Source organism: Myotis nattereri (genome assembly GCF_964212035.1).
Source record: "Myotis nattereri genome assembly, chromosome: 15".
In the NCBI taxonomy this organism is placed as follows: domain Eukaryota; kingdom Metazoa; phylum Chordata; class Mammalia; order Chiroptera; family Vespertilionidae; genus Myotis; species Myotis nattereri.
The window spans coordinates 14,014,582-14,085,656 of NC_138090.1; the positions used below are offsets into that span (position 1 = coordinate 14,014,582).

General features: G+C 48.7%; 1 protein-coding gene across 1 annotated transcript; it reads left to right on the forward strand.

The window, feature by feature from the left end:
• Positions 1-6,914: 6,914 nt before the first annotated feature.
• CDH3 (cadherin 3) lies at positions 6,915-49,110 on the forward strand. The gene is made up of 16 exons (XM_081108516.1): positions 6,915-7,273; positions 7,497-7,611; positions 30,855-30,937; positions 31,871-31,996; positions 32,199-32,354; positions 32,447-32,591; positions 34,163-34,335; positions 35,493-35,621; positions 36,430-36,615; positions 37,698-37,939; positions 38,764-38,909; positions 39,676-39,900; positions 44,784-44,993; positions 45,635-45,765; positions 46,129-46,275; positions 48,245-49,110. Exons 1-16 carry the CDS (start codon positions 7,214-7,216, stop codon positions 48,452-48,454), a joined length of 2,484 nt encoding a protein of 827 aa, XP_080964642.1. The 5' UTR covers positions 6,915-7,213; the 3' UTR covers positions 48,455-49,110.
• Positions 49,111-71,075: the final 21,965 nt, after the last annotated feature.

Genomic DNA, 71,075 nt, shown 5'->3' on the forward strand with positions numbered 1-71,075 from the left:
AATCATTACTGTATATTGCCTCTCAAAAAAAAAGTACATATGGGCCTAGCTCAGTGGTCGGCAAACTGCGGTTCGCAAGCCACATGCAGCTCTTTGGCCCCTTGAGTGTGGCCACAAAGTTTCAATTGCACTGTACGTGCGCGCCCGCATGTGGTATTTTGTGGACGAGCCACACTCAAGGGGCCACAGTTTGCCGACCACTGCCCTAGCTGGTTTGGCTCAGTGGATAGAGCGTCAGCTTGTGGACTGAAGAGTCTCAGGTTTGATTCCAGTCAAGGGCACATGCCTGGGTTGTGGGCTTTATCCCCAATAGGGGATGTGCAGGAGCCAGCCGATCAATGATTCTCTCTCATCATTGATGTTTCCATCTCTTTTTCCCTCCCTCTTCCTCTCTGAAATCAATAAAAATACATATTTTTTTTAAAAAGTACATATGTACTGATAAATCAGAGTATGATAAATGCTATGAAAAAAATAAAGCAAGGGTGGAGGCGGGCTAGAAGGGGTCAGTGAGGTAAAAAAAAAAAAAGGACATATGTAATCATTTCAATAATAAAAATTTAATTAAAAAACAAAAAATAGCCGAACCGGTTTGGCTCAGTGGATAGAGCATTGGCCTGCGGACTCAGGGGTCCCGGGTTTGATCCCGGTCAAGGGCATGTGCCTTGGTTGCGGGCACATCCCCACTGGGGGGCGTGCAGGAGGCAGCTGATCGATCTCTCTCATCGATGTGTCTGGCTCTCTATCCCTCTCCCTTCTTCTCTGTAAAAAATCAATAAAATATATTTTTTTAAAAATAGGGTAACTTGGAGATGGGGGGTGATAGGAGAGTGCCATCTCTGCAGGAGGTCGGGAAAGGCCTCTCTGAGGAGCCCCAAGACCTGAAGGAGTGAGGGAGAGGCAGGGGGACTCCTGCGGGAAGGGCGATCCAGGCAAGGAAACTGCAAGTGCAAAGGGCTGGAGGCAGACCGTGCCTGGTGTGCGGGAGAACCACAGGTAGGCCGGTGTAGGAGAAGCAGAGGGAGCCAGTGGCAGAAGAGGAGCCAGAGAGTGAAAGAGGAAGCCTGCAATTGCCTTTCTCTGAGATGGAAAGATGGCAGGCGGAGCAGGTTTGTGGGGGAAGGTCAGGAGTTCAGTTTGGGATAATTCTCATTATCACCCATCAAACAGGAATGACTGGCTCCAGAGGGCTTGAGAAATGAAATAACTCACCCCAGGCAATCAGGCAGTTGTCTCCAGAGGAAACGGTTCAGTCTCAGGGGTGCTGACCCTAATTTCCATGCCACAGCCCTTCCCTGGTTGGGTGCTCTGGGGAAATCTGGAGAAGTGGAAGGGAGAAGGAGAGAGAGAAACATCAATGATGAGAGAGAATCATGGATCAATCGGCTGCCTCCTCCTGCGTACCCTCACTGGGGATGGAGCCCACAACCTCAGCATGTTAAACCTGCCCCAAATTCAAGTCTGGACCTTCCCCAATCCCAAACTTGCTCTGCCTGCAATAGGACTCCAAGAAGCAGACCCTGAGACAAGGACTCATGTATCTGAATGACTTATTAAGGAAGAGCTCCCAACAGATAAAGGAATGGGAGAAACGGGATAAAAAGAGTAAGAGGCTGAGCAAAGATGTGATTTCAGAGCAAGTCCCTGGAGGGAAGCTTCAGCCTCATCCAGGGGATGCTGGGGGTAGGTTACCACTGGGAGCTTGTCTGGGGGAAAGAGTGTTGGTCATTGGCTAAGGGCTGGGAACGTGAACTCCTGGGCACTTCCTTGCAAGGGCAAGGGGACTCCAACAGCATGAGGATGGACCTCTGAAGAGAGCCACAGGGGCTGGCTGCTGGGAGAATCAGCACACAGAAGCCAAGGTGAGCAGAAATAAGCACAGGCATCCCAGGGGATCTGAGTGATGCCATGAGAGTGTCCATTACACGTACCTTCCCATCTCAGGAAATGGCATTGCCATCCTGGTGGTTGCTGAGGCCCCAAAGCCTGAAGTCATCCTTGACCCGATCTGCCTCTCACACTCCATATCCAATCCTTTAGACAATCTTATTGTCAAGACCTTCAAAATATACCCAGAATCTGATCACTCCTTTTTTCCCCCTCTTTTTTCTTTTTTCTTTTTTTTTAAATCCCCATGCAAGGATATTTTTCCCATTGAATTTTTTTAGAAAGAGTGGAGGTGGGGAGGAGAGAGAGAGAAACATCAATGTAAGAGAGATACATCAACTATCTTCCTCCTTCATGCACCTCGACCATGGCCAAGCCTACAACTGGGAATTGATGTTCTAACCACTGAGAAAACTGGCCAGGGCTCTTTTTTTTTTTTTTGGTAATTTTTTAAAATTGTGGTAGAATACATAAAACATACAGTTCAGTGGTATTAAGTACATCTATCACTAACCCCTGCTGGTCAGAGACCCCCAAATCATAGTCATTCTGCCCAGTGTTGCTCACACCAATAGGACAAGATAGTATTTGGCAAAGCAAGTCAGAAACTATTCTTTGACCAAGGAGTGGAGAATAATCAAATGCCTAATGATCCCTTCTCCCTGATTCTGGGGAATTAGGAAAATATGAAAGGGTCTGAGGTGGGGGAGGGGGGAGTAGGTGGGTTTAGGGGTAGGGATTCCTGAGAAAGGGTTAGAGAGTTCTTGGATTTCTAAGGGAGCATGCGCAGTTCCTAAACATGTTTGGAACATGCCTATCCGTGCATCACATGTCTGATTTTAATGTTAAATCTCCACCCCTGGGTGTAATTTTAACTATGCTAGTGAAGAAAAGTTAGTGAAAGGTCAGGTGCCATCTTGGATTTTTTCGGTGCCAGCTGGTTTCTGGGTGGTGGTCCTTGGGTTCTTAGCTAGTCTTGGAATTTCTGCCTTGTCTTACCATGGTCTATTGCTGGGGTCCAACCCCAGCGGGTCCAGGGGTCCCCAAAGGTGTGGATGGAGTTGGCGAAGAAGGGATGACATGGAGGCAGCGTTCAGTTGATCAGCAGTCTATCCAGGATCTCTAGCCAGGATCTCCAGCGAAGTTCTGGTCTGGAGCCCCAGCCAGGTTCCGTGTCCATGCTCTCCTGCTAGGTTCTCCAGATTCTCCAGCCAGGTTCTGTAGCCATGTTCCCTCGCTAGGTTCTCCAGCCAGGTTCTGTCCAGGTTCTCCAGCCAGGTTCAGTCACCAGGTTCTAGTCAGGTTCTCTTGCCAATTTCTGTCGTCAGGTTCAGTCCAGGATCTTTTGCCATGTTCTCTCGCTAGGTTCTGTCTCTAGGTTCTGAGGCCAGTTTCTGTCCAGGATCTTTTGCCATGTTCTCTCCAGCGAAGTTCTTCTGTCTCTAGAGAATGTTCTGTGTAGGTTCTGTGCCTAGGTTCTGTCTCTCTCTCTGTCTCTTGCTGTCTTGTTACAACTGTATTTATACCAGTTGATTCAATCCTATCAATCTCTATTACAAAGGTTAGGGCGTTTCTTATCTCCATTCCAGGGAGTAAAGATTATGTAGCTTAAGCATGATTGTTCGTAGTTAAAGTGATTAATTACCCGCCTGGCACTTAGTTAAGAGGTTTTATTCCCTCCCTAACTTCAGGGGAAAATCCCTACCTGGGGAAACAACCTTTCTCAGAGACCTTGGTTAAAACACATAGTGCCAAGAAAGTGAGCAAACATATTAAGAACAGTATGCCATATATGCCAGGTCCCTTGAAACAGCAAGCATGGACCGGCTCCCGGCAGTCTATGACAGTGATGGCGAACCTATGACACACGTGTCAGAGGTGACACGCGAACTCGTTTTTTTGGTTGATTTTTCTTTGTTAAATGGCATTTAAATATATAAAATAAATATCAAAAATAAAAGTTTTTGTTTTACTATGGTTGCGAATATCAAAAAATTTCTATATGCGACACGGCACCAGAGTTAAGTTAGGGTTTTTCAAATGCTGACACGCCGAGCTCAAAAGGTTCGCCATCACTGGTCTATGAGGCTCTACAAGATTTGCTCCCCGCCCTCCCAACTCTAACTCATTTCTTACTGACTGGCTCTACTCCAGCCACACTGGCTTTTTGTTTGTTTGATTATGTTTCTGTCCCAAGTAATTTATCCACTATCTTGGGGCCTTTGCCTGTTTTCTTTACCTGGAATACTCTTTCTTCAGATATCCTTAGTGTAACTTGCCTTTTTGCTTTCTCGAGTGGGGGGGGGGGGGCGGGGGGAGAAACATGGATTTGTTGTTCCACTTATTTATGCATTCATTTGTTGCTTCTTGTAGGTGTCCTCACCAGGGATCAAACCCACAACCTTGGCCTTTGGATGACACTGTCACTAACTGAACTACCCCAGGGCCAACTGTCCATTTCTCAGTGAGGCCTCTGGGCTTCCTGATTGCTCATCTGCCCCTCATCTATTTTCTGCCCTTCTCTGCCCTGCTCTGTGCCTGGGGAGAATGACACCGAAAGACCCCACCACCTGGGCGGGCTTTCTTGTCCTCAGGTTTCTGGATGGGTTTGGACCATTGGAGGCACTGCCAGGAGATGAAGGGCAGAAGGAAACAGATGCATGGGTCTTTCCCCTACTCTTCCCTGCTCTGCTCTGGGCAGTGGCCCTACCTCTCCGGGACCACAGACGCATTTGGAAGGGTGGTTCTCACTCTCCAGCTCTTTCTCAGCTCCAACTTCCAATGATACCATTACCTCTTTTTGTCCTTCAGTCCTCAGAGTTGTAATGCCTTCCTGCTGTCACTCAGCACCCCTGTTGGTTCCCTGACCATTCCTCTACCCTTTCACTAAGACTTGAACCGCCCCACCCCCCAACCAAGCTGGATTCTGTCTTCTGCTACACCCTTACCCGAACACTTTATTTACATTTTCCAACCCTATCTTCTGTCCCATGAATTGGATATTCCCATTCTGTTCTTATTCCTCTACACAGCGCATGTTATCTAACATTATATATATTTACTTGATTATTTTCCTCGATGCCCCACACTCTTGGATGGAAGGTCCAAGGGTGCAGGGTTGTTTGTCTCTTTAGTTCACTGTTGCATCTTTAGTGATTGGCACAAAGCAAGCAATTGTTTAATGAATGAATGAGTGAACGAACGAACGAACGATAGACAAGGGAGCTACGGAGAAGACCGCAGCGTGGTCCAAGCTGCGGGCGGAAGAGCTGACTCTCAGTTTCTCCTCTCCCGCCTCCGCCCGGAATGCTGAGCGCCCGAGGAGGAGGCGGAAATGAGTGCGCCCAACAACCCTCCAGCCGGGTGTTTACTTAATTAGGACCTGTATCCCCGGGCTCGTTTGTGTTTAACTGTCCGCCTAATGGCTTCATCTGGCTCCTGGCTGGGGAAGGGAACCTGCGAGGCGGGGGTAGGCGGGGCCCTAGGGTACATCCTGGGACCAGCCCCGCCCAGGAGTTACCCCCCCCGCCCCCCTCCGCCCGCGCGTGTATCTACCTCTCCTCCCGCCCCGAAAGTGACCCCAGCGGGAGAGCGAGGCGAGGGAGGTGCAGCGTTCAGCCAGCCTCCAGTTTATATTGAGCTTTATCTACCCCTGGCCCCCAATTCCACCCGAGGGACCATAGGCCGGTGATATCGGAGGCCAATTGCTCGCTGAACCGTGAGCCGTGAAACTGAAGGATTACAGCATTTCTCATTCTCTTAGTTGGGGGAATGTAAGGGTGCTACAGAAGAGAGAAAGGGCTCGAGAGGCGGAGGAGGAGGACGAATGAGCCGGATGTTGAAGCAATACCAGGAAACATTTGGGCACTTGCTCTGTGCCAGGTACTGAGTTTAGCGTTTTAAACGCGCTGATTCAATCCTCGTCGGTATGCATTAGCTCACTTAATCTCCTGGTACGGTGGATGGCTGATGTTGTAATAGCCCCATCTTACTTTTGCAGAACTGTGGCTCAGAAGGGGCAGTTCACTTGCTTGAGGCCACAGCGCTTATAGTAAGTGGTGCAACGCGTGCGGGAAGGTGGGCGGTGCGCCCCAGAACCAATGCTCAGGTAGAGAAAGGACTGCCAGGGTCGCAACGCAATCCGTCCTCCATTTAGCCTGCGGCAGGCCTCATGGTGGGAAGGACTAGACCACCACCTCAGCCCTGGGGGGAGGGAGGGCAAAGACTCGAATTAGAGACTTCACTCTCCTCCCCAAACCCCTAAATCTGAGCTGGAGAGGAGGAAGAAAAGGGGGAGACTTCAGGGAACAAGAGGGTGGGGAGAGGGCGTGTAGGGCGCAGCGATTCTCGGCACAGTTTCTGTGCCCAGGGCCCCCTGTGAGCCAAGAGAAAAGCACTTAAGGTCCGCGTACGTCTCCCAGAGCTGTGTTCAAGGACGGCTCGCTGCAAGGCTGCTTTAGGCAGCAAGCAGTTTTTGCTTAGATTATATTACGTATTAAAGACCAATAAAAAGAGCCGCATTTTAAAAAATGCCTTTATTTAAGTTGAGAAGGTGTTATGTTTTATGGGAGTGGAGGGCGTTGCTGGAGACTGTGAGGCTAATAACCACCCCTTTACCTTGTGCCCTTGGACGCCACCGTGACTTCCGAACGCTGGGAACATCTCTCCCAGGCTCCATTGGTTCTGCTGTGCAATGGGTTTTCTGCAGATTCTGTAACGCGGTTCCTCGCCACTCACTGCGTTTTAAACCCTCCGAGTGGGCTGGCGTGGGAGGTGGAGAAAGAGGCAGGGGCAGACCCGGCTGTAGCCGGGCGTGGGGCGGACACACCCGCCTCCATCAAAGCTTTGGGTCACAGCGCCTTGGGGAGGGAGAGGGGGCATGAATGGGGCGCCTCTGTTTTGGGTCAGGTTCGAATGCCTCTCCACTTTTTTCAGCTATAACCGCCAGACCCAGAAACATTTTTCTTTGCTTGCCGGGGAGGCTGAAGAGGGGGGTGGAATTTTTGTTCTGCTTTTTCCCGCTCGAACCCAGAACCTGTGAGACAGCTGAGTCCCTGCCGGGAGCAGCTCCAGAAAAGCCGAGAGAACAGCCGGAGGGAGGATAGGAGGGGTTTCGAGGGGCTTCGAAGGTGCCAGGACCGCGCCAGCCACCGCCCCACCTGCGAGGGAGGCGGGACCTCGCGGCGCTGGGCCAATCAGCACACACCGGCTCTCACCTGGCCTCCTTCCGCTGCTCCCGAGACCACGGAGCTCAGAGCGGCGCGGAGAGCTTAGCGGAGCGGCAGCACGCTGTCGGGGCAGCGTCCTCACCCCTCTCACTCCAGCAATGGGGCTCCCTAGTGGGTCTCTCGCGTCCCTCCTCTTCCACCTCTTCCTCCTACTTCAGGTACCCAATTGCCTCGCCCTTGCCCCGCCAGACGCTCCCCGGAGGGCGGGCGGGTCCGCATGCGGTGGCGTCGGGGAGGGCGTCGGGGTGGCTGGGCTCCTGGAGGCCACGGTGTCCTAGGAAAGCCCCGAAGCCCCGTTAGTAATTGGAGATGGGTGTGCGGGGCCGGGTACGCCTTTGACCCACCCGACCTTCCTCTTTCCCCGCTCTTCCCTTGGCGTAGGTTTGCTGGCTGCCGTGCGCGGCCTCCGAGCCGTGCCGGGCGGACCCCGGGGGTGCTGAAGTGACCTCGGAGGCGGGAGGAGCGGAGCTGGAGCCGGGCCAGGCTCCGGGGAGAGGTAAGAGCCTCCAGGAGCCCGCCCCGTGCATCTACGGGGCGAGTGGAAACCGCACGTGGTCCGCTCCGGTGTGGCCCGCGCGAGGGGTGTCCAGACCGGGGCGGGGGACTTCTGGCGCCGCCTCAGGTAGGGGGAGGCGCAGAAAGCATCTTGGGGGCCGGGGTGTAGGTGGGCGGTTGACGGGGAAGACCGGAGAGCGTAGCGCCCTCTGAGGTCCAGGTCCTCCTTGCCCCGCTGCGGCTGCTAGCCAGGCGGCTGAGCTCCTCACCCGGCGGGTCTGTGGGAGGCTCCCCCGCTGGCCCCAGCGGAGGAATGTGCCGTCCGCATTCTTCCCCCAGCCCCCGCGCAGGTGTGGGGATGAACCGTGCCCGGGGCAGGCCCCTTCGCCCCTCTCGGGCCCCTTTGTGTACGGTGCTTTGTGTCTCCGACAGACAGACCGGGTCTGTTTCTCTTCTTCGCGCTCCCCTCCCCGCCCCCCTTCTTCCCCGGCAGCTGGAATGCACTCTTAACCCTGCCCTTCCCGGAGGGTCTGCGCCCCCGCTGCCTGCCTGGAAACGGGCTGGCACACCTGGGCTTGGGCCATCACGCCACGGGGACACTCCCGCACCTCCAGTGCCTTGGGACTGGAATGGTAGGGCACTTGGGGAGTGAGGGGGGGGGGGGTGTCCCACGCTTGAAAATCCTGAGCTGAGGGGGGCGGTGGATGGGAGATCAAAGCACATTTTTGACCTTTCAATTACTTGTTTACCCCCTTTAGTTCAAAAACTTGAGGGTGGGGGTGGGGGTCACTTTGTGCGGAGGACCAGTGTGTTCTGAGACCCAGGCAGCTGCAGGCTCAAGGGGGTCTCCTTCCCTCCACGCGGAGGAGGGGGTTGTGGCTTCCCGGCTGGACCAAACCCAAGTTCTTAAACAGAGGTGTAACGCAGGATCCTCGAGTGCGGTTCCGGAGGACTGTTAACCCGTAACATTGTTTAGGAACTGCTGTTTGCATCTTTCTTGGGAGGGGATCTATAGTTTCCTTGGTTTTCAAAACAATTAAACGCTGCCACCTAGCATTTTTCTCAGCCCCCATCAGCATACCCCTCACCCCACAGCTTTAACGTGGGGGTGCCTGTGCTTAGGGGACAGAAGGGCTCCCTTTTGTTCCTGCAAAAGAAGATTGGAGGCCTTGAGCCTGTGGAAGCCTTTCCTCCACCCTCTTTTCCAAAATAACTGCGGATTGACAAAAACAATTAACACTCAGGCTAGGCCAGGCTCCTTAAACTCTTGGCTGTAGGGAGCAGAGGAGAGGCATTAAGAGGCCATGCCTCATAAACTTTAAATTCTTGTGCAGAGGTTTATTACTGACTAGCTAACAAGCTGCAGCTCAGGCAACCTGTAAAAATGTTAACTTGGGCCGGGCCCCAAATCCAACTCGGGCTCCCGGAGGAAGCCTTATTGCTAACCTGAGCGCAGGCCAAATCTGTACCCCTCCCCCTCGTTGTCAAGTCCTTTGACTAAGTTCTGGGAGAGCAAGCTGTGGCTTTGAGTGCCGTCTGCTTTACTGAAGCAAGAAATATCAGATTAGCTGTCACTTCACTAAAGCTTGAGGTTGTTGGGGGGAAGCGGTGATCTGGTTTTCGATTTCATGGTCTGCTTGGTGAGTGTTTCCTGGTGACATCAGGCATTTTAAACCTTTTGAGAAAATTCCGCTTTCTCGGATGTGTGGTTTATGATTGTGAAAAGGGTGGGTTCCTGCCAGGAGCGCACCTGGGATATAAAACAAAGGGTGGGTTCATATGCTTGGCTAACTGCGCCTCCCTGCAACACGACTAGTTCTTAGAGCAGTCTTCCCGTGAGATAGGCTGCCACTTTATTTAAAGTAAAAATAAGTGTCTGGGCCCAATTGGTCCCCTTAAATTAGGATGCCCCAGCAAAAAAATATTGGTATTTCTCCCCTTAGTTGTCAGCTGCTGGCACCTTTCTACCTCCCTACCTCTACCCCAGCTCCCCATCCTTAGTACACAGATGGATCCAGCCCAGCTGAAAGGGTTATCCTGAGGGGACATACACACTCTCAAGCCTGGCCTAGCAGACAACAGTTTCCATATTGCCAAGGAACAACTGCCCTGTTGTTCTCCCCTGGGTTATGAATATCACAGGTGTCTATGAAGTTGAGCTCAAAGAAATTATCTGATATAATTAATACCTTGTTTGTATGTGCACTTTCCTCTTCAAAGCATTTCCACAACCCTGAGCTTGCTTAATCCTCTGACGTTCTCTTGAAGCTGGTAAGGTAAATGTTAAACTCCTTCAGCTCCCAAGCTGAGTTGGGACTTCAGAAAGCCTTAGCCCAGCCCTTCTGGAGGTTTTAAAAGGTGGAGAAATGGAGGAACAGCTTAATGAATTTAATTTGCTTGGTTAAATAGCTCGCAAGCTTCCTTGAGCATCACAGACATGACTTTTACCTGTAGGGTTATGCCCAGGACCTGTTAAGTAGGATGCCCAGTGGGTATTTGCATGAATCATGACACTCTTATGAAGGGTCTGCCCATTTTACAGGTGAAACCTGAGCAGTTATGGCTTCGCTAACATCATCACTGCAGTAACCAGCTGGGACTTGAATGGCAGTTTCTGACTCCCAAGTCCCCTGGCATTTTTTTTTTTACTGCCAGAAAGTGGGAGGTGGATGAAATGGAGATAGAGCAGGAATGTTCTCTACCCCAGCCCCACAGTGTGGGGTCTGCTTTCCTTCAAGTGTGGCCTGCAAGCAAAGACAAAGGAGAGGTGGGAGGAAGGACTTGCATATTAGTGCAGTGATTAAAAGTGAGTGACCTAAAGTGGTCTATACATCCTTAATAGTGAACAATTGAGAGGCAGCTTATAGTACAAGAAATTCAGTACTCCGCATGTGGCCCCTCAGCAGGTTCAGCTCCCCCTTAGTCAGCGTTTGGGTAATTTCAAAGTTCATAATAAATCTAACTGAACATGAGTTAACTTCAAGATGGTTTTGCTTATTTCAACTTGTGTAAAAATTGCCTTTTGTTTCGGAGCCCCCATTCTGGGCCGTGCCCTCTATTTGATGATTATTTGGCCTCTAGTTACATTTTATTCTTTCAGTAAACATATATTTAGCATCTGCATGTATCAGACACTGTTCTAGAACTGCAGCGATATAGCAATGAACAAAACGAAGTCCCTGCCTTCTGGGAACTTACAGTCTAAAGTTAGTTATTGTTGTGCTTGTGACTGACTGCCTTGCAGAGCAGGTGACGGTATTTTCCCCTTCGTGTAGGATGGGGATAAGGAACTTGACATGAGGTCGCGGGGGCAGTCAGCAGTACGGCCAGGATTGAAGCCCAGAGGGATTCTGCAGTGCCTGAAAAATCTGCCTCGAGGAAGGAGTGTCTGGGAATTGAGGCTTCAAGCTGGCCCAGCAGCAGAGTCGGGTTGGTTACCAAAGCCTGTTGCACATCGCTGTTGGCTTGTGCCTGGGGAGCAGGTCTCAATTCTCTAGACGCCCTTCCCACCTCCTCACAAGGCCCTGTTCCTAGGTTACCCAGAGCAGGGCGCCCACAGCTCTGCTGTGTGAGAAAGGCATGGCTTAGGATGAGCAATGAGTTTCTAGGGCTAGAAACTAGCTCTGCAAAGCATTTGGAGAGTGATGGAAAAGGAGGGAGAGAAGGGCTTCCCCTGCCCAAATCAGTTGAAACTTGGGTTCTGAGACTGAAATGGCTCTTTTCCAGCGGTTCTCAACCTGTGGGCCGAGACCCCTTTGGGGATCGAACGACCCTTTCACAGGGGTCGCCTAAGACCATCGGAAAACACATATTTAATTACATATTGTTTTTGTGATGAATCACTATGCTTTAATTATGTTCAGTTTGTAACAATGAAAATACATCCTGCATACCAGATATTTACATGACGATTCATAACAGTAGCAAAATGACAGTTATGAAGTAGCAACGAAAATAATTTTATGGTTGGGGGTCACCACAACATGAGGAACTGTATTAAAGGGTCGCGGCATTAGGAAGGTTGAGAACCACTGCTCTATTCAGAGAACCACTGTTGCTGAAGAATAACATGTGGAGGAAAGTGCTTGATGAACTTCACTGAAAACACCCATGTACCTAGCACTCAGCTCAAGAAACAGCATTACAAGCACCTCAGATACCACATCCTTTCCAGTCTCTCTCTCCCTGCCTCCCAAGAAAGCCACTATCCTGATTCTACTAAGATAATTTAATTTGCCTGTATTTGGACTTTATGTAGAAGAACCATAGAGAATATCCTCTTGGATCCGGCTTCTTGACTGCGTAGGTGAGATTCTTGCATAGTTCTGGATGTGGCTGTATTTGATTCTCATGTGGCTGAAGTACTCAGGATAGCATTTGGGAATTGAGTATTTGAGCAGCAGACTCCTCGTATGACAAAGGTGATCATATAGTCATTATGTGACTGTCCACAGTTCTGTTGAGCAGCGATTGAGGAGTTTCCCCTTTTTTTGGCTATAATAACTGGTGCTACTGTGAATACTATTGTTCAAGACTTTTGGTGAAACTATAAACAGGATCTGTTAGCTACATACCTGGGAGCATAATTGCTGGGTTAACTGAGACTCACAGTACTGTGACCCTGTCCTGAGAAGTCAGCTTTTCTCTCTCTTTTGAAGTAGCTGAGTCTCTTCTGGATTCAGCCACCTGCCCTCCCCCAACAGTCTCCTTGCCAGACCGATCCTGTGTTGCTTCTTATCTGGCCTTATGCTAAGAGACAAGTCATTATTATGTACTTGGTAGCTTCCTTTATCTTGGGGGAGAAATCTTTATTTATTTTTTTTGCCCTTAAGCTAATACTTATATTTTCCCCCAAAGTAGAAAGGAAATCTCAAAAGGACCCTGAATTCCTTAGGTGAGGTCTTTTTCCTGGGTGAAGATTGTTATCCTGGCCAATGTGTGGGTGGGCAGCAGACTCCTCCTATGACAAAGGTGGTCAAATCCAGCTCCTCCCTCAATACACAGGCAGTGAAGTATCTGAGATTAAAAGCAAATGTCTGAACACCCACGGGGTGCTAGATGGTCATAAGTGAGCAAGACCCACAGCTCCTTAACCTCGGTGGGCTCCTCTGATTAGAGGAGGAAGCAGTCACCAGGCAATTTTATTTACTTTTTTGTTAATCCTCACCCAAGGATATTTTTCCATTGATTTTATTTTTTTATTTTTTAGAGAGAGTAGAAGTGGGAAAGAGCAAGAAACATCAGTGTGAGAGAGACATCAATTGGTTGCCTTCCACACATCAGGGGATCGGACCTGCAACCCAGGTACAGGCCCTTGACCGGAATTGAACCCCGCGGTGTTTAGGCCAACTCTGTAACCAGTGAGCACACTGGCCAGGGCAGTCACCAGGCGACTTTAAGAGCGAATCCTTTGTTCAGCAAACACTTACTGAGTAGCTACTAAGTTCCAGGTACTGTTTTAGGTGCCGGGGATACATTGGTGAACAAAACATGAAAAAAACTCAGACTTCATGAGCTACTTATCTGTCAGTGGAGTGAGACAGACAAATTAAGTTATTTACATGAATGTGTGCGTGTGTGTGTGTGTGTGTGTGTGTGTTATTTATATACATATATGACTGAGTGGGAGGTGGGAGAGAAAAAATTTAGAGTCACATAGGAATGGCTGCTGACGTGGTCTTGGGGGAACCTGGAGGAAGTGGTGACCAAGCTGGAGTCTGAGGAAGACTTAATGCAAGAGAGTTGGGGCATGAGAGGGAGTGTTCCTGGCAGGGAAACAGCATATGGGTTCTAGGAACTTAAATACGTGTCCCTGACTGGTCCATGGGGTGTAAGGTGGGGAGAGGCAAAAGAAGTAGGCAGGGTCCAGTCCAGCTTGGAATTGGTATCCCCTCAGAACAGAAGCTGCAAGGTGTTCTGGAAAGGCAGGATAGGGGGCTAAAATCCCAGTTGTGCCCCCATGGAGGCCAGAGGCTCTGAAGTCTCCCCTTGAGCCAAGACACTGGGCCCCACCGCCTGCATCCCTTCTCAAGCTCCCTTTTCCCAGACCCGAGGGCAAGGATGTTGTCAGCCTCAGTTGAATTTTCCCCCTCATTTCATTTAGTTACTGGGCATTGCCAACGCCGGCAGCCAGGCTGATGAGGACGGATTTTCAAACAAAACAAAACAAAAACACAACCTAAGTACCATTTGCCAAGAGCTAACCGAGTTCCAGGAACTACAGTGTACTTTATGTAATAAGCCCCTTTAATCTTCCTGAAAGCCCCGTGAGCAGGGTGGAATTGGCCCCATTAAACTGGATAGGAAACCTAGGCTTTTAACTTTGTAGTTTATCCAAGGTCACCCAGGTAGTAAATTGTGGAGTTAGGGTTTGAACCCAGGTTGGACTCTGAGGTACTCACCATTTGGGAGTCGGGGTGAGGGAGGGAAAGAGGGTGAGTCTCTGGCCCCGTCCAAGCTGGAGGAAGATTGGAAATAGTTAACTTCTGACCCAAGAGCTTTGAATTCCTGTCCCCTCCACAGGCCTCTGTTAATCACCAGGAGCTGGAGTTGAGGGGGAGGGGGCATTTCTATCCAGGATCCCTGGCCTGCCTTTTAGGATGTAAGGCGGGTAGGGAGGGCTCAGGACCCAGGCCTAATAGCCTCGCACTGACATTCTCAGCAGAGAATCTGCTTCTGGTGTTCATCTTCTGCCTCTCCTCCCCTCCCCCCCCCTCCACCCCCCCCCCTTCCCAAGACCCTCCCCCCACCTTGCTCTGAGTGGAGGAGCTTGATGTACTCTGCCTTCCCCCTACTCCTCCGGCCATATCTGGGTACCCTTGCCCTTCTGGGTTACCTAGAACACCAGTGGGCTGCAAATCCCTCAAGCTGGCAGAATCCCCTCCCGCTGCGGTGGCCATGGTCCCGCTGAGCATCAGCATGCTAGGGTCCCACTGCTTGCTCAGTGAACCCGTGGAAAGAAAGTTAAATGCACACCTTGCTCTCTCCCTTCACCCCATCTTTGAACTCACAACTGGCTCTGTCACTGCCTGACTTTTGAGGGGAAGGCTCACAGCCAGGACTACACAGCCAGTAGGTAGAAGGGCTGGGGGCTGCTACCCCCACAAGCTGAGTATTTAGTTACTGGGCCACACACAACCCTAGGGAGGAGAGATCTGGTCGTCCCCCCCCCCCCCGCCCCCTCTGAAGCATCTCAAGGGCTAGATGGGGAGATGGGGCTGAGCACCATCCCAGGCTTCCCTCTTCATCCTCAATCTCAGTAACCCCACTTCTGCTTGTTTAAGAGTGCATAAGATCAGTTCAGAATGACGTCTCTCTTACTGAGAAACCTTAAACTGGAGTTAAAGACTAGAAGTAAATTGATTTTGCCCAGGGGTTCCAACCTCCGGATGTCACATTACCTTTAGGAAGTCTTTGCGCCCCTGCAATGGATTGTGTACAAGAGAGCATGTGGCCCTGGTTGGGTGGCTCAGTTGGTCAGAGCGTGGTCCCGATACGCCAAGGTTCAGTCCTGGGTCAAGGCACACGCAAGCATCAGCCTTTAGGTTCTAACGTCCTATGTGGGAAATGCCCCCTGGCCCTGAGCTACGGGGAGGGGGACTGCTGGTCGGTCCGTGAGAGGGCTGGAGCGCTCAGCTGCCACCAGCCTGGGTGTCTTGCTCTCAGGCTGGCTGCCTTTTCTCAACGAGCCCTGTCTTGTTGTAGCTTCAGGCAGAGAGAAAAGACAGCTACTTGTGGGCTCCCCGCACACAAGTCAGAACAAGACTCCAGGCCCCACGCCCTGCCCTCTCCTTGTGGAGCCGGCTTCAGCTGGGGCTTCCCACCGGGGCTTCAGGACCTGTTATTTTCTTGTCTTTTTCCGCTTCCAGAATTCTCCTGCATGCCCCATCTGGGACTCAACCACATTCTTAACTGCTTTGCCCCTGCCTTTGGCCTCCGAGTCAGTAATTTGCAAGCTTGACTGAGTGTTAAAATTGCCTAGGGAGCTTTTTATTTTCATCCTACTCCCTTCCTTGTATACTATTTTATATTGTTTATGTAGGGTTGGGTGGTTGGGATTTTACGATAATACATAAGTATGTGTTCACGGTAAAAACCACGTTTTCCACTCAAATATATAGCACTTACTGTGTAACAGGTACTGCTCTTAGCATTTGATGTGTTAGCTTGTTTAATCACCATGGCATCCCTTGAAGTAGATACTACTATCACCCTCTCGTTACAGATGAGGAAACCAAGACCAGAGAGGTTAGGCAACTTGCCCAAGACCACACAGCTAGTGAATAGCAGATCTTGGATTCAAATGTAAGCAGCCTAAGCTTTAACCACTAAATGGCACTGCCTCTCAATAGACGCAAACAGAAATAAACACATGAAAGTTCTCCTCTTCCTCAGTCCTGCTCCCCAAGGATAAGCACAATGAACGGTTTAATGTGAATCCTCATAGACCTTTTTCTTTACAAAAAAAACGTACGGCTGCACACCAAAATTCTTCAAACAAGAATTGAACTGTATTATGCACAAGAATATTACTCTGCAGCTTTTCTAACCTACTGAATCAGGTTTCTTTCCAGAGTGCTAAGTCCACATCTGTCTTGTCCTTGAACAGCTCCGTGGTCTTCTACGTGGTAGGCATACCGTGATTTATATAGCTGACCCCTATTTTTATCTTTGACAGATGTGGAGTGGGGAGGACTTACCATAAAAATGGTGAAGTGTTTAGACTTTTAGAACTCTCAACTATCAGGAATCACCTTATTAGGAAAGACTGCTGTAGAAAGAGGAGTGAATGAATTGTTCACCTCAACCCCATCCAGATAAATTAAGCCTTTACGTTTGAATAGTAACCTTCAAGACAAGCTTTGCTTATAAGCTTAATAAGTTTACTGTACCACTTAAAAAATCATAGTTTTCAGACTAACCATTGTTGTATGTCTTAATTATCTGACTTTCAAAAAGCATTTGAAATCACCAACAGTAAAAAAATTTAATTGTGTAACAAATTTATTGGCACTTGTATTATTTTCCTTAAGTGTTGAGAGCTTGAGAATGTGACGTTCGGTCAAAGCAAAAATCCATTTTTTCTCAAGTTTTCTTCAGATCCCAAAATCTAGTTAGCAAGCATTGTGCTGAATAAACGCTGACTTCGATTTTTAAAGAGGATACTCTTTTCTGGTCTTACTTTTCCCTCCCCCCAAGAGGGGCTTTTGGGTGTGTGTTTTTTCTAACAGAAATATTACTGCAATACACAGTCTTATACAGGGTGGTTGCATTGATGTAAAATATGCATTCTTAAAAACCTCAAAAATTCATAACTTCCATGATTCAAAACTTACAGTCTCATATGAACATATGTGAAGTGTATGTGTGTGGGATGAGGAAGCTAGGGGATGCTTACAATTCACTTAGTCCCTCCAGTTTTGAAATTATGAGACTTTTTACACTTTTTCTTAATTTTGGAGATTTGCATTTCTTTAAACTTTGCATACAAAGTGAGACTTTTAATAATTATGGCACCATTTCAAATTTCTATCACTGAAATTTGCACAAAATATAACCATATTATCATGCCAAGAGGCCTGAGCTGGAGTTCAGGGCTACATTGCCTGAGTTATTGTGTTTGTCCCCTTACTAGCTGTGGAAACTTGGGTAAGTTGCTTAACCTCTATGCCTCTTTTCTCATCTGTAAAATAAGGATAATAATGGGGATCTCATAACACTGTGATGAGGATTAAATGAGTTAGTGTTGCCTTGGCTGGTGTGGCATAATGGCACCTCAGCCCACACACCGAAGGGTTGTGGGTTGGATTCCCCATTAAGGGCACGTACCTGGGTTGTAGGTTCAATCCCCAGCCTTGGTCGGGGCTTATGCAGGAGGCAACCAATTGATGTGTCTTTGTCATATCGTTCTTTCTCTCTCTCTTGTTCTCTCCTCTTCCCCTCTGTCCCCTCCCTCCCTCTCTCCATCCCTTCCACTCTCTCTAAAAAGCAATGGAAAAACTGTCCTCAGGTGAGGAAGATTAACAACAACAAAAATGAGTTAGTGTATGAAAACGCATGTAGTAAAAACAACAAAAAAGAAAACGCATAAATAAATGTTAGGTGTTAGTGGTGGTTATAATAGTATTACTACACTTGGACAAGTCTGTATGCATATTTCCTTAGGATGCTTTCTTGGAAGCAAAATTGCCAGATCAAAGGACTTTAATAGTTCATTCAACAATTATTGAATACCTACTGTGTGTCAGGCATTGTGCTGAGTGTTGGAATACAGGGATAAGCAAGTTTTAACACCATCTTTGCCTTTGCACATTATAGAAACTAGGAGGGGAGATAAGCATGTAGCTAATAAGTAAACAATGATAAAGTGTAAGGAATTCTATGGAAGAAAGTTATTTAGAGCTAGAAGAGTTTTTAAAATAGGAAACTGATCTACTTTGGGAGGTTGAGGGAGTTTTCCTGAGAAAGTAACTTTTGAATTTGAAGGATGTTAGGAGTTAACTGGGTAAAATTGGAGTGGGAATACAGGGAGAAACTGTTCTAGACAGAGGAAATAGAATGTGAAAAGGGCCTGTGGTGAGGGGATTATGATGAATATTAGAAAAGAACTAATATGGGTAGACAGCAGAGATAAGGATTGAGCACATTAAAGATAATGTTTTTGATCCTAAGAACAAGGGCACATCATTGATAAGTTTCAAACAAGGAATTTATTTTCTCAAATGTATTATCTGTTGCATTTGTAAAGGACCCCCCCCCTTTTTTTTTTGCAGCAAGGCAAGCAAGCATTTATTGGCCACAGCAAAAACAAACTCAGGATAGTGAAAACAAGGAAGGACTTAGCAGAGAAGAAGCAACAGGAGAGTCTAGTCTGGGCTGCATTGGCTCACTGGGAAGTCAGAGAAAGGGGGGCCTTGGAGACAGGTTCGGGGGTAGCCTGAGCTGCCAGTGCCCATTGCTTCTCTGGTCCCTTAGAGTTTAGGAGATGTGTGCCTGTGAGGGAAGAAGAGGGGGAAGGGAATGGTGTGGGTGTGCTCCTCAGAGGGAGAGCATGCTAAAAGATCCTTTTTTACTTTTTTAAAATTATTTTTTAAAAATTATTTTTATTGATTTCAGAGAGGAAGGGAAGAGAGAGAGATAGAAACATGAATGATGGATGAGAGAGAATCATTGATTGGCTGCCTCTGGCATGGCCCCTACTGGGGATCGAGCCCACAACCCCGGGCATGTGCCCTGACTGGGAATTGAACCATGACCTCCTGTTTCATGGGTCAATGCTCAACTACTGAGCCACAGTGGCTGGGATTAATGTATCTCTTTGACAGAGGATCTAAAAGAAAAAAAGAAACTAGGAAGGTATGAATGAAAGAAGCATGGCATTTTGAATTTAATTTCCAGTGCTTGCCTCTATGGCAGTTGATCTATTTTTTCTTAACTTTCTGCTTAAATCAGGATTCTGGGTGACCTTCACTTTCTATTTTGGGTATTGGCTTGTTGTTTTTTTTGCTTTTTAAATTACTGTCCCTGGTTTTAAATACTTATGTATGTATGTATTTATTTTTTGAGAGTGAGAGAGAGAAACATCGATGTGAGAGGCAGACATTGATTGGTTGCCTCCTGCACCCCCCCTACCAGGGATCAAATCCACAACCCAGGCATGTGCCCTGACCAGGAATTGAACCGGCAACCTTTTGGTGCACAGGATGACACCCAACCAACTGAAACACACCAGCCAGTGTTAAGTGTGCCTTTAAAAGCACAACACATCCTGTTTGACCCTCATCAGAGCGCGCATGCCAAGGGTTCCGCAAGCCTGAGGGAGGGCGGTGAAGGATGAAGAAAAGACAAAGAGAATAAGCTGTGTCTAGGTCAGGGGTGGGCAAACTTTTTGACTCGAGGGCCACAATGGGTTCTTAAACTGGACCGGAGGGCCGGAACAAAAGCATGGATGGAGTGTTTGTGTGAACTAATATAAATTCAAAGTAAACATCATTACATAAAAGGGTACAGTATTTTTTTTTATTTATTTTTTATTTTTTATTTTATTTTTTTTTTTAGTTTTATTCATTTCAAATGGGATCCGGCCCGTGGGCTGTAGTTTGCCCACGGCTGGTCTAGGTGGATCTTCCTATGCCTGGCTGAGGCCACCGAGAGAGATCAGACAGGCAAGCTGAGCCTTTATTTTATAGTCAGAGGTAAACAAGGTAGTGGTCACCATAGTTACAATGTTCTTGTGAGTTTCACTTGTTTTGGCAGCACTTGCTGCATGTCCCTCAGCCCATTAGCTACCCAGATAAGATCTAGGGAGCTAAGGCCAAGCCTAATTTTGCTAAGGGGGCTGTGCCCTCTAAGCTGGAACTTGTTTGTGGCTTTGCCAACAGGTCAGTCCGAGGCTTAACCTTACAGCCGCTCCCTACCTGAGTGTGTTTTCCCATTTTAGAGACTGGAAATGAATAAGGGCTTATATTTGTGGAGTGCTTACTGTAACACAGCTTAAATATGACGTGACTTGCTCAAGGCTGCAGGGCCAGCCAGTGTGCAGCAGTTTTACCCAACAGACCCTTAATTGCTATCCCAGATGTCCCAGGTTGAGCACTAGGATCTCTATTCTGATTTGGTTCTTGAAAGTAGAAATCAGTGAGCCGAATAGCACACCTCGTGGGCAGCTTTGAGTTTGTGGGTGCTTCAAGCTCTGAGTGCTGTGGAGTATAGCCCAGGTTGGATTTCTCTAGGGCAGTGGTTCTCAACCTTCCTAATGCCGCGACCCTTTAATACAGTTCCTCATGTTGTGGTGACCCCCAACCATAAAATTATTTTCGTTGCTACTTCATAACTGTAATTTTGCTACTGTTATGAATCGTAATGTAAATATCTGATATGCAGGATGTATTTTCATTGTTACAAATTGAACATAATTAAAGCATAGTGATTAATCACAAAAACAGTATGTGTTTTCCGATGGTCTTAGGCAACCCCTGTGAAAGGGTCGTTTGACCCCCAAAAGAGTCGTGACCCACAGGTTGAGAACCGCTGCTCTAGGGATTTTTTTTTAAGGGAGGACCCGGCTGGCTCCCACCTGGCTCCCACTGGTAAGGAGGGAAGCTCTTTGCAAAGAGAGTTAAAACTGAATCCCCTGGAAAGAATTGCTTTCTCCTTAACAGCTGGTTACCAAAACACTTTTCAAGTGGGGGTTGGGGGGGAGAATCACATCTCATTTTGATTGCAAATCCAATGTTTACTATGGAAAATAAGCAAAATGGAGGTCACCACCCATAGAGGACCTTTGCCTTTTCAAGTGAACACTTTCAATAGATCTTTCAGGTCCATTTACCTAACCAAGACTTCGTTGAGGGTGTCTGATCAGAGTGAGTGGACCTGCGTCCATTGTGCACGCTCTCCAGCCCCCTTCCCTGGCAGTCCAGCTGCCCCTCCTACTTCGCTGGGTCCGAGAAGGGTTCCCAGGGTTCCGAGCCAAGGGCCTCAGCTGCCCTGCCTGCTCTGTCTGCAGGAAGATCCAGTTGCAGGGTGAGGAGAGCGTAGGTGGGGGCCCCCTGCCAGTGTAGCCGCACTCTCCCAGGGCCATGCTGTGGCCCCGCAGCTGGTCATCTCTGTAAAGCCATCGCTGTGCTGGGGACCGCGGGGGAATCCCATCCACGGAGCGCTTCAGCTGCAGCACAGCGCTGGGCTCCTTGGCGCCCGGAAGACGGTGATTTTGTGGTGATGAATTATCACTCACTTCCATGGTGGTAGGTTGGCCTTTGGGAAGGAGAACCTGGTTTCTAGGAGGGCACTGGCGGGGCAGGTGGAGCTGCCTAAGCGACCTAGCTCCCCTCGGCTCACTGTCAATCAAATGGCCTCGAGCCCCTTGGCTGCCAGCGGGCCTTGCGGTGTTGCCCCACAGGCCTCTTCCCCCTGGCCCTGCTCGCCCATCGCCAGCTTGTTTTGTTGTTAGTGTTCTGTTTTGTTTTTGTGTTTTTGCCAGGAAGATGGGTGGTTCTGGGGAGAGCTAGTAGTCTGCCTTCCTGGTGCCAGCGCTCGGGGCCACATGTAATCTATCTAATCTGTGCATCTGCCTTTCTCTTCTATAAGATAAACATAGTAATACTTCATAATTGCCAGGTGCATGGTATAAACTATACATGCCTGTTTTGTGACCTGTCTCCATCCCCGCCTTCAACAGAGTGATAGGTCTTCTTGTATGACATTTAAGGCTATAGATTAGACATTTGAACAACTTGTTGCACACATAATTAAGGATTCTGTTGAAAGGCAAGTTGTTGAAGCTTTAAAAAAATTTTTTAATACACCGTTCAAGCAACAATCATGAACATCCTTGCAGTTCCAGTTTTGTGACATCTGGGATGATTTCTGGCACAATTCCTGGGTCAAAGGGCTTGTTTGAGGCTTAATTTTCAGAAAGGTTGTACCAGTTTGCACTCCCCCTCCCCTAACAATATATAGCAGCACCGTTTCCCAAGTATTCCACATACTTGTTCTCTTCATTTGTGTTTCTTAATAAGTGAGCCTTTTTGTATATACTATATAGTCTTACTCAGGAAATAGGCAGAATCTTTTTCAAGGCAATTTTACATAATTTCCCCCTGCACCTTCTTATCCCTAACCGAGGGTAGTGATCGCTGCAAGGACAAGTGCTCGCGTCATGAGCTAGATACGTCCCTAAGCCAAGCGAGGTGGAGACTTCTTGGACAGTCTCCCCCCATCCCTCACAAGCTGCCCTTTGCCACAACACTTTCAAACACTCTTCCCTTCCAGTCAGAATGCCCAAAGGTCAGTAGGGAAACTGGCCAAGGTTGATCACTCGAAGGACATTTGTCCCCAGAGAGATGGCTGGTTGTATTTTGCTTTTTTGTAAATAACAGGCAACTTTTACTTACCAAAAAGGTTTTGCACATTGGTATCTATTTTAGGAAATGGACTTCTCCAAAAGCAAACGAAAATAGGTTCCTCAACCCTAGCTGGTTTGGCTCAGTGGATGGAGCATTGGCCTGTGGACTGAAGGGTCTCAGGTTCGATTCTGGTCAAGGGCACATGCTCGGGTTGCGAGCTCGATCCCCAGGAGGGGATGTGCAGGAGGCAGCCAGTCAGTGATTCTTTCTCATCATTGATGTTTCTATCTGTCTCTCCCTCTCCCTTATTCTCTCTAAAATCAATAAAAACATGTTTTTATTTTATATTTATTTATTACTATTTTAAAAAATATTTTTATTGATTTCAGAGAGGAAGGGAAAGGGGGAGAGAGATAGAAACATCAATGATGAAAGGGCATCATTGATTGGCTGCCTCCTACTGGGGATTGAGTCCACAACCAGGGCATGTGCCCTTGACTAGAGTAGAACCTGGGACCTTTCAGTTTGCAGGCTGGCGCTCTATCCACTGAGCCAAACTGGCTAGGGCTAAAAACATTTTTTTAAAAAGACTTCTCACTGGGTGGGAACAGGCTGGAGGGGGTCATTTTTGAGGGCGGGACATACATAATACTTTGAACAATAAAGATTTAAAGAAATGAAAACAAAAGACTTCTCACTTAGAGCAGTATAAGCAAATATTTTCAGTTTCACAATACATTATCATTTACTGGAGACTCTGCAATGACTTATCTATAATAATAAAAGCATAATGTGCTAATTAGACCAAACAACCTTCCAGACAACGCCAGGGCTGCAAGGGAAGCCCATGCCCCAGATGCCAGAGGGAAGCCGGTGCCGGCAGCCAGGGGAAAGGAAGGCCTACTCTTGCGTGGATTTCGTGCATCGGGCCTCTAGTTGGCAATAAGTGCCAATTATGAGTTATTCAGGAATTATAAAGTAGGCCCGATAACAAGCAGGGAGAGGAATACTACCTACAGCTCTCAGGTTCAACTTCAAATGAAAGGTTTCTCCTCTAGACCCGAATGCACTCTGCTATTTCAGAAAGGACACTCTCAGTCAGAGTTCCTGAGGAAAAGATGACACAGGGCTTGCTCTGGGCTAGACAATCCTCTGCGCTGTGTGAACATCATTCTGTTTAATCCTCCCAATAAGCTTATGAGGTAGGTGTTATCTCTTGTATTTTGCCAAGATCCATTCATTCAGTAAGAATGGATATTGGGGCTCTAGTACCTCTATGTCATGACTGAGAAGATAAGCTCCTCACCTTCAAGGTGTTCCCTTGAGAGTTTGGAGGTGTGCCCCAAGCCATTCCAACCTAAGCAGGCCTGGAATGACTTCTCAGCCCAGTATCCATCAGTTCTTGTAAGTCTATTTAAACATGTTTCTTGCCCTGGCCAGGTGGCTTAGTTAGTTAGAGCATTGTGCCGCTACACTAAGGTTACAGGTTCGATCCCCAGTCGGGGCACATACAAGAATCAACCAATGGGTGCATGAGTGGTGGAAGAACACATCATCCATCTTCCTCTCTCTGCCTTCTCCCCTCTCTCTAAAAATAAATTTAAAATAATAAAGAAATAAAAAGCTTTCTTTCTGCAATAGCTCTAGTACCCCAGGGACTTGACTCTTCTTGCCCAAGTTTTATAGGGGTGCCATTTCAGGATCTGAGGTCAGGCTTGGCAGGGGCGATCTTTACAGAGGAGCTTTGAGCACAGGCCAGGGACTCCTGGTTCCATTGGATGTCTTCCTATCCAGTGCAGATACCTAGAACTCTGGTTTTTATAATTTCTCTAGAAGCAGTCTCAGGTTATCAACTCCCTTCCCCAACAGTACAGTATTCGAGGAACTGTGTATTTAGGCTCAGTGCTGAAAGCTATCAATTTATATCTACCTTTTCACCAGGTTCATTGGCTTTGTGATTCAGAATTCCTGCGGGAGAAACCGAATCTGAAGCAGTCAACTGACTTTGTTTACCGTACGGAATGTGGGTGGATAGTAGGTCTCTGTTTTCCAGTCTTAAGATGGGAACTGTTGCCCATGTGCTCATTAGCGCCCACTAGCTGGCCCCAAGCAGAGTTGGACACAGGCCCATTCATGCCTTCAGGACTGGGCCAAGGTTTGTGGCCTTGTGGAGCTAGGCTGCCGTCAGGAACAGGAAATACGTCTACTTACTTCACTTTACCGGCTGTTAGAAGGTGGAGTAGAAGGTGGATGAGTGATTACGAGACCTGGTTTCAGATCAATTTCATTTTGAAACCAATGATGCAAGCCACTGGTGCCAGGAAGCATCTGGGAGGAAGTTGTAATGATTTTGCCCCCCCGGCTTACTGTTCACCGGTCTCTTTGTGACTCATGGCTCGCAGAGGAAACTGCTCATATTCCTACAGTTGTCTCAGCAAGCTTCCGTGGGCAGGTCAGCTTGTCCTGGAGATCTCGATCCTCTGCCTCCCGCAATCAGCCCAGAGCACCCCTAAGAAACAGTCCTCCAAATGCAGACTGAGCCAGATCCCTTTTATGCTCTTTGGCCCCGTGTATCTCCTCCTCCCTTCAGTGCTTCATCCCTCAGGCCAAGCATTTGGCTATAGCTAAGCCCCTACCCACTTTGAGAGATGGTTTTTCTGTGCTGTAGGGGCAGGCCCAGACTTGGAGCCTGAAGCCCAGGTTAATTGTGAGTAGGCTAAAGGTAACTTTTATTAAAGGCTTGCTTGGGCTAGAGACACAGTGCTCAGTGCTGTGTGAAACATTATCCCGTTTAATCCTGATAAGCTTATGAGATACCTATGATTATTCCTGTTTTCCAGAGGAGGACAGCTTCCGTGTGCTCATACAATATGGATTTGAACCCAAGCCTGTCAGTCTCCAGTTCCCATGCTCTTAATCACTTCCCTGCCTCTAGGATTTGAAATATGGTCCTGCTGCTTCTTGGTTGTGGGCCTTGTATGCTTACCTGTCCGAAACGGCTTCTTGCGGCACTTCAACCCCAGGCAGCCTCTGGTTTCCTGAGTTGTCAGAAAGGGGAGGAGGTGTAATATCCACCTTGCAGGTTAGTTTTTGGGGATTTGGATAGGAAAACACTTAGCTGGGTGTCTCAGGCCTTTGAAGCTTGTTCCTGCCTGCCTGGCCCAGGCCCTGGGCTGTATTCTGCCTCCAGCTGAATGCGGGTTGGAGCTGGTGGGGCCAGGCCCTCTGATGCAACTGGAATATGCGGCCTGAGTGGGAGGCATGTACAGTTGGCATATATCACTCTTGGCTTCTTGATCGTTGGCGCTGTCTCCTCGAAGAATAGATGGACAGCCCAGATACTGTGCAATGAATATTTGGAACCATAAGAATAATGGAAATGTGCTGGCAAGCAGTAGTGAAGCGTGTTCATGTTCCTGGGGGGCAGATCTTGCAGATAGCAGAAAGAGAGTTCCTGGTTCCTGGCAGCTTTTAGAGTTTGGAGGATTCAGGCTTCCGAGTAATAAGGGGAGTCACTCCATTAGCTTCCTGCTGGGAAGCCTGCTGGGGAGGATTGAAGGGCTCATTGAGTCTCTTATGAAGGAAAATCGCTGATAGACTGATCTGGTCAGCCCTCTGCTTGCTGAAGACCCTCCCTTAGGAAGAGGACTGTGTTAAGAATGGAAAAAGTGACTTAATTTTTTACCAGTGTTTGAATAGCTAATGCGTTCGCGTGGGTCAGCGTTCAGAAGGGTATACACTAAAAAGTCTCATCCCTGTTCCCTCGCTGCGTCTCTCCACCTGTAAGCCCAGTTTTTTGAGTCACCTTCTAGAGGTATTTCTCAAATACAATTTAAAAATACAAATGTTCGCATTTTGTAGAGACTGCATTGTTCTATATCTTTTTTCTTTTTTAATTAACAATATGTCTTAGAGCCAAAACCGGTTTGGCTCAGTGGATAGAGCGTCGGCCTGCGGACTGAAAGGTCCCAGGTTCGATTCCGGTCAAGGGCATGTACCTGGGTTGCGCGCATATCCCCAGTAGGAGATGTGCAGGAGGCAGCTGATCGATGTTTCTCTCTCATCGATGTTTCTAACTCTCTATCTCTCTCCCTTCCTCTCTGTAAAAAATCAATAAAATATATTTAAAAAAAACAAAAAAACAAAAAAAACAACAACAACAAAAAAAACAAAAACAATATGTCTTAGAGACCTTTCCATATCAAGACACAGGAACTTCCTCATCTTTTATAGTTTTTATGGCTACATCATGTTCTCTTGTATAAATGGTAGCATCACCCAAAGTTAACCTTGTTGATGGACATTTCTGTTTTCTGGACTTTTGCTATTATAATGAATGCTTTGTTGGTTGGTTTGCTAGAAAGCTGAGGAAAGGTTATGGTGTCCTTATAAGAGGAGGAAATTTGGGCACTGGCAGTCACAGAGGGAAGACTATGTAAAGACACAGGGAGGAGACAGCCATTTACAAGCCGAGGAGAGAGAGAGAGGCCTCAAAAGAAACCAACCCTGTGACACCTTCATCTCAGACTTCTGGCCTCCAGAATTATGAGAAAATAAAATTTTGTTGTTTAAGCCCCTAAATCCATACTGGATTAGGACTCACCCTATGACCTCATTTTAACGCATCACCTCTTTAAAAGCCCTATCTCCAAAAACAGTCACATTCCGAAATACTGGGGGTTAGGACCTCAACATACGAGTTTTAGGGGAGACATGATTCCTGTTAAGAGAGTCATGTTAAGAGAATACTTAAACATACATTTCTAATCCTCACTTGCAGAGAGAGAAACATTAATCTGCAAATGCCCCAACCGGGAACCAAACCTGCAACCCAGGTATGTGCCTGACCTGGAATAAAACCAGCAACTTTTTGATACTCGACCGACTGAGTCACTCCACTGGCAAGAAAGTAAATGTCTGATAATCCTAATCATTGGGAAGGTGGACTTCCTTCCAGTCTTTTCTTTTTTCCTGTGACTAATTACATATACTGTATGTACAGTTCTACATTCTGCTTACTTTTTTTTACTTCATAATATAAGTCCTTCCCTAGATAACTTAAACACTACTATAAATATCATTTTGCATAGTTGATCAATAATGCATGGAGTTAGTACCCCATAGGTTATTTAACTCTTTTATTTTGTTGTTAATCCTCACCCGAGGATATTTTTCCATTGATTTTTAGGGAGAATGAAAGAGGGAAAGGTAGAGAGAAACACATCAATTGGTTGCCTCCTGCATAGGTTGCCGCCTGCGACCAAGGTACAGAAATTCCATTCACCAGAATTGAACCTGGGACCCTTTGGTCCGCAGGCCGACATTGTATCTACTGAGCCAAACCGGCTAGGGGCTAACTCTTTTAAAATTTATTTATTTAGAGAGATATTTGTTGTTCTGCTTACTTATGCATTCATTGGTTGCTTCTTGAGTAGGGATCAAACCTGCAACCTTGGATGATGCTCTTACCAACTGAGCTACCTGGCCAGGACTAGATTATCTAACTCTTGCCCTATATTAAAGATGATGCAGTCTTTGCCACATGTCATTCCTCGTCCTTTTAGCCCTAAAGCAGAGCAAGATACCTCAGAAGATGAGACTACAAAGCTGTGTGTTGGAGGTAAAGGGCGGTTCTCCCTGGGGATCGTGTGCCCCTGAGGCCCTCTGGAGCGGAATCAGGCCTGGTCTCTCTTTCCCTTCCTCCCACTGGCCAGGCATGTCACAACCCATGACTCCTCAGTGGGAATGTCGTCAAGGAGGCAGGGCTGGTTTCTAAGCAATCTTCTCTTTCACGTGGGCACATTCCAGCCTTCCCACAACGGATCCGGCCTCTGTGTGTGAGAGCTTGTGGGCTCTAGGGAGCTGGCACTGGGCTCTGGGGAGCTGAAGGCAGCTCTGTATGCTTTTAAGTCCCCCTTCACTCCCTTCTATCACTAACCCCTCTCCCCAAATTATGGCCAGTATGTTAATAACTTCCTTCACCTAGGTTAGTTTTGCCTGTTTCTGAACTTCATGTTAATGGGATCCTGCATATGTTCTCTGTTCAAGCTGGCTTCTATTAGGGAACCATATGTTTGTAAGATTCATCCAGAATGTCCTTGTAGTTGATTCATTTCATTATGTGAATATACCATGATGTTTCTAGCCATTCTACCTTGATGGACATTTGGGCTATTTCCAGTTTTTAGCTATTATAAACAGTGCTGCTGTGAACATTTTAATGCATGTCTTTTGGTCAATGTATTTTTGTTGAATCTATATCTCAGAGTGAATTGCTGGGTCTTGGGGAATGTGTATATTTAGCTTCAGTAAATACTGACCAACAGTTTCCCAAAATGACGGTCCCATTTTACACTCTCATGTCGGACTTCCACTTTTCTATTGAGCTAAAATATGCATAAAAATTGACCATTTAAAAAACCATTTTAAAGTAAACAATTTAGTGATATTAAGTACATTCACAATGTTGTGCAACCATCACCGTTTCCCATCTCCAGAACTTTTTCATCTTCTGAAACAGAAACTCTATATCCATTAAACAGTAAATCCCCAGCCCCTGGTGACCTCTGTTCTACTTTCTCTATTAATCTATCCTAAGTACCTCATGTAAGTAGAACCGTACAGTATTTGTCCTTTTGTGACTGGCTTATTTTACTTAGCATAGTGTTTTCAAGGTTTGTTCATATTGTAGTGTGTATCAGAACTTTATTCCTTTTAAAGGCTGAATAATATTCCATTGTATGTATAAACCACGTTTTGTCTATTCATCTCTTGATGGACAGTTAGATTGTTTCTATCTTTTTGCTATTATGAATAATTTTGCTATGAAAATTTGTATATGAATATCTGTTTGAATTTCCACAATTCTTTTGGGTATGCACCTAGAAGTGAAATTGCTGGATCATGCGGTAATTCTATGTTTACCTTTTAAGGAACCACTATTTCACATTCCCAATGCATGTCGGTTCCAATTTATTTACATGTTGTCAACACTTACTATCTTCCATTTGAGGGGTGGGGGTGTTACACATTCGTAAAAATGTGTTGATTTTTAAAAAAAGTAGCCATCCTAGTGGGTGTGAAGAGGTACCTCGTGATTTTGGTTTGCTCTTTCCTAATGACTAATGGTATTGAGTATCTTTCATATGCTTATTGGCCCTTCCTTGTATATTGTCTTTGGAAAAATGTCCTTTCAAGTTTTTTGCCTGCCCCCAAAACAACTTGGGTTGTTTCTGTTGAGTTTTAAGGAGTTCTTTGTATTTTCTGGATGTTAATCCTTTGGAATTTGACTTTTTTATATTAAATTCTTTGAATACTTTGTCATGTTCACATTACTTTTGTACTTTATCAAAAAACCTCATCTGTTACCCTTTCTAATACTGAAGAAGGATTTAAAAGAAAAACAATCACCATCATCATCACTGAGCCTCAAGGACAATTCTTCAAAAAAGGACAGTTGGAAGGCCTCTCCCTGACATTTCCATGGCACAGACTGCCCCGTGGTCTTGGCTGCGCTGCAGCCGAGTAAAACGATGAGCGCTGGGGTCTGGGCCAGAGCCTGGTGCTGATGGGCCCACGTGTGGCCTCTGGCAGGTTCCCTGATTTGGCCACAGGCATAGCGTGTAAGAACATTGGCTGTGAGTTTTATATAGCGTATGCTTTAGGGTCAGGCTGACCTGGCTTCTGAACCCCAGTTTTCTTATCTTTGAAAAGAGGCTAACTAACTAACACCTACCTTGGTGGGATAGATGTAAGGATAAAATGGGCCCCGTCTCTGGCTTGGTGAATGACAGTTATTAACTCACAAAGTTACTTAAAGAGTGGCCAAGCAGGAGGGATCCAGGAGCGTGACAAGCTGAGGTAGTTTAGAGCAGCAGTCGCCAACCAGTGGTCCGAAATGTTGGCGACCACTGGTTTAAGGAAACCTTTGGAGCAGCGGTCGCCAGCCGGTGTTCCGTGGACCCCTGGTGGTCTGTGAGGTCCGAAAGGTTGGCGACTGCTGGTTTAGAGCAAGCTGTGTGAGCGATGATGTAGCAGGATGCTTAGTGCATGAAAATCTTCTGCCTCCAGCTGTGACCTTGCCCCCCTCCCCATTCCCTACTTCTCATGAGCCACTGGGAACCAATATCTCTCAATGTCTGTGATCTTGGTTTTCTGGCCTCGTGAGTGAAGAAAGGGGTTTGGCTTACAAAGTGGCCCTCCCTTTAGAGACCAAACTTGGAAGCCCCATCTGAAACTCGTATTTGGTCACAACGCTGCTCAGAGGAGGTAAGCCGAGCCACCTCCTGTAGTAGAACACTCCTTGATCCAATCAGGGGGCTGTTGTCTGCTGTAGTTTCTCTGGGGTAGCTTCCAGAAGCCCCTCCTTCCTAATACTCCCTTTCTCTCTTCTCCCCAGTTTTCAAGGGCTGCCCCGGGCAAGAGTCGGCCCTGCGTAGCACTGATCACGATTTCACTGCACTGAACGACACAACAGTCCAGGTAAAACACTGTGTCCACCCGTGTGTGTGTGTGGGGAGTGGGTGAGGTGTTCTTTGTGCATGCCCAGATGGCTGCTGTGAGCCACCTTATTATCCCTTCAGAGGAGGTGGTGTTAGCCCTCCGAAACCACGGTGTAGTGCTTGCAGCTGCCCAGGAGGGGCGGCAGAGAGCTGCCTTGTGAGTAACGGTCCAATGCTTTTGTAACCTTGGATTCTTTCTCTCACCTCTTTTCTTTCCCGTATCATCTGGGTAAACCCTGAGGGAAGGCAATTCCCACACAGAACTGCCAATCCCATGAGCCCCTGGGAAAAGATGGACATGAAGCACTTGGTCACACATTGTTTCTTTTTAATTTAGTGTTTTGAATAGCTAATATACTAGTATACATGGTTCAAAAATAAAAAATACATATGTTTAAAATTATGCAATGAATTACCTCCCCTTTTTTCTCTCCGTCTGCCTAATGCCCTCTCCACCCCTTTCCCACAGATAATCACCATTATTAATTTCTTTTGTGTTCCCCAGGCTTTGTCTATAAATAAGCAAATATGAAGATATGGTCTTATTTTCCTAACTTTTTACACAGAAGATGGAACAGTGCCTGGCATCTGTTAAGCACTATGTGTTTGTTAAATAAAATGCTAAACCGTTCTGTACTTTGTTCTTTGCACTCAACAGTACACATCAAAGGTCTTTCCATGTCAGCACATAGAGAGCTTCCTTACTCCTCATTTTTAGAGCTGCGTAGTACTCCACTAGATGTATGTACTCTAGAATTTTCCATTGGTCCTCTGGACCTTAGATTATTCCAATTTTTCTTTTGCCTTAGACCCATCCAGGTCTGCCTCCTGACCCTTAACTCCTGTAGGTGAGGATGGTGGGTGTGTTCCAGCTGTTTGCATATCTCGGTTAAGGGGTCTTCTCTCCTTACAGGAAAGTAAGGCTCTGAGGACCTCTCCATCCAGACGTATCTTACGAAGACGCAAGAGAGAATGGGTGTTCCCGCCGCTGTCTGTCCCTGAGAATGGCAAGGGTCCCTTCCCTCAGAGGCTGAATCAGGTATGACTGTGCTTCTCCCTGGGCGTCATTGGTGGCTGCAGGGACCCTCACCTAAAGGCCTGAATAGAGGTTTCTTGGTGCTGAGCACTGGGGCCCACCAAGAAAAGACTCTCTCGTGGCACCAGTTTCTGATAAGGCAGCGCCTCCTCACCCATGAGATATTTGTCACTTGGTCAGCTGCCATTTTTCATTTTGCTTCCAGCTCAAATCTAGCAAGGACAGAGGCACCAAGATTTTCTACAGCATCACAGGGCCTGGGGCAGACAGCCCCCCTGAGGGTGTCTTCACCATAGAGAAGGAAACAGGCTGGTTGTTGTTGAATAAGCCGCTGGACCGGGAGAAGATTGCCAAGTACGAGGCAAGTAACCTTTAGCATCCAATGAGAAGCAGGGCCCGGGGGCCTGGTGGGAAGGGAGGCGCCAAGTTGACCCCAGACCTGTGCACCCGCAGCTCTTTGGCCACGCTGTGTCAGAGAACGGCGCCTCCGTGGAAGAGCCCATGAACATCTCCATCATCGTGACAGACCAGAATGACCACAAGCCCAAGTTCACCCAGGATGTCTTCAAAGGGAGTGTCTTGGAGGGGGCACTGCCCGGTAAGAGGATTGGGGGAGGGGATAGCTATCGAGGTCTGTGGCCTTGGGTCGACTTATGGTACCATCTGGAGATCAGCCCAGACCCTTAAGGGTGGAAGGACCCCCTACCTCTGACTTCCTTGGCTCTGCAACAGATCACCTGGGATCTTCTTTAAAATCCAGATGCCTGATCCCAAGATCCCTGAGTAAGAGTGATCCTGGACTCGAGCTCTGGAATCTATATATGAAAATTTCCCAGAAGCCTCAGATGATCAGCCAGGTTTAGGAACCACTAGCTTTGGAGCTACAAAGACTAGATTTGAATCTTGATTTCGCCTCTTTACCTGCTGTGACCCTGGGCAAGTTCTTGACCTCTGAGCCTCAATCCTCACATCTAAAAATGGCAATAATGTCAACTTAAAGGATTCTGAAGATTAGAGATAATACACCTCACTTATGTAATATGAAACACTTACCAGGGGCTCTGCAGTGAATGGCAGCTGCAGAAAAGCAGTAGAGGCTAGGACAGTGATGGCGAACCTATGACACGCGTGTCAGAGGTGACACGCGAACTCATTTTTTTGGTTGATTTTTCTTTGTTAAATGGCATTTAAATATATAAAATAAATATCAAAAATATAAATCTTTGTTTTACTGTGGTTGCAAATATCAAAAAATTTCTATATGTGACACAGCACCAGAGTTAAGTTAGGATTTTTCAAAATGCTGACACGTCGAGCTCAAAAGGTTCGCCATCACTGGGCTAGGAGGTTCTGGAACATGGTTTATGCTGAGCGAACAATCAATTCCCAGGGCTGGAGAAGAGTGTCGGGGAGGCCAGCAGCAAACCAGGAAAATAGGTACATAGTAATGCTCTCAAAGACGGGTCCTGCTGGGAAGGGGGTCCTCTTCCTTCCTCTCCGAATTGTAGACAATACATACAGAGAAGTATAAATTGGTTAGACTGCCAATAACAGAAATTCTCAAAAGAAACACAAAAGAAAGATATAATTTTGAAAGGCATTGGGGGTCAGAGGAGCTTAGCTAAAGGAGCTAAGTTCTAAGATCTTAAGTATAAGGTCTAAGTACCTTAAACAAGATGGAAGATCCCCCTTTCCCCCCCTTAATATTTAGGAAGCCTACAAGTAGTCAGTTCAGTCTGGAATGGTTATTGTCCAGTGTTGGAGACCTAGACCCCGTCTATCTCCTTGCTCTGCTATTTTGGCGTGGTTCCCAAGGTGGTCTCATGGTTGCTGCTGGAGCTCCAGCCATTCCACCTGGGACAAGGGGAAGGGTGGGAAGAATAAACCCATACTCGGAAAAAACACGTCCCCCAAAGTCGTAAATGCCATTTGTCAGAATTTAGAGTTGTGGTCACAGCTAGCTGAGGAAGGGATGGGAAATAATAGTCTTTGTTCCAGGTAAGCCTGTGCCCAGCCTCAAGTGATTGTGGAGGATTATGTCTCTAAGAAGGGAGGGAGGAGAAGGGGAGAATGGAAAATGGGCACCAATTAGCGATCTCTGTCACAAAGAGGAATATGGTTCTAAGCCGCTGAGCAGAAAGGGGCTCACGCGTCCTTTCTCCCCTCCAGGTACATCTGTGATGCAGGTGACAGCCACAGATGAGGACGATGCCATCAACACCTACAATGGGGTGGTTGCTTACGCCATTCACAGCCAGGAGCCAAAGGACCCTCCCAACATGTTCACCATCCACCGGAGCACAGGCACCATCAGCGTCATCTCCAGTGGCCTGGACCGGGAGGTGAGTGGCCCTTGGGAGAAGTGCTGCCTACCCAGGTTTGTCCAGGCCAGGGCCTGGCACTCAGAGCAGAAGCCTCTGGCCCTGCTCCCAAAGCCCACGGTGGAGCAGTGGGGACCCACGTCAGCTGGCAGTGGTTGCTGCTCCGTTCCTATGCTGGCGTCGCTCAGCTCATTGGGCCCATGGCATGCCGCCAAACCATCTTGTTGAGGCTGAGGAGGCAGCTATAAAATGCAGACATTTGATATTTTCTGTAGGTTTTCTCATTTCCTCTCGGAACGGCTCACTTAGCATGCACATGGCCCAGATTTGTCCCCCGTGGACCACAAAGTAGAATTAGCTCCTTGGATACTGGAGTTGCCTCCTGTTTCCTCATTAATTCCTTTGACCACATCCCTGCTCAGAGCTCTCATTCTGCATCTGCCCAGGGTCAGGGGGCAGTGCCCAGGCTTCAGCCCCCGACAGGCCCAGGGATGCTGTTTGTATGGGCAGTTTCCCTCCCCTTCCACCCTTTGCTTCTGTTCTTTCGGGAGGTGGGTTGAGGAGTCAAGAGAACACTGTGAGAGGGAGAAACATTCTGCTGCCCTCCGCATTCTCCTAAGGCTGCACTTGCCAGGGATCTTGTCCCAGCATTAAGAAGCGTTCGGGAATCTGGAGAAGGGGCTGTGTGTAGATGACATAGGAGTCCAGAGACTAATAAAGAGTCCGGAGACAAGATATAATTTTGAAAGGCATTGGGGGTCAGAGGAGCTTAGCTAAAGGAGCTAAGTTCTAAGATCTTAAGTCTAAGGTCTTAGGTTCTCTCCGTCCCCAGGACCCCATGCTTTTGAACAATACACTTCAAAGGGTCAGGGTTTGGTACAGAGTCCACTGTCAGAATGGGGGAATTAGCCTACGGCTGTACAGGTGTTTGGCCAGTAGGAGGCAATAACATGTAGATTAAGATGCCCTTTAACTGTCTGGCAGCCACAGTCAGTTTCCTATTCAGGTTTGGGAAAATGCCTTTAGCCATTTCCAACAGGTGACTTAACATGTGTGACTCAACCCTGTTGAGTCCCCAAGTCTTACCAACCTTTTGATGAAACTCTTGAAATTATGACATGCTGGAATTGGTCCCTGGCATGCACTCTCAGTGGCCTCCACTCTCCTCTCCTCCCCAGAAAGTCCCTGAGTACACACTGACCGTCCAGGCTACCGACCTGGACGGGGAAGGCTCCACCACCACGGCAGTGGCCATCGTGGAAGTCCTCGACACCAATGACAACACTCCCGTGTTTGATCCCCAAAAGGTAACGCCCTTCCTTCCTTCCCTCTTCCTGAATCAGCAATGAAGGACGAGGGGTTTCCTTTCTAATGAAACTCCAGAACCAGCTTACGTTGCTTCAGTTCCAGCCCCACCACCAACGAGCAGTGTGACCTCAGGCAAACTCCCTAACCTCTCTGTGCTGCATTTCCTCATCTGAGAAACGGGGATCATGATAACACCTGCTGCATTGTTCTGAGTTTTAAATAAAATCATCTGTGTAACACAACCCCTGGTGTATAAGTCCATATGAAAATCTCCGATGATAAAAAAAACTTCTGATTTACCCGCCCACCCAGTGAATGCTTATACATTCCAGTGACAGAACTCGGGGCCAGTTGAGACGATACCTAACTCCCTTCTGTCTTGAGGCAGCTTTGGCTGCAGAGCATTACTTAAGGCTGATTAAAATTTGTTCCAAGCAGTTGACTTCCTAGTCGTTGTCATCTGTTCTAGAACTTCCAAAAAAGATCCCGGTCCCTGCCCCAGAGCACTTATGCCTTCCCGATCTCAACTACATAGGTGGTCACACTTGGAGGGGGTTGGGCACCCAGACCGGTGAGATTCCTGGAGTATCAGGCCCCTGGGTATAGGGAAAGCAGGCCCGAGATGGCTGTGGTCTGTCCCAGCAGCTGGGAGGCCCCGAAACCCTGGTGACTGAGTCGGGTGGTCCCAGAAAGGCCAAGAGGCATGAGGCGCCCTAGAGCTGGATGGAGGATTCACAGCAGGAGAAGAAAGGAACAGTCTCTCTGAGTGTTGGTCTCTGCTCTGACTACTGTGCTTCCCACTGACAGTATGAGGCCCATGTGCCCGAGAACGCGGTGGGCCATGAGGTACAGAGGCTGACCGTGACTGATCTGGACGCCCCCAACTCACCGGCATGGCGTGCCACCTACCGCATCTTGGAAGGTGACAGTGGGGACCATTTTACCATCACCACCCACCCCGAGAGCAACCAGGGTATCCTGACAACCAAGAAGGTGAGTCCGTTTGGGCTTTAGACGAGGGCCACACCTGGGACAGTCGGGTCTGCAGCCTCCAGGACAAGGAGGCAGGTAACCCCTGCCTGGGGACATGTGCCTTGGACCATTCGTTCATCAGAGCGCGCACCGGGCCAGTGGCCTCCGGCACTTCCCCATCCCTTTCCTGTGGCGGAATTCCTTCCTTCATACTAAATCTTAACCAGGGGCCCAGTCGCATCGAAGCAGGCCAGTGGAGCCTCTCCGCTCAGTTCCCAGTGTCCATTGGCTGGCCTCAGTCCACACACAGGGTCTCTGTCTTATTGGAATTCTTGCTAATTTTGAACTTCATCCATATCTAGGTGATTGGATAGTAAGGTATTCTGAATTACTTAGTAGTTAGGTATCTTCTACGTAAATAAAATTGATACTTCAGGAAGATGGGACTGATCTTTCTTTGATTTCTTTTGTATCTCTGTAGAATCATTCTAATGTAGTGAATACATTCACTGGCTCATTCAGGCGGCTCACAACACAAGTGGTATTAATGTTTTTCCCCAGAACAGCAAATAAACAACTCTTGGGAAAGGCCTGAACAAATCAAATTACAATTCCCCCTCAGAAGTTCCATTCCTAGAAAATTCAGTCTATATTAAAACCACACCAAAAAGGGTTTTTTACGTAAAACATGTTCTAGATTGCAATTGTAAACAGATTTTTCACACCCGTGAATACACAAATTGCCCAGCGGAATGTTGTCTAGTCACATGGATATGGGACAGTTCCTTGTGTCCCTGCCTCAGCCTGTAAATGCCAGTGGTACCCCCAGTCGTTATGACAGAGAGAAATGCCTTCACAAGTGTCTACAGTGCCCACTAGGGGGCGGCACCACCCCATTGGGAACCAGTTCTGGGGCTCACCAGTCCGGTTGCCTTTGGGGCCGTGGGGTGGTCTGAGAGGCCCCTCTAGATGCCACTCAGGAAATGCAGGTGGCTTTCTGGGTAGGGAAGGGGCAGCGTGGTGGGCCCTTCCTTCTGACACCCCATCTCTGCAGGGGGCCTCCTCATGAACTGGCAGCTCAGATCCTCCTTCTTCCTTCTCAGGGCTTGGACTTTGAGGCCAAAAACCAGCACACGCTGTACATTGAAGTGACCAACGAGGCTCCCTTCGTAGTGAAGCTCCCGACCTCCACGGCCACCGTAGTGGTCCACGTGGAGGATGTGAATGAGGCCCCCGTGTTCGTCCCGCCCTCCAATGCCGTTGAGGTCCTGGAGGACATCTCTGCTGGGGAGCCTGTCTGCACCTACACTGCGCAGGACCCGGACAGGGGGAGCCAGAGGGTCAGGTATGCAGGGGCTGGGCTCCGATGCCTCCGGATGCACTGGAACAATGCACTGGGCGTTGTTCATTATGGCCAGTGTTTGTTCTCATCGCCGTAAAGGTTGTGGAATGTTTTGCCCAACGGGCATGGCTCAGTGGTTGAGCATCATCCTATGAACCAGGAGGTCATGGTTCTATTCCTGGTCGGGGCCCATGCCCGGGTTGCGGGCTTGATCCCCAGTGTGGGGCGTACAGGAGGCAGCTAATCAATGATTCTCTCTAATCATTGATGTTTTTCTCTCTCTCTCTTCCTTCTCTGAAATCAATGAAAAAATATATTTAAAAAAATGTGAAATATTTTGAACCTTCTGGACAGTTGTTTATTATGGCCAGTATTCTGATTACTGTAAAGATTGTGAAATCTTTTGAACTTTTTGGACAGTTATTTATTATGGCCAGTACTTGTTGTCATTGCCCTAAAGATTGTGAAGTATTTTGAACCTTCTGGATGGTTGTTTATCATGGCCAGTGTTTGTTCTTATTGCCGTAAAGATTGTGAAGTATTTTGAACATGTCCCCTGGCTCCCCTTCCCACCCTCCCCAAGGCTAAAGACTCTGGGCTGGGGTTTAGGGGGCAGGTGTTCCTGCTCCTTCTCACATATCCGTGCTGGCCCCTCACCTGCTGCTCGGGCTCCCATTTAGTGTAAGATGCTCTCTCCACATGCTCCTGCTCAGGAGCCCTGCGTGCCAGGGCACTGTCCGCTAGTTGGCATGAGGAAGCTTTGAATGATGAGGAAGCCAGAATTCTGAGTATTCTGTGTGTGACTCTTCTTGACTTTTCCACTCCAGCTACCACATCCTGAGAGACCCAGCAGGGTGGCTGGCGATGGACCCGGACAGTGGGCAGGTCACTGCCGCGGGAGTCCTGGACCGCGAGGATGAGCGGTTTGTGAGGAACGACATCTATGAAGTCATGGTCTTGGCCACGGACGATGGTGAGAGCTTCCTCCCAGCCCCTCCTCATGGGCACTTTTGGTTCCCAGGTCACATAACAGCATGTCCCCTCCATAGGGGGAGTAGGGGTGTGTGTGTGTGTGTGTGTGTGCGTGTAGGAGAGTGTTAGCAATCCAATCTGGAGGGTTCGAAGGGGTCCTACAGAGGAGTGTTTTCAAGACTGGTCCTTGGGTGGCTGGCTATGGTTCTGATTTCCTAAAACCTGAGTTAGGAGATATTTCGAAGCCTAAGTTTGGGGTTCACTAAGCCCTGAATTAGCCTGTCCGTGTCCCCTGGATTAATTGAAAGGGGTTGCCTGGAAGTGCCATGCTTGATTAGTGATGTCACACGATGGCAGGGTGGGGGTTGTGATGTGATTATCATCTCTGTTTGACACATAGTGAATGGAGGCCTGGAGGCAGGTGAGAGGTCTGTGAAGGGAAGCTGCATTAGCCCAGAGGTGGCCAGTAGTGCTTTGTGACAGAATGCTAGTGGCTGTCTGGATGAAGTGGCTGCAATTCTATGCTCTGGTCAGTTAGTTATATCTGCTGTGGACACATAAACGAGAATGCTGGCTCATTGCCTTGTATCTGCCATCACTGGTTTGATCTATAGTGAAGCTAGTGTATGGAAGGTCTTCAGAGGCTACAGCCAGGCAGTAACAGGACCCTCCCTGAGGCCGACTGGGTCATAGGGAAGCTTAACATTGATTCATCAACCCAATCAAGGGCAGATGTTGAGAAGAATCATACGTGTCATTATGCACAGGGAGCCCTCCCGCCACTGGCACGGGGACCCTCCTGCTAACACTGGTGGACGTCAACGACCACGGCCCTGTCCCCGAGCCCCGTCAGATCACCATCTGCAACCAAAGCCCTGTGCCCCAGGTGCTGAACATCACGGACAAGGACCTGTCCCCACACGCCTCCCCTTTCAAGGCCCAGCTCACACAGGACTCGGACATCTACTGGACGGCAAAGGTCAATGAGAAAGGTAATGAGTGATGGTGGCAGGCGGGTGCCAGCTCTGCTGGGTGGGTTTGCCCCACATCAGGACCCCACACACACGCCCACTGAGTATCCTGTGGGCCACAGAGGTCATGGTCTCGAGAACATCAATCCAAGGCTAATGATTTACCTATCGGGAGCCTGTGGGATTTCATAAGAACCTTAACACGTTAAGCGCCCAGCCAGTCACCGATGACTGACACTATACTTTCCGTGCAGAAGACAAAACAGGCTGGGCGCCTAACGTGTTAAATACCATTCTAGCCCGACTGCCGTCCTGTGTAAATGGAAAAACAAGCCCAGAGAGAGGGGGGGTGACTGTCACCTGAGTCAGGGTCCCAACGCCATGATAGCAGTAAAGTGCACTGAGCGTGCTTACTTGGTGCTAAACACAACTTCAGGTGCTTTACGTAGGTTAGATTTTTAAACCCTCACATACACACGTGTGCACACCCATTTTACAGATGAGGAGACCAAGGCTTACAGACCAGGGCTGACCTTGCTTGAGGCTCTATGGCTAGAAATTGATGGCACCAGGGTTTGAATCCAGGCAGTTGGATTTACCCTAATACTCTGCTGCCTCCCGTTTATTGAACCTTGGTGATGTGCAAGATGCTTTCTCTTTTTCCCTTATTTAATATTTCTACCACCTCTGTGGTCAGTATTTTTTCTCCCTATTTGCAGATGAGAGTGAGACTCAGAGAGGTTAAAAAGCATGCCCATGGGCACAGAGTAAGTGAGCAATACAGATTGAAGCCAGAGTCCCTGGCCCCCAACCCTGCTCCCACCTGCTTCTGTCCTTTCTCTTTCTGATACCCCTGTAGCGTCTCGGCCTCCAGTAGTACTTTATTTGCCACAGGCCTAGAGAGGGGCTTTACTAGTATTAAATGGGTGATGACCCCAGGTGCATGAGAGAAGCAGATCCAATAAGTGCCAGTAGGTCCCTGGAGAAGCATTGCATCACTTTGTTTTTTTTTAAGGTTGCAGTATTTTTAAAAATATGTTTTCATTTACTTATTTTTTTAGGGAGAGGGAAAGGGGAGCGAGAGAGAGACATCAATGTGCGAGAGAAACATTGATCATTTGCCTCCCATATGCGCCCTAATCAAGGATTAAACCCGAAACTTGGGTATGTACCCTGATCCCGAATCAAACCGGCAACTTTTTGGTGTATGAAACAACACTCAACCAATTGAGCATCCTGGCCAGGGTCTGCATCACTCTCCTTTAAAAATCTTCTCTTCTTGCCTGGACCGGTTTGGCTCAGTGAATAGAGCGTCGGCCTGCGGACTCAAGGGTCCTGGGTTCGATTCTGGCCAAGGGCATGTACCTTGGTTGCGGGCACATCCCCAGTAGGGAGTGTGCAGGAGGCAGCTGATCGATGTTTCTCTCTCATCGATGTTTCTAACTCTCTATCCCTCTCCCTTCCTCTCTGTGAAAAATCAATAAAATATATTTAAAAAAAAAAAGAAAAAAAAAAAGCTCTCTCTTCCTCTCTCTCTCTGATCTATCTCTTTAAAAAAAAAAAAAAAATCTTCTCTTCTTGCCTGGCCAGCATGGCTCAGCGATTGAGCGTTGACCTAAGAACCAGGAGGTCACGGTCTGATTCCCGGTCAGGGCACATGCCCAGGTTGTGGGCTCGATCCCCAGTCTTGTGGGGTATGCAGGAGGCAGCCGGTCAATGATTCTTTCTCATCGTTGTTGTTTCTGTCTCTCTCTCCCTCTCCCCTCCTCTCTGAAATCAAGAAAAAAAGTATATTTTAAAAAACGTTCTCCTCTTCCTCTTGGGGCCACGTCCCCCCAGGAGAGAAATCGGTCCTCCGGCATCTGGGAACTAGTACAGTCGGGCTCTGCCTTCTGCTGCGGTGAAACCAGATGCCCGTGTCCATTACTGCTGCTAGTCCCAGTGCAGAAAGGACTTTCCAGCTGCTCAGACACCCGCATTGGCTCATTTCTGTGATCCCTGTGGTTTGGGTATATCTATCTAGCACCTTTCCCTCGGGGAGCCCAAATCGGTCTCCTGTCACCCCCTTGTGGCCTACGAGACATTTTTCCCTCCCTGATCATGTTTTTCAGAGAGAGTAGACTCTGGAGCCACAAGGCCTTGGTCCCAGACCTGACTCCTTCATTTACTAGCTTTGTGATTGTTCCTCGATTCCCCTGTCTATAAAATGGTGCCAGTAACTGAACCTGCTTCTGCAGTTACGATGGAGGGTGAGTGATCACAGGGAAAGGTTGTGTCTGGCACGTCAGTGCTTGGTAGATGCCCGCGGCCCTTTTCACCACCGCGACTTCCCAACAGGTCAGCTCTGGCTCTGTCAGGTGTGAGCGTTATGGCCAAAGCCCAATGGTACTAGCACCTGATAACAGTAGTGATACCTGGTTCTTGGTTTTAATTTAGTTTTTTGACCTGATCTTGTCCCCGTCGTCAGGGGAATTAATTCAAACTTGACTCAGTGCGACCTCAAGCTGGTTACTTGATCTCCCTAAGCTTCAGTTCCTGCATTTGTACAAGAGGGATAGCAGTACCTGCCTCCAAGCTATGGTGAAGATTAGAGTAGGATTTGGTACATAGTACGTGTCAGTTTAATCACCACGGCCACCAGCACCGCCACCACCACCAACTGAGAAATCGGCCCTCCGGTGCCTGGGAACAGCGTGGTGATAGAGGTGTTTGTGAAATACCCCACATTGGCCTCTACACAGCAGACCAGACATTCAGCCTGCAGAACTCGCCCTGCTGGTGGCACGGGGTGAATGTTCCCTTCTGGCCTTTTCACTAAGAGGGTCCCAGTGAATGTACAGAGGCTTTGAACTGAAAATGGCTCATGGTCACTGCTGGCATAGGCCAGCACCCCTGAAGGCAGGTGAGCTGGAAATGTGGGGCTGTTTCTTATTGTCCCAGGGATTGGGAAATACTGTGGCATTGAGTGGTGAGGATCTGCCATGCTTGGGGAAGTCCTGCATGATGAAAAATAGTCCCATGCAAGCTTAAGTAGCTCTCTTGCCTGAGAACCTTGCCTCTAAACAGAAGGTCTTTTTTCAGAGATGCCCCTGACTGTATTTCTCACCTGCAAACATAGCCCCTCTCCCCACTCTAGGATTGCCCCACCGTCTCCCCAGAATAATGCCCCCTGTGCAGGCTGCACCGAGCTCAGCTTCTGCCTGTGGTTAGCCTGCCACACACCTTGGGCTTTTGAAGGCCGGTTAGCTCAGTGCCCATTGCAGCCTCATTTCCAGCAACCCTGACTTGTGTGCAGTCATAACACAGGTTAGCGTCCTCTCTGACCTGCTTAACAACATGTTATGTCACCAAGTCGTGTGCATTTGAATTTATTAGTAATTGATGCTCACAGTATCAGTGCTTAGGATATTGAAATGCTATCATGCAGTTGAGGTGTAAACATTGTATTTACTATTTGCAAGAGCAAAATGCTGCAGTAGTGAATGGTAGTGAACTTTCAAATAGGAAAACAGTGGCCAGTTAACAGGACTATTAAAATATGAGGTTAGCCCTGGCCAGGTGGCTCAGTTGGTTGGAGCACCATCGCGTACACCAGTGGTTCTCAACCTTCTGGCCCTTTAAATACAGTTCCTCATGTTGTGACCCAACCATAAAATTATTTTCGTTGCTACTTCATAACTGTAATGTTGCTACTGTTATGAATCGTAATGTAAATGTCTGATATGCAGGATGGCCTTAGGCCACCCCTGTGAAAGGGTCGTTCGACCGCCAAAGGGGTCTCGACCCACAGGTTGAGAACCGCTGCCGTACACACCAAAAGGTTATGGGTTTAATTCCAAGTCAGGGCACATACCTAGGTTGTATGTTCAGTCCCTGATCGAGCTGCATACAGAGGCAACCAGTCAATGTTTTTCATGTCGATGTTTCTCTCTTTCTTCCTCTCTCTCTAAAAATCAATTTTAAAAATATCCTCAGGTGATGATGAAAGAAAGCATGAGGTTAGCTATCTCCTAGGACAGTGATGGCGAACCTATGACACGCGTGTCAGAGGTGACACGCAAACTCATTTTTTGGTTGATTTTTCTTTGTTAAATGGCATTTAAATATGTAAAATAAATATCAAAAATATAAGTCTTTGTTTTACTGTGGTTGCAAATATCAAAAAATTTCTATATGTGACACAGCACCAGAGTTAAGTTAGGGTTTTTCAAAATGCTGACACGCCGAGCTCAAAAGGTTCGCCATCACTGTCCTAGGAAGAACAGTGTTGTTTTTGAGGCAAAGAACAGTCTACAGCGGTCGCCAACCTTTCGGACCTCACGGACCACCTCGGACCACCGGTTGGCGACCGCTGGTCTAGCAGCTAATGGTGCTAAGAAATTACTGGCTCTGCATGACAAGACTTTTAAGAAACATCATATTTTAAAAATACTGTGATTATTGTGTGTGTGTTTTTTAATGTAAGTTGTTTTTTTTTCTGCCCCAGTAATCCTTACCATGATGGTGAATTTGGCTTCGGCCATATATAAAAAAATTTTTAAAGGTATTTTATTGATTTTCAGAGAGAGAGAGAGAGAGAGAGAGAGAAACTTCCATACGAGAGTGAACATCCGAAATATAGACTAGCTGCCTCCTGCACACCCCCCATGGGAGATGGAGCCCACAACCCAGGCATGTGCCTTGACCAGGAACTGAACCAGCAACCTTTTGGTACACGAGATGACACCCAGCTGAGCTCTGCTGGCCAGGGCCAACTACCAATTTTTAACACTTGATCAAAGTGTGCTTTTCGGATACTTTCCTTTGTCACCCAGGTATAGAGGCTATTGCCTCAAACCTCCACTGTGATACACTCTGTTCCATTTATGGTTTCCCGAGGTGAATAAATTATCTGTCCACTCCAGGAGACACAGTGGCCTTGTCACTTAAGAAGTTCCTAAAGCAAGACACATACGATGTGCACCTTTCTCTGTCTGACCGTGGCAACAAGCAACAGCTGGCAGTGATCAAGGCCACCGTGTGCGACTGCCACGGCCACGTGGAGACCTGCCCCATACCCTGGAAGGGGGGCTTTCTCCTGCTCCCCATCCTGGGGGCCGTCCTGGCTCTGCTGTGTGAGTACCAGTGCCCTTTCCCCTCTAAGGATGGGGTAGTTAGAAAACCTGATTCTACACTGAACTTCTGGGACCAAGGGCCGCCAGCATTGCCCATCTCTTCCTTAAACTCCGAATTCCAGGAGTGTCATTCAGTCAGTAGAAAAGGAACATCAGCTAGAAGAGTCCCATCCCTACAAAGGAGAATTTCCCTAAGACCAGTACCCTTAATAAGGGAAGACTGACAATAAATGATGTAGAATTGTAGATGGGGATGAAGTCACAGTGCTGCCAGGAGGAGGCGACACTGAGCTGAGACTTGAAGGGTGAGAGCCTTGCATGTGCATAGAGAGTGTTCCAGGCAAGGGAAAAGCCCGGAGGCTTTTCTGAAGTGGGGGACCCGCTGGGTATATTTAAGGAGCTCCGAGGAGGCCACTGTGACTAGACCTGGGTGGGGGAGAGGGAGGGATGGGAACAGGCCAGGGCCAGATCCTGTACACCTTGATGAGTTACAGGTGTTCCTAGGTGCAAGGGAGTGATTGAAGTGTGTTACGCTCTGGCTACTGCGTGGAGGGATCTAAAACTAGATGGGGCTCTGAGAGTCTGGGGGTCCTGTGTGGTTGTGGGGGACCGTGAATATTCACACTTCCCCACCCTTTCAGTCCTCCTGGTACTGCTCCTCTTGCTGGTGAGAAAGAAGCAGAAGGTCAAGGAACCCCTTCTGCTCCCAGAAGACGACACCCGTGACAACGTCTTCTACTATGGCGAAGAGGGGGGTGGCGAGGAGGACCAGGTAGGGCATTGGGAGACCTGGGGTGTGGGGCCACTGGTCAGGGGTGGTCAAGTCAACCAACTAACCATGTTACTTAGCTACATTGACCAGACCCTGGCCTAACATAACATCTCGGGCCATACAAAATTATCAACTTAAAAATCAGCCTGCTCTACCTGGTCCATTGCTGTGGTCTCTTTGGCCCCAAATAAGGTGACCTTCAGCCTGGATGTGGAGACTAGGGCTTTCAGAAATCACAGACGTTTCTGTCTTCTCAGACCTACCCATGAACCAGAACATCCAACTGGGAGCAAAGTGGGGTGAGATGTAGATGGTGGGGGAGCAGGGGAGTCCTTCTCAATCTCATGCTCTCCCTTCTCAAAGGACTATGACATCACCCAACTCCACCGGGGTCTGGAGGCCCGGCCCAAGGTGGTTCTCCGCAACGATGTGGCGCCAGCCTTTATCCCCACGCCCATGTACCGCCAGCGGCCAGCCAACCCCGATGAAATCGGCAACTTCATCACCGAGGTGAGCATGGGGGCCGGCCTAGGGCAGCCCTGTACTCAGGCTCCAGTGGCACAGGGGAAAGAGCATGGGCCAGAGTCTTGGCTCTTGGTTCAAATCCTGACTTCACCACCAACCAGTCGTGTGACCTCTGGCACCTTTGAGTAATGTCTGTGCTTCTGTCTTCTGCTTTATGAAACCCTAGCTTGCAGAGTGGTAAAGAATGGATTAGGAATCATTTACTCATTTATTCAACAAATACAGGGTGGGGCAGAAGTGGGTGTGCGGTTTTGAGTACCCAAAACAGTTTATTCTTATTTATTCGTTATTGTATTATTTTCCATATGAACAACTGTAAACCTACTTTGCCCCACCCTGTATAGTGGTTGTTAGGAAAAAACTGGAGCCAGAGAACCTGGGTTTGGATTTCTGAAAGTGCCAGGTGTTCCTGGTGTGGAGTCGGTTGGGACCTGTGTTACAGGTCGCTTTAAGGATTGGATGCATAAGCACCTGGAACAGGGCTAGCATGGTGCCTCCCAAGCTGCCCTCCCATTGCAATCTCCTGGGGACGTCAAAACTGATGCGTTGGACTCTCCCCACCCCCCTACACCCAAGATTGTGATTTAATTGCCCTGGATCATACCTGGGCATTGGAATGTTTTAAAGACTCCCAGGTAATTTAAGTTTGGGAACCACTGACCGGCACCTCCCATGTGTTAGGTCAGTGGTCGGCAAACTGCAGCTGGCGAGCCACATGCGGCTCCGTGGCCCCTTGAGTGTGGCTCTTCCACAAAATACCACGTGTGGGCACGCATGTACAGTGCGACTGAAACTTCGTGGCCCATGCGCAGAAGTCGGTATTTTGTGGAAGAGCCACACTCAAGGGGCCAAAGAGCCGCACGTGGCTCGTGAGCCGCAGTTTGCCGACCACTGCGTTAGGTAATGCTAGCGATTGTGGCTAGTAGCTGAGTGCCTCCAGTGTTCTTAATTCTAGTCACACATTTGAAGAATCTTGAAAAATATCAATGCCAGGGACACGGGCATCTGTTTTTATGGGCTCTGATATTTTTGGCTCCCAGGGTTGTAAGAACCACTGAACTAGGTATATAGGAGGTAGATGATATGAGCCTGGTACCTCAGTAACAATCAGTAAATGGAGGTTTTTAATAGGAAGGGTGGATGGGTGGGTGCATGGATTGGGGAGTGCAAGGAAGTAGCAGTGGGCAAAGGGCTCAGGGGCAGCCAGGATACCTCACCCTGGCTTTTGACCCCTTCTGGCTCAGTCTGCTCTTCTGCATAAAAGGCAGCTACACTTCTTGCTTTCCAGAAGTAGCCTGAGCGTATTTGAGGGCCGTGCTAAAACAAAAGCATCTGGGGAAAGTACCTGGAGTGGTGGGTTTAAGAAGACACCTTGGAGCTAAATACCTGCAGCTTTTTCCTTAGATGAAGTCAGTTTCTGGAATGTCTCTGGGTATTGGACAGTTTGCAAATAGTGTCTCATTCAACCCCTATGGCAACTCTGCAGGGTAGGAATCCCATCATCATCCTCGTTTTACAAATAAGGAAATAGTGTTCCGCTGTTATGCCAGGTACTATTCAGTAAGCACTTTACATGCGTTCATTTATTCCTCTAAAACTATGTGAAGTCTCCCCATCTCAGAGATGAGAAAAAAGCAGCATAGAGAGGTTAAAGGACCTGCCCTACGTCACATGATAGTGTGTGAAGTCTGAGTTCTGGCTTCAGCCCTCTGATGTCGGGGTCCCTGCCCTTCACCGTGCTGGCCTGTCACGCTGAGCACTTGCTGTATGCCGGGCCCCGTGCCGAGCTCATTGCATGATTTCATGTCAACCTTCAAAACCTCAAGGGAGGGGAGAAGTGGCTTCGCAAGTGAGGAAATGCAGGCTCAGCCCAGTGAACCAACTTGCCTGAGTCCTCGCAGCTGCCAAGTGTGGGATCCCGCGGCTCTTAACCACCTGCTCTCTGTCGCTACAGAACCTGAAGGCGGCCAACACGGACCCCACAGCCCCGCCCTATGACTCCCTGTTGGTGTTCGACTACGAGGGCTGCGGCTCTGAGGCGCCCTCGCTGAGCTCCCTCACCTCCTCGGCCTCTGACCAGGACCAGGACTATGACTATCTGAACGAATGGGGCGGCCGCTTCAAGAAGCTGGCGGACATGTACGGGGCTGGCCAGGATGACTAGGCCTCTGGCCAGCAGGGCCCAGGGCTGCACGGCGGGCCCAGCTGCATCTGCAAAGGGGCTCAGTCCCCCCTCAGCCCAGGACTCTGAGCTGTTGAGAAGTGGCCTTAGCAACTTGCAGGGAAGAGGCCTCGAGTCTGACAGCAGATGGGTTGGGTCTCAGCCCTTCAAACATGGGCCGTTGGACTTCAGCACTGAAACCTCGCAGCCTCGGGCTGGGTGCCTCGGAGGCTGAATTTTCAGGAGTCTCTTCCCTGCCATGAAATGCTCAGCCCTGTGTCCTGACGCCCCAAGATACTGCTCTCTCTGGAATGGACCTTTCCCCTTAGGAAGAGGCTGCTTTTAACAGCCCGGATTTTTTTTTTTTTTTTTTTAATGCTATTTTCAAAAAGTTAGAGGCGGGTCCTCAGCGGTCCCCTGGAGCCTTCAGAGCCCAGCCCAGAGCTGCTGGGCTCTCGGCCTCACACATTTCTCTTTGCTCTCCAGGCCCGAGGCCTCCTAATCTGAACCGATTGCTGCGTTTTTATACTGAGCGTGTCTAGGTTGTCCTTTATTTTTATTTTCCCCGTGGAGTGCTGTAGACGAAGGGTGATGACAATCGGGTAAATGTACTAGAACTTTTTTATTAAAGGAACTTTCCCAGAGGTGTCAGGGGAGTGAACTCCTTTTTTAAGTGGTTTTATTGATTCACATTCACATACCATACCATTCACCCACTGAAGTGTAAAATTCAATGGTTTTTAGACTTCAGAGTTGTGGGAGGGGAGTGAGCGCTCACCCCGCCGGCTTCACCATAGCTTCCGCACTTGGTAGAGGAAACTCAGGATCCCTTTGCAGGCCCAGGTGGGGACAGACCTGCTTTCCTCCCTGTGGATTCAGTCTCCCGTCTGTGAGAGAACCAGTTAACCTCCTGACCCCTGAGCTGAGCCCCACCAGGGCTGCCGGGGACTTCATTTCTTATGGGGCGTATGTACCGCGTGATTTCCTCTGCCATGGGCTGTGTTGAGAGACAGGTTGGGGTTGGGGGCAGCTGTGCTAATTCCCAGCATCTCTTAACCTCTGCCTGCCTCAGAGGTTTCATGCATAAAACGAGGTGGTCCTGTGGAGGGTAAGTGAATTCACGTGTGGCACACGGTGCTATTTGTGTTCATCGGTAACGACTACCAGTTAGTCCCTTATGAGGCCTGGACAGCAGTTCATTCACTTCAATGATTTCCTTTGAACCCATCCTTGCAGTCACCCTCCGAGGGGATTTCCCTCCTTTGGAAAAGAGCCTTATTGTATTTCTTTTAAATGACGCCCGACCATCATCAAAATCAAGACAGACAGACAGACAGACAGCTCACTCTGCATGTCAGCGAAATCGAACACTCCCGACAGCGCCCAGCCACGGATGCAGGGATAGGGCCGAAGAGGCAGCAGGCAGAGAACCATGCACGTGGACCTTGGTTCAAGAAAAATTTCAGTGTTTTCTTTGCAATGAACTGACAGGATAGAATCTGACGTGAAGCTGAAAAGATGGCTGACGTTGAAATAAACGTTTTCTTCCCACAAGAGTGACCCTCTGGAAAGCAGGTCCTCCAAGTGCAGTCCCTGGGCCACCAGCAGCCACGTCACCGGCAGAATCAAACTGCAGGCAGGACCCTGGTGGCTGCTTTAACAAGCCTTCCCGGTGGTTCTGATGCAGGCGCAAGGTTAAGACGAAGGCTCCGAAGGACGAGGCTCAGGGTGTCCGGAAGCCTCAGACCCAGGCCCTGGATGGGGAAGTGAAAAGAGAAATAAGGTAAGAAACCTCACCCGCCCTTGGTCCTTAGCACCGTAGCCCACAGTCAAGGCCGCTTCCTGTCTCTCCCCCGAGCTTCTGCCTCTGGCTCCTGCGGCCTCAGATTCCCCTCCACCAGGGCCCTGCTGCTTTGGCTGATAAGGTGGTTTGGGAGGATTAGGTATCTCAGCCAGCAAACACCTGCTGCCCCTTATCTTAAACTCTTCTCAGGGAAGCTTGAATAAAGCCTGAAACCCTATCTTTACTGGAGACTAATCATAAAACCAAACAGCCACTGTTTGGGCTGGCCTTCCTTCCCCTGAGATGGATAGTGGGGGTTGAGGAGGAAAAGCAGCCTTTCCTAGCCACGCCTGGGCCCTGGGTGGATCTGGATTGCCCGAGTAGTGGAACCAGTCACCAGCCCCGGTGACTTGGAAGGACTAAGCCTGGGCTCTGCGATGGGAATGGCCCTGAGGTCACTCGCACCCCGGGCCTGCTTCTTGTCTGCAAAACGGGATCTTAGGACTAGTCTTTGGGGCCTGTAATAAGCCAACATAAGCCACCAGTGCTTAACCACTCAGAGGGGGTGCCAACTGGAACCAGGGCGACCATCGACCAGTGGCCACCTGATTGTTTGATTTCCTATCTCTTGAGTATTAATTATTCACATTTTTGTGGTTCACCAGTTGGGTGTGCATCCTTCCAATCTTTCTCCCTATGCCTTACATAGGCATTTTGCAATCTGTCTTCTCCTAACAGGACATACAAGCAGGCTGCCTTATTGTCTCTAATGCATTCAGTTTAGATACGTTAGCATTTACTTAATCTAGCCACCATCCATGGACATGACTGATTCTATTTTTTGCCTTTAACACTGTTAAACTCCCTGGAGCATCCATCTCTGCAGATGCTTCAAAACTAGTCTTCCACCAGCCAGGGAGGGCTGGGGGTGGGAGAGACCATGGTCCTGGTTGGGATCAAGGCTGCCTGATTCTGAATGGAGGGTTCAGTCTGGGCTGATGGCTTGGTGCTGAAAGGACCCCTCAGGCTCATTCTATTCAATGACCCCCCCTCCACCCCCATCTCCATCCCACAGACTTTTAACCCAAGTTCAACAAAAAAAGATGAAGTGACTTAGTTGGAAGAAGGAGTTGGGGTGCTCAGAGACCCACTCCTTAGCCTCATCCTCTCAATATTGCTCCTTAAGAGCCCCCCAATTCAGAGCATTTTGAAAACCGCCTCCAGGCTACCCCTGTCATTTTTCAGGTGGCGAAAGACAGAGGTGCCAAAAGTGGGCACTCCCCAAGACCCCTCTAGCAGGGCAGAGGTGGGCTGAGCCCAGGCCTCACTTCTCACCATGCCTTTTCCCTGTGGCTGACTAATGGCACTTTTTTTTTTTTTTGTACCAAAGACGTCAGTCACCCTGGGAAGCCCCTTTGACAGCCCCACACCCTGTATGTCCAGTTCCAGACTCAATGGAACTCCATGGGGCCAGCTCCTTTGGGCTGAAGGCAGAGCCTACCTCCCACTGAAACAATCCACCAAGGAGGTGTGATTCAGGGCACAGTTCGAATCCCAGCACTTCCAGGCAGGACAACTTCTTAGACAAATCACTGTACCTCTCTGTGCCTCACTTTTCTCATCTGGAAAATGGAGGGAAAAAGGAGTTCATATCCGTAAAGTGCTTAGAAGGTGCCTGGCATACAAGCGCTGCATAAGTGTTGTAGTTATCACTACTGTGGTTGAGGGACTGGCGGCCGGTAAGCTCCTTTACCTCCACACTCACACTTCGGGTGGAGACTGCCCTTCCCACCCTAAGCCAGACATTCCCTGCAGGCCCTTCCCCTCACGCCCAGCAGAGGGCACCATCCACCTGAACCACAGGGTGGCTGGTGAGCCTCCCACCTTGGCAAGGAAGGGAGAGGTCTGCTGGAAGGGAAGGAGCCCCAGGGCAAAGCAGTCACAGTGGCTGCCACACCCCAGGTCCAGGAGTCAGCTGTGTGCCAGGAACTGCCTCGGACACTGGTGACGATGGCAGTGGCAGCAGCAGCGCTCAATTATAGGCGGTGCCCTTCACATGCCTGGAGTCAGTTACACACTCTCCCACTCACAGCCTTGGGGAGAGAGGGTTTATGGTTCCCTTTTTAAATAGAAAGTTAGGGTAGGAGAAATTAACGACCATACGTAGCCAGGAATTGACAGTTTGGGGGGTCCAGGTTCCTTTGATTTCAAGTATGGGCTCGTTTTACTATCCTATATAATAAAAGGGTAATAGGCAAATCAAATGGCAGATGACTGGTCGCTATGACGTGCACTGGCCACCAGGAGGCAGACGCCCAACGCGGAAGCTGCCCCCTGGTGGTCAGTGTGCTCCCACGGGGTGGAGGGAGGTGGGTAGCACTGCTCAGCCAGAAGCTGGGCTGATAGCTGGCTAGTGCAGCTGCAGTGGCAGGATGACCGCTCCCCACGGTCCACTAAGCCATCAGTTGGACATCCCCCGAGGGCTCCCGAACTGCGAAAAAGGGTGCAGGCTGGGCTGAGGGACCATGTATCCCGCCGCCGCCGCCGCCCCCCCCCCCCCCCCAGTGCATGAATGTCGTGCACAGGGCCTCTAGTTGAGAATAAGACTCCAGCCCAGCTCAGTGGTTGAGAGTTGACCCATGAACCAGGAGGTTGCAGTTCAATTCCGGGTCAGAGCACATGCCTGGGTTGTGGGCTCAATCCCCAGTAGGGGACATGGAGGAGACAGCCAATCAATGATTCTCATCATTGGTGTTTCTCTCTCCTCTCCTTTCCTCTCCAAAATCAATAAAAATATATTTCTTAAAAAAGAAGGAAGATGAAGTTGGCAAGGGGCATAGAAAGTACAGACAGTCCTCCGGTTACTTCGGACTCGATGTACGTTGTTTCGTGGTTACCGCTCTCCATCTCCCATTTATTTATAATTAAAAAAAAAAGTTTCGTCATTTCAATGTATGTACATACGTGCTTTATGTTTTTTATTATTTACCACAATAAAGGTCAGGAATTGTTATCTTTCTTTTAAATTTTTTTTTACTGTTTCACTTCATTGCTGCTGTGTATGTGTCCATGTGAATGACATAGGTGCCTATGTAGGTGGGTTCCGACTTAGCGCGAAAATCGAGGTAGGAACACATCTCCCACGTAACCCGAGGGCCTACTGTAAGGGGCTGGGCTTGGGGGCTCAGTTCCAGTAATCAGGGAAGGCTTGTTAAGAAGGTGTCATTTAAGCAAGGACTGGAGGCTATTGGAGAGCAAGTGTGCAGTATGTCTAGGTAAAAGGAGCCAGTGCAAAGGCCCTGAGGCAGGAGCATGCTGGTGGGGCTCAGCAGGGTGTGGCAGGGACACCAGCATGGCCGGGGCGAAGAGACAGAGTGCAGTGGGAGAGAGGTCAGACAAGCAAAGGGCGGGGCTCAGGGTGCCCATTCCTGGGCCTCGTCCACGCCTGGGCTGGAGGCTCAGTTCAGGGCAAGGCCTGAGAAAAGGCCTGACTCAGTAACCTCAGCTCCATCCAGGAGCTGGAGAAACCTGATTCTTCTCTGCTTCATCCTCCGTCACCGAGGAGGCAGCCGGACCTGTCGGGGCCTGCAGACAGCTGCAGAGCCGGCTGGCGGGCGCTGCGGGATTCTCTCTCTCGGGCCCTGACTGAAGGGAGAGCCTGTCAGAGAGGAACCAGGGCTGGTGGGGCAGAGGCCTGGCGAAGAGTGAGCCCCCGGAGGGTGCAGACACGGTGACTCACCAGCCTGACCCCCTCTAAGCCTCCGTTTCCTCGAGAGGGCACCTCTCTCAACGGGCTGAAAGGAGGCGGCTGTGAAATAATGTTTGAGAAGCACTCAGAGCTGTGCCTGATGAGCAGTTAGGGTTCAGTAGCGGTAACTGCTACTCTTATTGTTGCTGTTTCTTGTTATCAAGCCTTCTCCAAGTTAGGGGTGGGCCGGGAGCTGCCCTTCCATTCCCAGCAGGCTGCAAGGGTGTGGCGGCCCGAGGGGAACCTGAGAGAGGGTGGTGGGTCAGGAATGCTCCTCCTGGGTTCCATCCATTCCTGTCCCCACTGCCTTCCAGTAAACCAGGGCCAGCTGATGGGGCAAGACAGAGCAGTCCTCCGTGTGTCACCCCGGGACCTGACAGCCGAGGCATTCTGGCGAGATGATGCCAAGTAATTACAACGGTCATTAGAGCTTCCATGAGTTACCTACTTGCCAGGTGCGAAAGTTTCACTCCAAATCGAAATCGCGGTGTTAAATGTCCCATAAGTCTGCACAGGATCTGACCCCATGGCTCTGGGACCTCATCTCCTGCTGCTGTCTCTTCTCACTCACACCCTTGCTCTGGCTCCATCAGCTTCCTACCCTTCTCAGAATAGTCCAGGCTGCCTCCCACCTCAGGGCCTTTGCACTTGCCGTGCCCTCTGCCCGCTGTGCCATTCCCCCAGGTACCTCAGGGCCCCCTTCCCTCCTGCAGGCACCACCTGATGTCAGCTTGTCACCTCTGCTTGCATCAAGGAGAGAGTCCCCCTCCTTTTTGGGCTTAGCCAGTCTCTCACGACCTTCACCAGAGGAAGAAGCCTGGGATGTAATGGCATGCTTCTGTTGTCATTGTTTTCATACTTTCTCGTGTGACAAAGGATGCTGGTTTTCCATGCACAATAGTGTTCATGTTTTGAATTTAAAATACGTATCTTTTAAGTTTTAAATAGTGAGTCCATTTAGTGAAATGATATTAAGTAAAGATTAGTGAAGGTAGATCTCAGGGATGCCATGAACCGCGAAGGTGGCACTTCAAAGAAAGAAGTTGGGAAATGTAAGTCCCTGTTGTGTTTTATCTCATAGGTTTCTTTTCGAACAGTGTGCACTTTCTTTGGGGAGAGTCAGTTTACATCCAGAAAGTAAAAGAAGACTCAAATGCTAACCTGCGTATTAAAAGTTACTATATGCCGAAACCGGTTTGGCTCAGTGGATGGAGCGTCGGCCTGCGGACTGAAGGGTCCCGGGTTCGATTCCGGTCAGGGGCGTGTACCTGGGTTGCGGGCACGTCCCCAGTGGGAGATGTGCAGGAGGCAGCTGATGATCGATGTTTCTCTCTCATCGATGTTTCTGGCTCTCTGTCTCTCTCCCTTCCTCTCTATAAAAAATCAATAAAATATATTTTTTAAAAAAAAGTTACTATAGTTCAGGGAAGAGTGAGAGGGAACTATGGGAGCTGGGAAAATCCAGGCAGGCTTCCTGAAGGAGGAAGCTCTTGGAATTGGCCTTGAAGGATGTGTGGCAGTTGGATAAGGGGCTGAAAGAAAGGAGGAGAGAGGCAGGGAAAGAATGGTTTATTAGAATTTTCGGATGAGAAAGGAAGAGACTTGGAGAGTCCCATGTTTTCTCTGGCCATTGACTTGTTACACAAATGAGAAAACAGGGTGGTTCGAGCAAGTGGCTAAGGAGAGCCCAGGCTGGTTCGGGTCTTGGGATCTTGTTCCACGACTGAAAAGACAGGACCAGCCTGGGGGAGAAGAGATGACGAGGGAAGACACTGGGCTGGAGGCAGCAAGGAGCCTCCTGGACTGTGGAAAAGGAGGGAGCCCCCAAGAACGGTGGGCAGCACAGCCGAGTGTAAGTGTGGGCTCTGAAGGCCAGTGCCTGGGTTCGAGTCCTCTGCCATTCACGACAAGTTACCGTCTCTGTAGGATCAGTTTCCCTTCCCATGAGACGGGGTAACAAGTACATGCCTCACGAAGTTGCTGCAACAAGTCAATGCATGTAACGCACGCAGGGCGGGGCTTAGCACAGAGCAAGCACTCAATAAATAGTAAGCCTTATGGTTTTTATGGCAGTCATGCACCACATAAAGATGTTTAAGGGACCACATATATGTTGGTGGTCCCATAAAATTATAATGGAGCTGAATTTCCTGTAAGAAATGGAAGGATGTGTGTGGCTCAGGAAGGAATTCTTTTCTCTGAACAGAAGCATTACCGGTGGGGCTTGGCATTAGAGTCTCTCTCACCTCGGCATTTTTGTTTGTTTGTTTTTTAGAGAAAGACATCGATTTGTTGTTCCACTTATTTATGCATTCATTGGTTGATTCTTTTTTTAAAAAAATATATTTTATTGATTTTTTTACAGAGAGGGAGAGAGAGGGATAGAGAGTTAGAAACATCTATGAGAAACATCGATCAGCTGCCTCCTGCATGCCCCCTACAGGGGATGTGCCCGCAGCCAAGGTACATGCCCTTGACTGGAATCGAACCAGGGACCCTTGAGTCCGCAGGCCAGCGCTCAATCCACTGAGCCAAACCAGTTAGGGCATTGGTTGATTCTTATATGCGCCCTGACCGGGAATCGAACCTGCAACCTTAGCACATTGGGGTGATGCTCTAACCAACTGAGCTACCCAGCCAGCCAGCACCTCAGTTCTGAGTGCACGGATTACAGGCCGGCCGGCCAGCCACCGGCCTGGGTCAGCACAGGGGAGCCTGTCTCCCAGCGCTGGCATCCGAGGGCTCTACAGCCCCAGATCTAGACGCATGGTCTTCCGAGCGCGTGGCTCTAAGTTCTTTGTCGAGGACCCAAGGCCCTGCGCAGGACACGGGTCCACAGGAGCCTCCTTACAGGCATAAGTCACTGTCACCTTAGTGACAGCTTCCTGTGGTCGTGTGGAGCCAGCCTCCCCCTGTGCTTGGGAAATATTTTCAGGTTAGAATGATGTAAAGCACAGATAAGATTTACTTGTTCCGTCAATGCAGTGCCAGGGAGAGCCCTCTGCACCAGGCGGGGTCCGTGGAACCAAAACCAAACTTCCAACGTCAAAATTCTGAGTCTTCCGTTGCCCGTCCTCTCCGTGTTGGGTGACCCTCTTTGTTAACTGAAGACCACAGAGTTCCTGAATCTGACCCCTACTCCAAATGCAGGAGCCAAAGCCACGGGCCAGGAAAACCCCCTGCTCCTTTGTCTTGATCACTCCTTCCTGCTGGTCCTCGGCCACCTTTCAGGCCCCCCTCACCGTCACGGCCATGGTGATCGGCGCCTGCCCCAGCCAGTTCCTCCTCGGTATTTCCCATCAGTCCAGCCCACGGCCCTGTCCATGGAGCAGCACGGACAGCTTCGTGTGTTTTGTGTCTGACCTGCAGGAAGGCAGCAGGGGGAGGGCAGAAACAGGCGAACTCAAAAGATTCGCCGAGGACAGTCATGGGAGTTCTCTCTACGGTGGGTGTGGTGGGCAGACTTGCAGGATGTCTTACTCAAAGCCCTGTTAGCATTTGGAGAGATTGATTCCTCGCTGTGGGGGCTGTGTTGTGCCTTGTAGGATGTTGAGCAGCATCCCTGACCTCCGCCTGCTAGATGCTGGTGCTGGTAGCATCTCTGCCCAGTTGTGACAACCAACATTGTCTCTAGATGTTGCCAGATGTCCCAGGGGCGGGGGGGGGGGGCGGGCGGGCAAAATCATCCCTGGTTGAGGATCACTAGGCTACAGTAACTATGTCGGATAGAGAGCGAGGCATCCTGGGGCTAGCAAATGGGAAGCCGTTATACCCTTAGGCCCAAGGGGCAGGGGGAGGAAATGGCCTTTGAGACCCCATTGAGAGCAGGAGCCACAGAAGAGGGCCCATGTGACAGGAGCCATGGCCACAGGTTGCAGAATCGCCAAACAGCGTGGCAGGGGAGAGTCTGAACTCACTCTCCTCCCAGCCCCATCTCGGCTTTCTCCCGCAATTTAACCAGAACACGGAGCTGGGGCCAGTGCTGCTCACGGCGGGCGGGCTCCTGGCGCGCGGGGCAATGGGAGGAGCGTGGATCTGGTGGGCAAAGCGGACTTAACCTGAGCCGAAGACTGTGTCGTCCAAGTGGGGGTGACGGTGGCTGGGACAAAGAGACGGGCATGGGTGGAATGGACAGAAGTGAGTGGAATCGGGGATATTGGAGGATCCGGTGGCTGATTAGAAGATGTGGGCAGTGCGTGAGAGGAGGGAGTTAAGGATAAGATGTTCGGGTTTCTGGCCTGGATTGACAGTGGCGCCATTTTCTGAAATGAAAAAGAGAGGAGAGGCTGGGGAAGTGCAGTGGTGAGTTTTGCTTTTGACATGCCTGCACTTGGGACATTTTGAGGTGCTTATGGGACATGGACGTGGAGACGTACAGGGGCAGTTAGGTTCCCCTGGTTGGGGTTCTGGAGAGATCTGGGCTGCACGCAGGGGAGGGGGCCCTGGACAGGAGCTGGAGGGGCACTGGTGCCAGCTTCCCACAGCCTCTGCCCTGCCTCCCTGTGGAGATGGGAGAGGAAGTTGAGACCAGCTAGAGAGGAAGCAAGAGGAGAAGGGAAGGAGAAGTGGTAGGCTGCATGTCATGAAGGGAGCTCATCCCTTATTTCCTATTCCCATCTCCTTCCTCTCTGGGGTGCGCTCCTGGGGAGAGAAGTAAAAGCTGAGGGCGAGGCCCAAGTACAAGGCCTGAGGAGGGAGTCACCCCACGAGCAGCCTGGCAGTCCTGGGGGGAAGGAGGAGGTTTGGGGGAACAGTCATCTGCCCACCCCTGGTGCTTCCTGGCAGCCAGCGGTGAGCAAGCTTGGGGATGGAGGAAGCAAGATGCCCTGGGCCAGCCCCAGTGCAGATGGTCTAAGAGGGCTCTCCATCCTGGGTGACCCGTGAATCAGTGACTCTATGGAGGTTTCAGCAAGAGCAGCTAAAGGCTGTGAATAATGACCAGAACTTCGAAAGGAGTCACCCTGGCTGGGTAGCTCAGCTGGTTAGCGCATCATCCTGACACACCAAGGTTGGGGGTTCAGTCTCTCGCCAGGGCCCGTACAAGAAGCAACAAATGAGCAGAAATAAGTGGAAAAACAGATGGATGTTTCTCTCTCAAATCAATAAATAAAATTTCTGGGAAAGAAAAAACTTCAAAAGGAAATGATAGCCCTAGCTGGTTTGGCTCAGTGGATAGAGCGTCGGCCTGCTGATGTAAGGGCCCTGGGTTCGATTCCAGTCAAGGGCACATGCCTCAGTTGCAGGCTCCCAGCCCTGGTCCAGGGCATACAGGAGGCAACCAATTGATGTGTCTCTCTCACTTGATGTTTCTCTCTGTCTCTCCCTCTCTCTACCACTCTCTCTAATAATCAATGGAAAAAATATCCTCGGATGAGGATTAACAACAACAAAAACCACACCAAAAAAACAGGAAATGATAAGTAAAGCTACAATAATCGTCTCCTTGTCTTAAGAACCCTCTAAATGCCAGGTAGTCTTCGGAGCACTTTCTTCTATCCCAGTCCAATCAGGTGACCAGAGCAATCTGCTCTTTCTGAGAGAGAGACCTAACAACCGTCATTGTGCCCGATGACAAAGATGCGATGATCCCCGTTGGACAGGTGAGGAAACTGGGGCTAAGAAACATGGGGAAACCTGGCTGAGATCTGAACTCGGGACCTCCCAACTCCAAGATTCTTACCCAGTCCACCCACACATCAGCCTCCCTTCCATGCCACCCTCCTCCCTCTGCTGCTGGCCCTCCACCCCCCCTCATCCTCCTGAGATCTCTCCCCACCTCCCTCTGCCCCTCTCTCCCTCCTGAGGTCCCCCTCCGCTGCCCTACCTCTCCCCCCCCATGGAAATTAAGTCAAGATTGGGGGGAGGGGCGGGGTTGTTGCTGTTGGGGTTTTTTTTGGTAGACTACACTTAAGATCCTTGAGAAATATTTTAAATGTTGATCTCATGTAATTTTTTCCATTAAGGAAAAAACAATAAAACCAAGCCGTTCCACTTTTATATGTCACCCTCTTATTTATTTCCCTTAATAATGCAGTTGACCCTCCATCAAGGGAAACGCTTCCCTAACCCTCATCAACAAGCATATCAGGTTGCTCCTGCTCCTGCTGGCTGGGGTCGGGAGCAGGTTTATTTTCCAGGGACATTAGCCATCTCAGCTCCTGAGCCAACAGGGAGTAGCTTCAGAGTTTGGTTTCAAGTGCCCCAGAGGGCTGCTTACAAGCACCCGCCCTGCCTCTCTGTGCCCAGCAAGGTGCCTGCCTCCCAAGGACCCCTCCCCCATCTGTGCCAGAGTGACCTTTCCGGAACACGGGGGAGCTCGTCGTGCCCCTGAAACGCTTCTGTTCCGTTCCCATGACCAGCTACATAAAGTCCAAGAAGCATGTCATGTGAATCCTCCAACCTTGGCCTCAGTTGACCTTGCAGCCTGAACTCCTGCCCACCCCTCACCTCTCCCCACAAGCCCTGCCAATGCCCCTTCTCCCTTCCTGGAGTACGGGCTTGCCTCCTGCCTCACCTTTGCTTGTGCTGTTCTCCCTACCTGGGGTACCTTTCCTTTGCACCCCATCCCTCCCCAATATGATCAATTCTTTTTTTTCCCTCTTTTTTTTTGTTGGTCTTTAGGGAGAGAAAAGTGGAGGGAGGGAGAGAGAGAGAGAGAGAGAGAGAGAGAGAGAGAGAGAGAGAGAGGGAGAGAGAGAGGGAGAGAGGAAGAAAGAGAGAAAGAGAGAGAGAGACAGAGAGACAGAGAGACAGAGACATTGATTTGTTGTTACATGTATTTTGGTTGATCTTTATATGTGCTCTGACTGGGGATTAAACCTGCAAACTTGGCATATCGGGACGATACTCTAACCAACTGAGCTACCGGGCCAGGGTGAAAAATCTGATCGATTATTACAAGCATTTCATCTGCAAAGCCTTCCACAATTCCGGGAGTGTCCGAATTAGCTGTTCCCTTGACATTTCCCCCCTTCCTTTAGTAGATCTCATCAGAGTCTGGTTCATGTCCATCTCCCCAGGTAGACCCTCAGGCTCACTAAGTGTCTCCTCTGCCTTATTATATCCAGCCCACACTCACCCCTAACACCGAGCACAGTACCTGGGACTCAGGCAGGTTCTGCGAAATTGCTGAATTGAAATCCAAGACTGAAAACCTTCTCTGAATCCCATCTTGGTATTTCCAGTAAAGGGAATTAATGGCTGGTCTCTCATCTCTCAAAGCTACTTTGCCTCTTTGTTAGCCTACAGGGAACTTGGTCCCTGGCATGCTGTCACTTCTTCCAGGAAGCCTTCCAGGTTTGGCATCCCTCCTATGAGAATTTCCTTAACACTTGCCCTACTGCGCTCATCACTCTGAAGTGTAAATGCCTCTTTGCCTGCCCGTTTCCCCCACCAGCCTGAGGATACCTTGAGAGCAGGGCTGTGAGTCTAGCCCAGGGTAGGTACCTGGTGAGAGTTAACAACTGTAGAGCACTTTCAGCATGCTCAGCCTATTTTGGGTACTTTATATGTACTACTATTCAGCCATTAAAGTGCCAAAATAACCCCATGAGGTGTGTCATATTATCTAAAGCAGTGATGGCGAACCTTTTGAGCTCGGCGTGTCAGCATTTTGAAAAACCCTAACTTAACTCTAGTGCCGTGTCACATATAGAAATTTTTTGATATTTGCAACCATAGTAAAACAAAGATGTATATTTTTGATATTTATTTTATATATTTAAATGCCATTTAACAAAGAAAAATCAACCAAAATATGAGTTCACGTGTCACCTCTGACACGTGTGTCATAGGTTCGCCATCACTGATTAGAGAATCTCTAAAATTTGCCCGAAGTCACCCAGCTAGGAAATAGATGAACAAGGATTTTATTCCAAGCCATCTGACTCCAGTGCCAGCTCTTACCCACTGCACAACATTAATTGCATAACTGAGTGAACGGAAGCACCGCCAATGCTGAGGAACCCAGCACACCCTGGACTCCTGCTCATCCCCCCCCCAGGAGACAGAGACCCACGCCAGTCTGCAGGGAGTTGCCCAAATGCAAGGCCAAGATCTGTCCTAATAAAGAATTCTTGGTGAATAGCATTTTAATAAAGACCTGTTGTTCTCCTCTGCCCTAGAAGCCACCCCATTTCCTGCTGCCCCACAGGGAGGTCCTGGGAATGGTTAATATTGCTTTGCTGATGAATAACCTCTGGAGTGGCTTTAGTAACAAAAGACCTCGCAGCACCAGGCCTGCAGCCAGACCTCGCAAAGACCGTCCTCCCCCTCCTCGCTGGTGGGCACAGTATGCAGCGGGGGACAAAGGTGGGTTTACAGTCGCGTATATGGGAAATAATACAATAGTTAATAAATAATAATACAAGAATAAACTCGTGTTTCACATACAACAGTAAACCTACCCTGTATGGCTCAAAAACCTGAAATGTGCACCTAATATTTGACCCAGTAAATCCACTTGGAGAAATTTATCCTAAAGATTTATTCGTACAATCCTCACTGTTCCTCATAACATTGTTGATAAGAATAAACATGAGGGGGGGAAAACCCAGGTCCACCAAAAAGGGAATTAGCTTCATAAATTATAGGCATCTAAACAGTAGGAAATTGTACAGCCATTAAAATGCTATTGGAAATCTATATTTATTGATGTGTCAGGCTGTCCATGAACCGGTACTGAGTAAAAACTTGGGTTACTCTGTAGAATCGGTCAAGAAAGGTAGTTTATTCCACAGAAAGTGGTACCAGTAGTTGCCCTTGGAGAGGGGAACAGAGAGGAAGATTTCTTCATAATTCTTTTAAAATATGTTTTTATCGATTTCAGAGAGAAACATCAATGATGAGAGAGAATCCTGCAGGTCCCCTACTGGGGATCGAGCCCACAACTAGGGCATGTGCCCTGACCAGGAGCCAAACCGGTGACCTCTTGCTTCACGGGTCGACGCTCAACCACTGAGTCATACTGACCAGGCGATGTTACATTTTGAAATCCATTATCTTGTCAGTGGGCACCTGGGTTTCCCCGATTCTGCTGTTATGAATAATGCATCTTGTACGGGTCTCCTGCTGTGCCTGTTGCAGGTGCTTCCTCTGCTGAAATGCTGAGGATTGAGCTCTCTGGGGTGCTGGTTTGTGAATGTTGGTTTTACTAGAATTGTTCATTACACTCCCACAGCACATCAAGGGACGGTTGATGATTATGTTCTAAGTGATCTGTTTTAGTTGGACTTATTCATGTGGGCAACTGAATGAATTGGGAGACTTACTCCCTTTCACTCCTTTCAGACTTGGTACCAGGTGCCTGTATTACTCAGATGAATATAAAACACAATGATGTCTTTGTCTGAAGAGACAAAGGTTGGATATAGCTCAAAACGTCAACTGTGGTTAACGCTAGGGTAGTAGGTGATTTTTTTTATTTTTCTCCTTTTTGTTTATCTCTGCATTAAACATTGTTTCTACTGAGAATATTTATTACTTATACTAGAGGCCTAGTGCACAAAATTCATGCACTTTAGGGGGTGGTCCCTTAGCCTGGCCTGTGCTCTCTGGCAGTCCGGGACCTCTTAGGCGATGTCTGACTGCTGGCTTAGGCCCGACTCCCCCGGGGATTGGGCCTAAGCCGGCAGTTGGGCATCCCTCTTGCAATCCAGGATCCCTCGCTCCTTACCACCCACCTGCTTGCTCCTTACCGCTCAGTTCGTGCTCTTTAGCGCTGCAGCAGAGGCGGGAGAGGCTCCCATCATCGCCACTGTGCCCGCCAGCCGTGAGCCTGGCTTCTAGTTGAGTGGCTGCTCCCACTGTGGGAGTGCACTGACCACCAGAGGGCAGCTCCTGTAATGAGCCTCTGCCCCTGGTGGTCTGTGCACGACCAGATGTTCTGGTTGTTCTCTCATAGTGGTCGCTTAGGCTTTTATTATATAGATAATTTTTTAAAAGAAAGAGGGAAGCTATATGGTACTCAACATTAGTTGTTAGGTAAATACAAATTGAAACCACAATAAAATACCACTACACAATTATTAGAATGGCTACCATTTAAAGACTGACCACACCACACGCTGGAGGAGATGTGGAGCAGCTGGAGGTCTCACACATTGCTGATGGCACTACAGAATGGTACGGCCACGTTGGAGAAACACTTTGGCAATTCCTTACAAAGCCAAACATGATAACCAAGTGATCCTGCAATTCTACACCTAGATGTTTACCCAAGAAAAATGAAAACATATGTTTATACAAAGACACATGAATGCTCCTAGAAGCTTTATGCATAATAACCTAAAACTGGAAACAGCCCAAATGCCCATTAACTGGTGAATTCATACAATGGTATATTGCTAAACGAAAGAGAGAGAGAGAATTACAAATCCAGGGAGAGGCAACTGTAGGTTTTCAGTTATGAGTACATGAAACACAGTTTATTCTTTTTTTTTTTTTTTAATTGATTTTTTACAGAGAGGAAGGGAGAGAGATAGAGAGAAACATCGATGAGAGAGAAACATTGATCAGCTGCCTCCTGCACATCTCCCACTGGGGATATGCCCGCAACCCGGGTACATGCCCTTGACCGGAATCGAACCTGGGACCTCTCAGTCCGCAGGCCGACGCTCTATCCACTGAGCCAAACCGGTTTCGGCACACAGTTTATTCTTGTATTATTATTTATTAATTACTGTATTTTCCATGCAAACATTGCTGATACTGGTATAGTTCTTTCATAATATAATAATAACAATAATAGCAATCATGTTTTGTAAAGTTCTTCATTGAGCATGGAGAGTGCTTTGCAGGTACTAGTTAATTTCATCCTCACACCACTTGTAAGAGGTGGGAATGTTGTTTCCTCCATTTTATTAAGGAGAAAACCCAGGTGCCCAGAGTTTATGTAATTTTAAAGTCAGTACAGCCCAGTATCCCCAGGGTTTGAACCCCGTATTCTCTGTCCAGGGCCCAAACTCTTACCCATCACACTAAACCAACTGAGGTGCCTTAGACAAACTTTATAATGTCCTCCAGGGCCCTCAGTCCCCTGAGATGAACCAAAAGTAGCTAAGGTGGCACATGACAGCCACCCTTTACGCATATTGCTTACCCCGTGCCAGGCATTGGTCCGGACCTGTACCAGCTAACTTGGTTCCTAGAAAATCCTAAATGGGAGGTTGTACTACATCACCAACCCATTTAGTAGATGGGGAGCTTGAGGCACAGAGCCAAGAACTTGCACATAGCCAGGAAGTGGTAGAGGTGGGATCTGACCCCAAGCAGCCTGCCTTCAGGGTTCGTATTCTTAAACACTGCCCAGCCTGCCTTGTGGGTGGCTTTTCAGTATAGGCTACAGCCCAACAACAGTTTCCTCAGGAATGGGATGAGGCTGTGGTTTCATTCCCTGTGAAGCACATGCTGGGGTTGCCTGCTGGGTCCCAGGTTGGGGGGCATGCAGGAGGCAGCTGATCGATGTTGATCTCTCTCTACCTCTCTCTCCTTCCCTCTTTCCTTCCCCCTCTCCCTGTCCCTTCCTCTCTAAAATCAATAAAAAATATTTTAAAAAGAATGGGATGGGGAAAAGAAAGGATCACAAGTGAAGAAAATTTCTTGCACATAAGGCTATTTTGGACTCCTGGCTTTTAAATTTTTGTTTTCATGCGTTTTTAGATTTTTAGGTCACACCATGACTAAGTCCTGTCCACTAAGAGGAAGCAGACTGCGACCCCTGCCCCAGCAGGTACAGGCTGGAAACTGGCATGTCACATGAAGGAAGTGTCTTCTTGGACCTTGGTGGGCTCTGGAGGGTGTGGCTCTGGGGGGGGGGGGGGCAGGGCTTCCGCCCCCAGAGGCAGGCACCAGGCCCACCACGCTGCCCCCATTTTGAGCTCCTTGGTCAGAGAGGACCCCACAGCCGCAGGGGAGTGGCTTCCTCCTGATGCAGGGCCATCAGGCTGTCGCTTGAATGTTCGCTTTTATATCCAGTATCTATTTGCTCTTCCCTGGGTGGCAGCACCATCATTTCCCTTTAGGAGACACAGTCCCCTGACCCTTAGTCCCTTAGTCCTGGGAAGCTGATGCCCACGGCCCAGGCTTGGCCAATCAGAGCCACGCAGCGATCTCTCTGGCCGCAGTACCCGTTCAGAGGTGTGCACATGAGCCAAGTCAGGGCATAAAAGTGAAACCTGAGACGTTCGCTGTACCTATTAGGGAAGCATAGTTCTTTGTGACTGGGATTGCTAAACCAGTAGGTTGGGAGCCTGCCTCTGCCTTGGTAGGAGAAACTGAGTAGAAAAGTACACATGGAGGAAAGCAAAGACAAAACAAGACAGTTCCCTGACCACATATTGTGACCACCTGGAGCCATCCGTGCCTGAATTCCATCCATACGACCTTTTTAGTGCATGGGCCTCAGGTTTCCTTTTTCTGCATAGCCACTTCTGTTTCTGGCATTTACTACCCAAAGTGACCAATGCAAGTGCCAAACTGGGTGAGGAGTCTTAAGGCTCAGATTTGAGTCGAGGTTTCACTACTTACTAGATCTTGAGACGTCCTGTATTTCAGTCCCTTCGGCTGTGAAATGGAAATGGTGTCGCTGCCTGTAATACAGTGTTGTGGTGGAAAATCCAATGAGCACAGAGAGGAAGTGCTTTGTAATCTGTAAGTGCTTTGCAAACAAGTGGGCAGTCTCTGTCATGCGTGGTATTCAAAGGTGAAGGTGCCCGACCGGTGTGGCTCAGTGGTTGAACATCAACCTATGAACCAGAAGATAGGGTTCGATTCCTGGTCAGGGCACATGCCCGGGTTGCGGGCTCCATCCCCAGTGTGGGGCGTGCCGGAGGCAGCCGATCAATGATTCTCTCTCATCATCGATGTTTCTATCTCTCTCTCCTTTCCTCTCTGAAATCAATAAAAAAATTTTTTTTAAAGGAGAAGGTGATCTAGAGGTGAGCAGTTCAATTTATTCCATGTCCAACCTGCTACGTGACATCGGACAGGTGTTTTAACCTCCCTGAACCGTGGTTCTTGCCTTTGGAAAAATAAATTCCTTGGTGTCCCCTGGGGGATTTGTAAATTAGATCAGGTTACTTCCCTGATCTATCTTTCTTTCTTTCTTTCTTTCTTTCTTTCTTTCTTTCTTTCTTTCTTTCTTTCTTTCTTTCTTTCTTTCTATTTCAGAGAGGAAGGGCGGGGGAGAGATAGAAACATCAATGATGAGAGAGAATCAATCAGCTGCCTCCTTCACACCCCCAACTGGGGATTGAGTTTGGATCCCAAGCATGTGCCCTGACCGGGAATAGAACCGTGAGCTCTTGGTTCATAGGTTGACGCTCAACCACTGAGCCACCATGACCGGGCGTACTCCCCTGATCTTCATTAAAACCTTGCAACGGCACCCCACTGCTCTGAGGACACAGTCCAAGTTGCTGACCATGATTAACACAGCCTCCCACCACCACGCTCCTTACCTGCTTGCCTAATCTTTTGCCTCTCCGGCCTCCAGCTCTCCTGAACTTCCTGAAATGCTGAGCCCTCCCCTCTACCAAGAACACGCCAGTGAACTCATCTTAGATGTCGCTTCCCCCAGGAAGCTTTCCTGAGTCCCTTGTGCCTACCCATCACAGGCCTTGTTATCTCCAATCATTATCACCTGGGCTGGACTTCAGCCGGTCACTAATATGGCTATTCTAGTTGCTAAAATACTGTATTGAAAATTTTCCATATCTGTCAGTTACCAGCTGCTTCCCTGAGTCCCTCAAGTGCTCCCCACACCTGCAGCCCCTCCCATGACCCCCAAACCTCCCATCACCCAGCAACCAAATGGGTGAAGCCTGGCACAGCAGGTGCCCAGGAATCCTGCCCTGGTCTTAATGGCTGGTGTTCATTTTGACTGGCCCAGCGTCCAGGCTCTGCCAGTTGTTAAATATTATTAATATTTCACCAGGTAAATACGTGGTTCCCTCGTCATTTATCCCACAGACCAAAAGCTCCTTGAGGACAGGGAGGCTCCTCCCTCACCAGCAGCGCTTGGCACATGGTAGGTGCCCAGTGAGCGTTTGCCCAATGAATGAATGAATGGGTGAGCCAGCGAATGAGAAGTTGGAGAGTCACTCTGGAAAGTGGTGGCCCCGCCCCCCCCTCAGAATGGACTCTGGAGTTTTTGTTCAGGTTGTGATGGAAACCTTGCTCTTTGCCCTGGTTTTATTGCTCTGCTGGTCTCCACGCCTGCAAGACACTCCCTCCACCTGCCATATCCGCTCCAGCATGGCCACCCTCCCTTCCTACAAACTTGGGTTCTCTCTGAGAACTGCTGAGCCTGGGAAGACCAAGATACACCCCTTTCATGATCTCATGAGTAGGTGAGCACATGCGTGTACACACACACACACGCACACACACAAACACACACAGAGTCAACAGTGCTCCTGGACAGTGGGAAGGTGACTAACTCATCCCTGTTTACCCAGGACTTTCCCGTGTGGCACACTGAAGTCCTCCATTCCAGGAACCCTCTCTGTCCCTGGCAGACAGGGATGATGGGTCATCCTAGCACTGGGTTGGTTGGGTCATTCGTCCTGGACAGTGGAGGGCCTGGTGGCTTTCAGGATGGACTTTGTGTCATGGTGCTGAGCACAGGGCCTGGCACCTGGGGCGTTTGTCACAGCTCCGCCACTTCCTAGCCGTGGAACTCACTTTACCTCTGGGTTTCCTCCAGTGGGGACAGGGTAGCGTCTTCCTTGTAGAGGCACACGGGCTAATGAAAGTAAAAGTGCCTTGAACTAGGGCCTGGCACATAGTGAGTGTTGTATAAATGACAGCCACTATTGTTGTTGTTGTAGTTATATATGTGCATGGGAGAAAGGTTCCTAGGTTTTTCCATTTGTGAAACAAAAACAGGAGGAATAGGGCTCCACAAATCACCCCTCTACTAAGACTGCTCATGGCAAGACACTCGCCCCACTTAAAAACACGAAACAGTTTTATTCGGATAAAATTCATAAACCACACAATTCACCCATTTAAAGCATTCAATTCAATATGTTTTAGTGCCGTCATCACCACAATCTAAGTTTAGAACCTACCCATCCCTTTCTGAAAGAAGTCCCGTACCCATTAGCAGTCACTCCCCATTTCCCTCCTACCCCCAATCCTGCCCAGCCCTAGGCAACCGCTAATCTATTTTCTGTCTCCATAGATTTGCCTATTCAGGAAATTTCATAAAAATGGAACCATAAGGTATGTGGTCTTTTGTTTCTGGCTTCTTTCACTTAGCCTGATGTTTTCCAGGTTCACCCATGCTGGAGCATGTATCAGAGCTTCATTCCTTTACATTGCCAACCTCCACCCACCCCCTTCGATCCGGCTTAGATATATCCAGAAAGGGTTCAATGCTCGCCCCGGTCGCAACAAGTTCGCACTTGTGGAGGAAGAGACCAACTTAGGTTACTCCTTATGTCTTAAATTTTCTTTTGCCCTCGTTCCTTTTTCTTTGTATTTTAAAGAGGTAATATTTGAAATAAAAAGAGAATAGCCCTGGCTGGTTTGGCTTAGTGGTTAGAGCTTGGGCTTGTGGTCCGAAGGGTCTCGGGTTTGATTCCTGGTCAAGGGCAGGTACCATGGTTGTAGGTTTGATCTCCAGACCTGGTCAGGGTGTGTGTGGGAGGCAATCAATTAATTTGTCTCTCACATTGATGTTTCTCTCTCTTCCTCTCCTCCTCCTCCCTCTCTTCCACTCTCTCTAGAAACCAATGGAAAAATCTATCATCGGGCGAGAATTAAAAGAGAGCGAGAGAGAGAGAGAGAGAGAGAGAGAGAGAGAGAGAGAGAATAAATAGATTACAATGTAATTTATAAAGCATAATAATGAATAAGAGTGAACTCACCACTTACCTAAATTTCCCTCTCCAGAGAAGTAACTGTTGGGAGAGGAGGAAGTCGTGTCCTTATCAAGCTTCCCAGCTTCCCTCTGAAGCAACTTCCAATTTTTAATAGTTATACATTATTCATAGTATTTCCATTTTGTTCTGTGACTATAATTAAATAGTTTGTGCTTTTTAGACTCCAACCAGACGGAGGTTGAGTCTAAAAACTGAAAAGCAGAAACAAAACAAACAGCATCATGATTCCATAAATATTACCCACAGGAGAACTCCTGGCCCCAGGGAAGGAAATGTGGACCTGGCCAGTGACACGTTCCCAATCTGAAAAAGCTCAGAGTCAAGAGTTGTAGATGCAGAAGAATGAAAGGATCTTTTTCAGGCCAAACTATTCATTTTACAGGCAGGAGACTGAGAGCTGGGGAAGGAAAGGGGTTCTGCTTCAAGTTACAAGGTCAGTCCCCTGCAATGTTCTAGCCACCTCGTGGAATTTGATAAATAAATTGTGTTGCCACAAAGTTCCTTTTTATTTTATTAAAAATATTTAATTGATTTTAGAGAGAAAGAAAAGGAGAGAGAAGGAGAAACATTGAGTTGTTGTTCCACTTATGTATGCATTCCTTGGTTGCTTTTTATTTTTAACTTTTTAAAAAATAGATATTTTTATTGATTTCAGAGAGGAAGGGTGGGGGATAGAGACATAGAAACATCAATGATGAGAGAGAATAATTGATTGGCTGCCTCTTGCACGCCCCACATTGGGGATCGAGCCCCCAAACCGGGCATGTGCCCTGATGGGAATCGAACCCACAACCTTGGGGTGTCAGGCCGAGGGGCTCTAACCAACTGAGCCACCTGACCAGGGCACAGAGTTCCATTTTATTTTATTTTTTAAAAATATGTTTTATTGATTTTTTACAGAGAGGAAGGGAGAGGGATAGAGAATTAGAAACATCCATGAGAGAGAAACACCAATCAGCTGCCTCCTGCACACCCCGAACTGGGGATGTGCCCGAAACCAAGGTACATGCCCTTGACCGGAATCGAACCTGGGACCCCTCAGTCCGCAGGCCGACGCTCTATCCACTGAGCCAAACCAGTTAGGGCCAGAGTTCCATTTAAAAGGGAAATTAAATTATGAGGGCTTCACAGTAAGAATTTGAGGGCATAAATTAAGACAATAACATATTTTATATATATATATATATATATATATATATATATATA

Excerpts from the sequence above, each read along its gene's own strand:
- CDH3 (XM_081108516.1), top strand. The coding sequence starts at position 7,214 with ATGGGGCTCCCTAGTGGGTCTCTCGCGTCCCTCCTCTTCCACCTCTTC. Across the intron at positions 30,938-31,870 it reads TGAACGACACAACAGTCCAG|GAAAGTAAGGCTCTGAGGAC; the intron begins GTAAAACACTGT and ends CTCTCCTTACAG. Across the intron at positions 45,766-46,128 it reads GGGGTGGCGAGGAGGACCAG|GACTATGACATCACCCAACT; the intron begins GTAGGGCATTGG and ends CCCTTCTCAAAG.